The 71,153-nt window shown below is 42.7% G+C and overlaps 5 protein-coding genes across 8 annotated transcripts in view; 4 read left to right on the top strand and 1 right to left on the bottom strand.

Moving 5' to 3' along the window:
- psmb9a (proteasome 20S subunit beta 9a) overlaps positions 1–8,922 on the top strand; it is a 25,868-nt gene extending 16,946 nt beyond the window's left edge. The window contains exons 3-6 of the mRNA XM_060898927.1: positions 4,421–4,552; positions 7,857–7,986; positions 8,104–8,245; positions 8,352–8,922. Of these exons, the coding sequence (XP_060754910.1) occupies positions 4,421–4,552; positions 7,857–7,986; positions 8,104–8,245; positions 8,352–8,479 (532 nt within the window). The 3' untranslated portion in view covers positions 8,480–8,922. The remainder of the gene's footprint in view (positions 1–4,420; positions 4,553–7,856; positions 7,987–8,103; positions 8,246–8,351) is intronic.
- Positions 8,923–19,070: 10,148 nt separating this feature from the next.
- Positions 19,071–29,414, top strand: LOC132866242 (antigen peptide transporter 2-like). Its single transcript, XM_060898924.1, has 11 exons — positions 19,071–19,909; positions 20,322–20,436; positions 21,103–21,233; positions 21,767–21,972; positions 24,813–25,010; positions 25,154–25,282; positions 25,379–25,567; positions 25,972–26,145; positions 27,238–27,397; positions 27,534–27,670; positions 27,760–29,414. The coding sequence occupies exons 1-11, from the start codon at positions 19,399–19,401 to the stop codon at positions 27,979–27,981; spliced, it is 2,172 nt and encodes a 723-aa protein (XP_060754907.1). The 5' UTR covers positions 19,071–19,398; the 3' UTR covers positions 27,982–29,414.
- An 87-nt stretch (positions 29,415–29,501) lies between these two features.
- Positions 29,502–46,243, top strand: LOC132866244 (CCN family member 1-like). 2 transcript variants are annotated; one of them, XM_060898926.1, is made up of 5 exons: positions 29,502–30,135; positions 35,823–36,036; positions 39,062–39,424; positions 44,626–44,807; positions 44,963–46,243. In XM_060898926.1, the coding sequence occupies exons 2-5, from the start codon at positions 35,871–35,873 to the stop codon at positions 45,269–45,271; spliced, it is 1,020 nt and encodes a 339-aa protein (XP_060754909.1). In that variant the 5' UTR covers positions 29,502–30,135; positions 35,823–35,870; the 3' UTR covers positions 45,272–46,243. The 2 variants fall into 2 exon arrangements, with proteins under 2 accessions (XP_060754909.1, XP_060754908.1); XM_060898925.1 differs by lacking the exon at positions 29,502–30,135 and adding an exon at positions 34,927–35,264.
- Positions 46,244–48,364: 2,121 nt separating this feature from the next.
- ddx39aa (DEAD (Asp-Glu-Ala-Asp) box polypeptide 39Aa) lies at positions 48,365–66,133 on the bottom strand. Of its 2 annotated transcripts, none has more exons than XM_060898921.1 (10): positions 66,048–66,133; positions 61,135–61,355; positions 60,867–60,994; positions 58,728–59,004; positions 56,919–57,037; positions 56,414–56,545; positions 52,356–52,465; positions 52,086–52,230; positions 51,554–51,701; positions 48,365–48,644 (listed from the first exon to the last, which is right to left on the bottom strand). In XM_060898921.1, exons 2-10 carry the CDS (start codon positions 61,340–61,342, stop codon positions 48,628–48,630), a joined length of 1,284 nt encoding a protein of 427 aa, XP_060754904.1. In that variant the 5' UTR covers positions 61,343–61,355; positions 66,048–66,133; the 3' UTR covers positions 48,365–48,627. The 2 variants fall into 2 exon arrangements, with proteins under 2 accessions (XP_060754904.1, XP_060754905.1); XM_060898922.1 differs by having other exon boundaries at positions 61,135–61,351; positions 66,048–66,129.
- Positions 66,134–70,209: 4,076 nt separating this feature from the next.
- evi5l (ecotropic viral integration site 5 like) overlaps positions 70,210–71,153 on the top strand; it is a 111,202-nt gene continuing 110,258 nt past the window's right edge. For both annotated transcript variants that reach the window (XM_060898916.1, XM_060898915.1), the window contains exon 1: positions 70,210–70,422. The gene's annotated coding sequence lies outside the window, so the exon portion shown is untranslated. The remainder of the gene's footprint in view (positions 70,423–71,153) is intronic.

Raw genomic sequence — 71,153 nt, 5'->3', positions numbered from 1 at the left:
GCTGAAACGTAGCGGGCGCCCCAAACAGCCCAAACGGAAGTGTGACGAACTGGTGTAAGCCGAACGGTGTGGAAAAGGCCGTTTTCTCTCGGGATAATGGAGTCAAGGGGATCTGCCAATATCCCTTCGTCAAATCCAGTGTCGAGTAAAAGCGAGCCGTGCCTAGTCGATCGAGCAGCTCATCAATACGAGGCATTGGGTATGCGTCGAATTTAGACACCGCGTTGACTTTTCTATAGTCCACACAGAACCGGACCGACCCGTCGGCCTTGGGAACCAAGACCACTGGGCTGCTCCAGTCACTGTGGGACTCCTCGACGATGCCCATTTCGAGCATGGCCTGAAGTTCTTCCCGAACCACCTTTTTTTTGTGTTCGGGTAGTCTATAAGGGCGGCTACGCACTACCACCCCCGGGGGCGTCTCTATGTGGTGTTCTATGAGGTTCGTGCGACCGGGCAGGGGCGAGAACACATCCGAAAACTCGGCCTGCAACTGGGCGACCTCCGCAAGTTGGGTCGGGGAGAGGTGGTCTCCACAGGGGACCGGAGAGGTACGTGATGCCAATGACCCTTTGGGGACCTCCGGCCCCAGCTCCGCCTTCTCCGGAACTACCGACACCAACGCCACGGGGACCTCCTCATTCCAGAGTTTCAGCAGATTGAGGTGGTAGATCTGTAGCGCCCCCTCCCTGTCCGTTCGCCTAACCTCGTAGTCGACGTCCCCGACTCGCCGTGTGACCTCAAAGGGTCCTTGCCACTTGGCGATTAATTTGGAGCTCGATGTGGGCAACAGGACGAGTACCTTCTCTCCCGGAGTGAACTCTCTAAGGCGCGTGCCCTTGTTGTACAGGCGGACTTGCCGTTCCTGGGCCTGCCGCAAATTCTCCTGAGTTAGGTGGGTGAGCGTGTGGAGTTTTGCGCGCAGATCCATAACGTACTGAATTTCGTTTTTGCTCTGTGAAGGTCCCGCCTCCCAATTTTCCCGCAGTACATCTAAGATGCCGCGCGGCTTACGCCCGTATAATAATTCAAACGGGGAAAACCCCGTGGAGGCTTGGGGAACCTCTCGCACTGCAAACAACAAGGGTTCGAGCCACTTATCCCAGTTACGTGCGTCCTCACTTACGAATTTTTTAATAATATTCTTGAGGGTGCGATTGAACCGTTCAACTAAACCGTCCGTCTGTGGGTGATAAACGCTGGTGCGGATCGGCTTAATACCTAGTAGCCCATACAGTTCGCTCAGTGTTCGTGACATAAACGAGGTGCCTTGGTCAGTCAGAATCTCTTTCGGGATTCCAACCCGGGAGATGACGTGGAAGAGGGCCTCTGCAATACTGCGTGCTGAGATATTGCGAAGAGGCACCGCTTCCGGGTATCGCGTTGCATAGTCCACCAGGACTAATATAAAGCGGTACCCTCGTGTTGACCGATCTAATGGCCCAACGAGATCCATCCCAATTCTTTCGAACGGGGTCTCGATTAATGGTAGGGGGCGCAAGGGCGCTTTTGGAATGGCCGCTGGATTTACTAACTGGCATTCGCGGCACGCCGTACACCACTTACGGACGTCGCCGCGAATCCCCGGCCAATAGAATCGGGCCATTATCCGGGCGAGTGTCTTATCCTGCCCGAGGTGTCCAGCCATGGGATTAAAGTGGGCCGCCTGGAATACCAATTCCCGGCGGCTCTTTGGAATTAATAACTGGGTGACTCGCTCTTTCGTCTGAGTGTCCTGCGTCACTCGATATAATCTATCCTTCAAAATGGAAAAATAGGGGAAGGACGGGGTGGCGTTCGGCTGGAGCGTTTGACCATCGATTACTCTCACTTGGTCAAACGCGTGTCGCAGAGTCTCGTCTCGCGATTGTTCCAGTGGGAAATCCACGAGGGATTCCCCAATAGAAAGAGGAGGGGCCGGCGGCTCCTCCCCCTGTCGCGGAGGTGACGTAGACGGCTCTGCGACCGCCGCTCCAGCCAAAGCGACACCGGGACCCCCCCCCGTCAACCGGCAGGACCCACTCTTTACTAGGCGTGCCATTAAACCCCGAAATCCCGGCCAATCGGTCCCCAAGATCAAAGAGTGGGTAAGGCGAGGATTAACCGCCGCCTTCACTATAGATTTTTCCCCTCTAAAATATATGTGGACTGACACCAACGGGTAGCTGTGAATATCCCCGTGCACACACAACACCTTCACCCCTTGTGCTCCCCCCAATGCCTCGTCTTGCACCAGGCTTTGGCGGATTGAGGTCTGATTGCAGCCTGAATCCACCAACGCCTGATATGTAGCCCCTTGTACACTTACCGGTATGCGATACGCTCCGGCCCGATCGAGGGCAGCCTCTGGCGCGTCGGGGATCCGCACCACCGCCCCCACCTCCATCGCTGCACATTGTTGCTGCAGGTGGCCCGGTTCCCCGCAGCGCCAGCAAACCGGCCCGGGCCTCCCCTCTGCAACTGTGTTCTGGGGCTCACTCACCTGAGGGGGGGGAGAGACAGACACAGAAGGGAGAAACGGGAGGGCACCACGGGTGCGGCGGGCCGGCTGGGGTGGGGCCGGCCCCCGCCTCCGTGGTGGGGGAATGGGGCGAGGACGGGACACGGGAGGAGGGGGGGAAGACAGAGAGAGAGGGGGGGAAGACAGAGAGAGAGAAGAGGAGACAGAAGACGATGTCATCCGTTGTCCTGCCGCCGGTACAGCCGCCAGATGATCCTCCGCCAGTCCTACGGCCTGATCCAGCGACGCCGGGCGGTGGCACTGGACCCACTCCGCGGTTCCGGCTGGTAAGCGGGCAACGAACTGTTCCAGCGCCACCTGGTCGATGATTCCCTCGGCGTCGCGATCTTCGGCCCTCAGCCACCGCCAGCAGGCGTCCCGGAGCTGCTGGCCAAACGCGAACGGGCTGCCGGCTTCCTCCATCCGCAGCGCGCGGAAGCGCTGGCGCTGCTGCTCCGGCGTGCGCCCCACGCGCTGGAGGACGGCCCGGCGAAGGTCAGCGTAGGCCAGCCGGCGGTCGGCGGGGAGCTGTAATGCGGCCAGCTGCGCCTCTCCAGTCAGGAGGGGGAGGAGGCGCGCCACGCGCTGCTCCATCGGCCACCCCGAGGCTTCGGCGACCTGCTCGAACAAGGTGATGAAAGCCTCGGGGTCGTCCTGCGGGCCCATCTTGGTCACAGTGAGGGGAGACGGGCCCGCGGCCGGGGCGCTGGTGGATCCCGCCGACGCGAGGAGCCGCCGGAACGCCTCTCGATCTTCCTGTTGAGCCAGCACCAGGGCTTCGAAGCGGCGCTCCTGCTCCGTTCGGAGCGTGACGAGTGCCTGGTGCTGGCTCTGCTGAGCCGTGGCGAGGGCGTGGACCAAGTCCGCGAACGGGGAGGATTCCATGGAGCTGTAGCACTGGTGCTCCACCTTTTCCCGGGTTTCGGCACCACTGTGGCGCGGACAATGCGTGGGTGGAGCACAGAGGACGGCAGGACAACGTTTGGAGGGAGTAACAGCGTGTTTTATTCATAAACTTTTCAGTCTAAACGAACTCGCAGCACACAGACACACTCTCAGCCTCCACTCCCGGGTCGCGCTCCCTCTGCTCTCTCTCAGCCTCTTAAAATAGGGAGCGGTTTACTGGGAAAACACACACAAAACACAGGTTAATTACCGTCAGGTGTAGCGAATCTGCCACTCACCTTCCCCGGCTCCACCCTCCTGTCACAGACCGATGCTTGACCACGCCCCCGCTGCCACAATCACTTTAATCATAAAAATTACTATATTAGATTTATTGTTAGCGCTTAAAACTATTCCTGTGCCATTCTTGAGGTCTCAAGGCATTTATAAACGAAAGTGAGGCCATGGCTCTGCGTATATGCTTTAAACAAAAGCTAACACTTTCCTATTCATCAGTTTTGCCAACACAGGTTAATCCACACAAATGCTCAACATTGAAATAAGATATACAGTACTGTGCAAAAGTCTTAGGCACCCTTTTTGTTTTTTTTTAAATACAGACTTTGTTATCGGGGCGGCACGGTGGTGTAGTGGTTAGCACTGTCGCCTCACAGCAAGAAGGTTCTGGGTTCGAGCCCAGTGGCCGGCGAGGGCCTTTCTGTGTGGAGTTTGCATGTTGTCTGTGTGGGTTTCCTCCGGGTGCTCCGGTTTCCCCCACAGTCCAAAGACATGCAGGTTAGGTTAACTGGTGACTCTAAATTGACCGTAGGTGTGAATGTGAGTGTGAATGGTTGTCTGTGTCTATGTGTCAGCCCTGTGATGACCTGGTGACTTGTCCAGGGTGTACCCCGCCTTTCGCCCGTAGTCAGCTGGGATAGGCTCCAGCTTGCCTGCGACCCTGTAGAACAGGATAAAGCGGCTAGAGATAATGAGATGATGTTTTTCATATTATTTCCTTTTTTTTTTTTTTTGCAGGGAGTCAGTGGTGAATCGAGTGATGAACAAACTCTCTCAACTCCATGACAAGATTTACTGTGCTCTGTCCGGGTCAGCTGCTGATGCCCAGACCATTGCTGAGATAGTCAACTACCAACTGGATGTGCACAGGTACTGATCACTTTTACAATATTGTATCTAGTACATTCTTGCACCTGACACACAATATGGGATGTGGATGTAGTCAACAAGACAAAGACAGACAAAAAGCAAGATAAAAAAAATCCCTAAAAGCTGGTTTTCCTTAGGGATCATCCATAATTTTCATCATTATCACGAGCGTACAAACCGTACGCAGGGGGGAGGGGATTAATGACCAGGCGTACACTTTTTTTTAAAAATGATGATCCGTAAATGTGCGAATCGGTGCCCGCCATGTTAAAAATTTCACGCCACATCGGTGTTGCCAGCTAGCTCTACACGCTTTCTTTCTTCAATACAACAACAATGGCTGACCCAGATTTTGACCGCATTTACAAATTTGTGAATAGCAGAAATACCACTATTCACAAGACTCCTTCAAACAAGTACAAGCAGTTTTTAACCATTTATTGTTTCCTGCATTCATCTGAGAAGCGGCAGGAGGCAGTTAGGGCAGGACAGGCTGCTTGGAAAGAATAAAAAACGAACGTTTCAAAGCCAAAAGGCAACAGCTCCCCTTAAAAAGACAGTTCCTAATTTTCAATAATCAGACCCTCCAGGATTTCGCGATGTTGCGATTTGCAACTTCAACGCAAATTCAACCAATCCCCGCGAATTCAGGGCGGTGTTGCAATTATATCCAATCACTGCAACTTTCCCGCAAATTTGACCAATCGTTGGCGTCGTCTTGAGGTGACGTCGACAAACTACCTTCCACCTTACTTCCAGTGTTGCCAGATTGGGCGGTTTCCCGCCCAGTTGGGGGGTTTCAAGTGCATTTTGGCGGGTTTTGAACAAATTTTGGGCTGGAAAACGTCAGCAGCGTCTGGCAACACTGCTTACTTCCGTGTATACGTTCAAGAGAAGCAGCATGTACGAGTCAGTGTTTATATAGGCTTAAATTCTGTTACTGAAAGTGTGTTATGTTTACAGTGAAGGACTGTGTGCACTTTACATTATTTTTTTACTTAATACAAGAAATTAATGGATGCCAACATTTTTACCAAAATGGTATTTTATTTTCCATTGTTTAGGCAGCCTCAGCATCATACTGTGAGATTCTGTTCAAATTGGGTTTTTTCTTCTATGAAGCCTGAGCCATTTATTTTATTAGTTTATAATTATTGTTTAATTTAGTCTTCAGGAGAGACTGCCTGCACACAGTACTAGTATTAATAGTTTTTTTTCTTACATGAAAGCTGAGGCATTTATATTATATTTTAAGGTAACTTCATGTTGTGCTGTGAGGTTCTATGCACTTTAACTTTAGAACCAACAGGTGCATTTGGATAAGTAAAGCCTATTTTTCTGCATTTCTGTAGTCCTGGTAATCTTTTATATTGGTAAAGTTGTCTATAGGACCATTTCTCAGTGTCTTTGTTTTTTAATCAATAGTTTTTCAGTAATAACTTAATATTTAACATATCACTCAATTTTAATCACAAAAAGAGAAAATCGCAACAATTTCTCGCAACTTTCACTTCCTCCCGCAATGTAATCGCAACAAAAACCTAAAAAACACCGCAACTTTCATCGCAATTTTTTGGAAAAACTCCGCAACATCAGACATTTTAGCCCGCAACAATCACAAAAAAGGCCCGCGAAATCCTGGGGGGACTGAAAAATGAATCGCCTGCTTTCTATGAAAACTTCTGGACCCATCTTGTGTCTTCTTTTCTTCTCTTGTGAATCTTTGTATTGTCCTGTCATCCGATTTTAATAAAAAGTAATACAAGACATGGTTTTATTTTGAATTCCTATTCCACATAGATCCATCATTTTTTTTGTCCGCTAATGTACACTTTTTTTTGGGGGGGGAGGGGGTTGCTCAAAAGTCTACTCTTTGTAGACTCATGATAATGATGAAAATTATGGATGACCCCTTACATTACATCCCTTTAGCCAAAAGCATCTTTCAGGTATTGTTGGTGATGAATTAACAGGATATTACCAAGTTCACACCAAATTTATTACTTCTACCACATGCATGGTCTAATTAACTTCTGAATACAACAGTGCTATATACTCACAATTTGTTCTTCAATAAATACAGCTTAACCTGCATCTACCCTATTAGCGAACCCTTTTAGGAGGATACATGTTCGAGCTCCAGGTTTATATCGTGGAGATTCTGATATATGATGCTGCTGCGCATTTTTGTCTTGCCAGATGGCTGGTCATTTAATTGAATTGAGTTTAATTTAAATGGATACTTTCAGTAGTACATACAGTGTGTGTGTGTGTATATATATATATATATATATATATATATATATATATATATATATATATATATATATATAAAAACAGTTATTCAACGAAATTGAGTGGGATATGCGCTGATAGTCTAAGCCATATCTGACAAAATTGAGTGGAATAACTGTTTTATTCTATTCACTGGATTTTGAGAAAGGGAGCATTTTTAATTTTATCTTTTGCAAATTCAATAAATAAAAACTTCATACAAAACGTCCAACAAAATCACTTCTGCTTAGAATGTAAACAAACTGGCAAAATGACAGTAGCAATTTGTGAAAAATGTGATAATTCTCGAAAAATAAAAAGATACGTTCTTACCATCCAATACTTTTATTCCATATTTTGTTGCTTTTTGTTCTTGCATTTTATTAGATTTTGCTTTCAAGTAGAGTTTTTATTTCATCCTCGGTTGGTTTACTAACATGGTCCGCCATTGTCTTTTCTTCTTCTTTTTTTTTTTTGGCGGTTGGCAAACCCACTTAAAGTTGCATTACCGCCACAGACTGGGCTGGAGTGTGGAACAGGAGATATGGGGGGGGGAACATATTCTTTTATTTAGCTATTTCTGTTTCTTTTAAATACTTGATAACAAAGTGATATATCTGACTTGATGCGTGCTGCCATTTTGTTTTTCTCTAATAATAATTCTTGAAATTTTAAAAAAGATACATTCTTACCATCAAATACTTTTATTCCATATTTTGCTGCTTTTGGGGGGGGGTTCAATTTTTGGGGTTTTGTTTTCAAGTAGATTTTTTTTTTGTCCTCGGTTGGTTCAGCAACACGGTCTGCCATTTTGTTTTTCTCTACTCACGGTATATGAGCTGATAGCCTAGTAGTAGAGTAGCCAATCAGAGTGCACCATTGCTTTGTTTCTTATTTTACTTGGTGAAAGTTTAATAAAACAAAACAAAAAATAAAACAAAATACTATATGAATCGCAAAATACACATTGTTTTGTCTTGATAGACTTGTATTTAGTTTATTTGTGCATATATGTGTATTTGTGTGACAGTATTGAGTTGGAAGAAGACCCCCTGGTTCGCTCAGCTGCCACATTAGTGAAGAACATTTCCTACAAGTACAAAGAGGAACTATCTGCACATCTGATTGTTGCAGGTTGGGACAGGAGAGGTGGGGGACAGGTGAGAGACAAACTACTGATTTGAATGGTGCAGCTGTACTGAAAATGTAAAGTGTGACTCTATGTTTAAGATACACAGTAGGTCCTAAATTGCTGCTGTGTGTTTACGTGTTTGTAGGTGTATGTGACTTTGGATGGTCTACTGTCTCAGCAGCCATTTGCTATTGGCGGCTCTGGTAGTTCATACATCTATGGGTTCGTTGATGCAGAATACCGGAAAGGCATGACACGAAAAGAATGCCAGAAGTTTGTTGTAGAGGGTACCATTTTTTTTTAAACCTATGCATCATTACAGAACAAAAAAACAGCAATATGTCATCTAGATGATTTTCTTAATCACACATCATTTCTGTTCTCTCTTTCTAGCACTGACACTTGCTATGTGCAGAGATGGTTCTAGTGGAGGTGTGGCTTACCTTGTTACCATTGACGAAAACGGAGCAGAAGAGAAGTGCATTCTGGGAAATGAACTACCTACATTTTTTGATGAATAAAAATTGCAATAGTGTACAGGCAAAACAATGTTGCTGGGTTTGTTAAACACTGCATTTATCTGTTTATTAGGCACAGCTGTCATGTAAGTTAACCCAAGAACAATCTTCCCAGAGAAAATTCTGTAATCATCTTCCTTGAGCCCTTTACATTGTCACTTTTATGTCCAGAGGAGTGCTGTTAACTGGAAATTATTAACTGATAAACTGAACCCAGTAGTAAGTAAACTAGGTCCGCTTGTTTAAGCCCCACACACTACCATGTCAGTGTCACTGCTACGCTGAAATGTCTCCATCACTAAAATATCTGGTCAGTTAGTAGCTGTATGTCTACAAAATTCAGCTATATATTACTGTGACCTAAGACAGTGGCAGTGTTTTCATATTGACATTCAATTTAATTAGTTTTAACTTCAGTGTCACAAATAAATGCAGTTTCACAAACATCTCATGTATTGATTTTTTTTCTTTTTGGCCCTGACTCAGTTAATTGTCTTCCAGTTTAGATATGACAGAATAAAATCTGAGGCACAGAAGCTAACATTGCTGCCTTGAACCTCAAGGGCTCCTGGTTCTAACTTGAGCTTGAGTTACTGCCTTTCTGTGTGAAGTTTCATATTTTTGTCCTTGGGCTTCATCCAGGTTCTCTGGTTTTCTCTAAAAAACTTGCCAACAAGTGGATTTGGCTACGATAAATTGCTCCTAGACGTTAAGAAATGTGTGAACGGGTGTGCACAATGGACTGGTGAGGCAGTGGCGAACCGTTAGCGGCTGAGCTAGGACTTCAGCTCAGCCAAAATTTAGCCAGACACACCAAAAAAGCAACAGGGCAAAGGATTTTGCAAGGGATTAGCAGCAGGCTGCCAGGTCGCTCCGTTGCATGTACCGTAGTTGTCAATGTTGATTTTAAAAGTACCTAAGTAAATGACATAGGGAAATGCATACTTAAGTGTGAGTGAAAAATACTGTGGCGAGCGTGCGTGGAGGAAGAGTCTGGAGAAAGAAATCTTAGTTTCTCGATCGTTAGCCTGTACTACTTGCTCTCGATAGCACTGGCTTGACCGCTTTATTAGCATTTGCTAACACTACTGATGAACGCTACACTGGCTGGAAGGTGACTTCACTGCTGCGCTGACGGCACCGACTCGTGGTTAAAGGGGAACTGAAGTCATTTTTAAACTTGCTTTATTTCTTAATTAACGTGTTATTCAATTATGTTTTCCGTTTAAGTAACCTTAATCATGACTCGTATTGGCAACTAATTGCAATTAAATATTATACTTATTGGCCTATTCAGTTTTTAGCCACGTTGAATGTACCGGTAGTTCGTTTGGTCCACGGCAGGCGATCTTCACGAGACTTGTGCGAGACTTCGAAACGTGAAGTGTCAGCCAGGTGTCAGTGCCGCCATTTTGAAAACTGTTTTCCAAACAAAATATTGCACAAAAACGAGTTTAAATGACGATTACTGCTTACTTTTTTCAAACTTTCCTGATTGCTATCAAAACGAACAAAACTTCCGGCTTGATTACATCAGCATTCGAAAGAGGGCGCGCGCGTCTTTTGACAACCCGTGTCCAAAATCGCTCCCTACTCACTATATAGGGCACTATATAGTGAGGATGCCATTTTGTAGTGCTGTCGGAAATCTTAGTGAGGATTATTTACACCCTATATAGTGCACTCAAAGTATCCCACAATGCATCATGAAAAGTAGTGTACAACGCTGGTCACAAACCAAAGCAATTTATCCCATCATGCATTGCGGTTGCACTGAAAGAAATCAAATTAAGTCTCAAATTTGATTTAATAAAAGGCAGCGGCAAAGAAGAAAGTATTCAGCCTTGATTTAAAAAAAAAAACTGAAAGATGCAGGTACTTTGTATTGATTAATGTGGGAAATTATACGCTCAGTATAATATGTATTTATCACAAAAACACATGCATGTATTTATTATTTTGAAAACCCACCAGCCGACTGATCTGGCACGTTTTAATTGTGCGACAGTAATGACGTAAATAACAGCGTGACGGAGTAGTGTCCGGAAGTGTTTTTTCATTTTATCAGTGAGCTTACTATATAGTCATTCCTTATATAGGGAGTAGTGAACGAGTGAGCGATTTCGGACACAGGGAACGTTGGCAGATGTTGGTCAGTTTGATTTCCGCTGTACGTTTTACTTCCGTCCTACGATGTCTCGCACAGGTCTCAACGAATCTCGTTTACGGCCATTACTTTGACATATGGACTGATATATTACAGAGCATATTTCAAACACTCATAACTTGCTATAGCAGCGACAAAATAGCGATCAAAAATGCATTCCGATATTTAATAAAATGAGATAAATAGAATTTTGACAATGAAAAATTTGCCTTCAATTCCCCTTTAAGCTTGTGTTGGTCTTTGAGTAGGCCTAGGGTGATAAATTTTTGGTCCCCCCCACTACAAATCAAAATCTGATTGGTTAATTCATCTGTCACTTCCTGTATAAATATACACTGCCATGGCCTTCTGTCCTGGCAATGAAGTCCTAACCAATGAGTGAGCCAGCTCTAAACTCTTCTCTGCCTAGAGACAACAAACAAAACAATCTCACTGGATAACTCTATTTTAATGTTTTCAGGACAGTAACCCTTTCATTTCTGAAGCAAATTTGAGAGACAGTGAAGCCGAATTAGAAGAGAATAATTATCATGAAATTCTGAAAGAAATTAAATATAACATTTGAAATGCTGATATGTTTGGACCTTCTCTGAAGGCCCTGACAGTTCCCTTCTGCCTTCCGGGTTTGATCCTACCTCCCACCCACTGTTGAGTCTCCAGGAAGAGTGTAAGCAGGTAGGTAGTTAGACAGGCAGGTAGGCCATCCAATCACTTCATTTGGACTGAATGAACTGATTGGACGGGCTTTTCACAGCCCTGTGCCTGCCACAGATGGGGGATGGGGGTTCTTCTTCTTCTTCTTTTTTTTATTTTATTGTCCGAGCATTTGATTGATTTATTCATTGCTGTCAGAATGTAAAGAGAATTTCAAGAACTATGACAAAAAATATTTCTAAAATAAATGACACACCCTGCCTTTCAAACAATGTAAAATCAAAGTCTTTTATTTGTCATTTGCACAGTTGACACATAGAAAACTGCACATTGAAATTCTTCTGCTAGCTCCACTAACAAATACTGGACATACTGTATACAGTATTAACATAGGTCATCACATCTACTCAACAAAATGAACATGCAAAAACAAGTATACCTAGACCAAAAAAAAAAACCTTTTAGTGCACAAAAGTACACAAAATACACAGATATATGACTGGATGGGGGCAGCACGGTGGTGTAGTGGTTAGCACTCCCTGCAAAAAATGTCCCATAGAAGTTCTGTAGGAACTCCAGTGTTCTATAGGATTTCAGCATGGTTCTATAGGAGACTATGAATTGTGTCCCATAGAACAAGAAGTTTCTATAGGCTTTTCTCAGTATTCTATAGAACTTGCGAAGTGTGTTCTTTAGGATAGAAAATTTCAATTAAAACTCAAGTTCTACAGGAAATCTATATTTGAACATCATTTATTGGCTTGGTGTTTTTATGTCTACTCAAGGATATTTCCTTTATATGATGGTGGTGGCACCACTGTTGGGTAAACCATACTAAAGGAACTGGAGAGAGCCCAGAGGGCCCCAGACCATATACAGCTTGGTGGCATGCAATATAATTTGTCTTTTTGAATTTTAGGTCGTAAGTATGGCTAAAATGTCATGACCATGTCATGAAATTTCAGTGCCTCAGCCAACTGGTTTCAACTTAACTCACCTGATCACCAGAATTATTTGAATGAGGAAGGAGGAATTATTGTTAAATACAATATGGATTTATTAACAAGCAGGAGCTTACATGTAAGAGATGCACAAATCATGAAATTATATGTTATTAAATCAAAATAAACAAAACAACTAAAACACAACTAAAAATCAGTTACAGTTGTAGGTTTATTTTTCTTTGGGGAAATATGGTCGTTTATTAAATGTATACATTTCGTACTAGTTGAAACTTCACACCACCTGCAGTAACTGTATTTTAGTGGAAATAAACCACTGCATCTGTCTTGATGAGTATAAATCCATTAGCAGGATGCACAATGACCCATCTTAAAATACTGAATAATTTTCACTCCAAAATATACTGCAAGTATTTACTAGTATGTGTATATCGAGGTGACAAATTTTAGGGACTGATCAACAGTGCAGCTTGCATGGAAGAATGCCAAAAGGACCTGCAGCAATAGTAGCTGTGGAATTGCATATGGAACTGGTCTATAGAACTAGTCTAAAGGATCTGCTTTATAAGAATTTTTTCAATAGAATGTGCCTATAGAACTTGGATACTAAAGTTCTACAGAATTTCCATTAAGTTTTCTATAGGATTCTTTTAGAACTTGTTCTATAGGAATGCTATAGAAGATTTTTAGCAGGGCTGTCGCCTCACAGCAAGAAGGTCCTGGGTTCAAGCCCAGCGGCTAGCAAGGGCCTTTCTGTGTGGCGTTTGCATGTTCTCCCCGTGTCCGCGTGGGTTTCCTCCAGGTGCTCCAGTTTCCCCCACGGTCTGAATGTGAGTGTGAATGGTTGTGTGTCTCTGTGTCAGCCCTGTGATGACCTGGCGACTTGTCCAGGGTGTACCCCGCCTCTCGCCCGTAGTCAGCTGGGATAGGCTCCGGCTTGTCTGCGACCCTGTAGGACAGGATAAGCAGCTACAGATAATGGATGGATGGATGACTGGGTGGGGAGAAGCATGGTGGTGTAGTGGTTAGCACTGTTGCCTCACAGCAAGAAGGTCCTGGGTTTGAGCCCAGCAGCCAGCGACGGCCTTTCTGTGTGCGTGTTCTCCCTGTGTCTGTGTGGGTTTCCGCCACAGTCCAAAGACATGCAGGTTAAGTTAATTGGTGGCTCTAAATTGACCGTAGGTCTGAATGTGAGTGTCCTTGGTTGTGTGTCTATGTGTCAGTCCTGCGATAATCTGGCAACTTGTCCAGGGTGTACCCTGCCTCTCACCCATAGTCAGCTAGGATAGGCGCGGATGGATGGATGACTGGGTGGTGGAAAAAGTAGCATGCAAAAAACAACGGCGTCAATGGGGATGCCTCCGCCTGGTAGACTACACGCCTTATTAAGTTGTGACCTCAAAGTAACCTTGACCTTTGGCCTTCATGTTCTTATCATTTCATCTTTGTCCCCAGGTGCACAAATGCTGAAAGTGTGGTGAAATTCCTTTTATTAGCCTTTGAGATATTGTATTCACAAGGTTTTTGAACAGACATTTGACCTCAGAGTGACCTTGACCTTAGACCTTTTGATCTCAAAATCTAATCAGTTCATCTTTGTCTCCAAATGCACAAATGCTGAAAGTTTGGTGAAATTACTTGTATTAGCCTTGGAGATATTGTGTTCACAAGGTTTTCGGACAGACATTTGACCTCACAGTGACCTTGACATTAGACCTTTTGATCTCAAAATCTAATCAGTTCATGTTTGTCTCAAAGTGCACAAATGGTGAAAGTTTGGTGAAATTCCTTTCATTAGTCTTTGAGATATGGTGTTCACAAGGTTTGAGGATGGACATCTGACCTCACAGTAACCTTGACCTGTGACCTTTGAACCTCAAAATCTAATCAGTTCATCTTTGTCCCAAAGTGCACAAATGCTGAAAGTTTGGTGAAATTCCTTTCATTAGCCTTTGAGATATCATGTTCACAAGGTTTGGGGGTGGACATTTGACCTCACAGTAACCTTGACCTGTGACCTCATCTCATCTCATTATCTGTAGCCGCTTTATCCTGTTCTACAGGGTCGCAGGCAAGCTGGAGCCTATCCCAGCTGACTACGGGCGAAAGGCGGGGTACACCCTGGACAAGTCACCAGGTCATCACAGGGCTGACACATAGACACAGACAACCATTCACACTCACATTCACACCTACGCTCAATTTAGAGTCACCAGTTAACCTAACCTGCATGTCTTTGGACTGTGGGGGAAACCGGCGCACCCGGAGGAAACCCACGCGGACACGGCGAGAACATGCAAACTCCACACAGAAAGGCCCTCGCCGGCCACGGGGCTCGAACCCGGACCTTCTTGCTGTGAGGCGACAGCGCTAACCACTACACCACCGTGCCGCCCTGACCTGTGACCTTTGAACCTCAAAATCTAATCAAAATCTAATCATCTTTGTCCCAAAGTGCACAAATGCTGAAAGTTTAGTGAAATTCCTTTCATTAGTCTTTGAGATATCGTCTTCACAAGGTTTGGGGACAGACGCACGGACAGACGGACAACCCGAAAACATAATGCCTCCTGCACCTTATAGACTGGTACCAAAATCCAGAATTGTGACACCCAAAGGCATTTTTGAGACAAAGTCGGCAAACAGTCTTATTTTGTCAATTTGGGTGTGCCGAATTCAAATCTGCAATATGCCGAGCTCTATCTGACCTCTGTTGACCTCTAGAGGTCATTGAACTTTGGGCCTGTAAACGTCTCAGCTGAACCCAGTTTCTCAGCTTTCTAAGGAATGAAATGTACTAAAATGATTAATGAAGTTATCAAATGGCCTTGTTTGTTAACTGTTTGGGTGCTGAATTCATTTTTCATTTGTAAAACGACATATGGCCTCTGATAACCTCAAGGTCATTAAACTTGGCCTATAGGCCTATGCATTTAACAGCATTTTTCAACTGACTTTACTCCCCCAAAAAGAATATGAACAGACAAAAAACAAATAGAAAGGAACAAATACAACATTAAATGCCGGTCCATGTACATGTGACTTACTTTTCACAATGAGAATGCCTAGGCGATCACCTTACATAACATTGCATTACATTTAGTGGTTATTGTTTATACAAAGCTACTGAAAAAAGGACCGATTCAGCAGCATACAAAATGTGGGGGCATACAGGGTATACAGGTTAATCAGGGTTAGTATATATGAGAGGTTTTTTCTTTGTTGTTTGTTTTGTTTTAAACGGGGTAAAGCCTTTACAAAAAACAAACAACAAAGAAAAAACCTCTCATATATACTAACCCTGATTAACCTGTATACCCTGTATGCCCCCACATTTTGTATGCTGCTGAATCGGTCCTTTTTTCAGTAGCTTTGTATAAACAATAACCGCTAAATGTAATGCAATGTTATGTAAGGTGATCGCCTCGGCATTCTCATTGTGAAAAGTAAGTCACATGTACATGGACTGGCATTTAATGTTGTATTTGTTCCTTTCTATTTGTTTTTTGTCTGTTCATATTCTTTTTGGGGGAGTAAAGTCAGTTGAAAAATGCCGTTAAATGCATAGGCCTATAGGCCAAGTTTAATGACCTTGAGGTTATCAGCAGCGGTGTAGTGGAGATTTTTAAAGTGGGGGTACGCAATTCGTGACGTCATCGATTTGATATCATGTCAGAAGCGGTAGCCTTTGTTTGGTCACCTATGTTTGGTATGAATGATTTGTATAAATGTTACGTTCTTTTAACAACAAGAGGGCACAAGAAGACACTTTTTTCAGACATTTTTATGTGTGCAATTTTCATTCGTGTTTGTCAGTACAGCCCAACTGTTATGGCGAAAAGCCGCGGTTTATTTTGTCTCCAATAAATATGCCGAAATGGCTAAAGAGGAACAAATTCGCCTTCTCCTTCCGAATGCATCGTCGTAGACAGCACCACTCTGCTGCTGGAACTCAACATAAACCTTGCATAGGTTTAACATGGACTATCAGGCGTGAAGCCAAAATATGGGAAATTATGATACACAAACACCTTTGTTCATGTTCGATTCATGTTCATTTGAGCCGAGCTGCATTCGGAATTCGATATTTTTACTAGCCTACTTACTGCCGTGGCAACAGCTACAGCATGTGTCCAGAAGTTCAAAAAAAGTCACGTCACTCACTCACATCGCATACAAACCAGCAATGGGCTGAAATTTATTATAAAAGGCACCAATCGAATAAATCAAGCATTTAGTCTGGCGCGATTGAGGCACCTGCGTATACAAAATACATGACATGCAGCCATTGGGTTAAGCCCTACCATGCACTCCTTCTTAAAGACTTGAGTATTTCTTTAAATTTATTGTCATTTCACATTTTTGGATGTACAACAAAACACTAAACAGGAAGGCCACAAAGATTATGAATTTCAAATCATATATATAATACAGTATGTGGTGAAATTATCCGCGTAAGGATGACCAGGCAGGCGATTCTATCAGTTCTGTTGCCCTCTCGGTGCTGCTACCATGAACGCCCGGAAATCACACACATACACACACACACACACACAGAGACCCTACTGTTATTATTAGGCTATTCAAAATCATAGGCCTATACTGAGCAAAAATCGCATTAGAACTTCAAAGATCATGAAGCATTAAACCGACAGATGGCGGAGTCAACCATTTACATAATTCTAATATCTCGGCTGCGTTTAGAATGCATTCTACTTTGCGTCGCTACGTTTTACGTAACGTTCGATTGGGGGGGGGGGCATTGATGATGAGCACAAAGGCACGTGTATAGAGCGTATAAACTCAGGCCATTGAATGACTTTTTTTTTTTTTAATCTCACCTCGGGAGAAGTGGGTGGACGGCGTACCCCTGCGTACCACGCCCACTACACCCCTGGTTATCAGAGGTAGGGTTGCCACATCTGAGTTGTAAAAAACCGGGACACATCGGTCGGCGGCCGCGCCTGCGCGCACGTACGAGCGCGGGGGTTGAGGGCTGCGGACACGCACATCTACGATGCCTTATGTGAATGTTCACGTTTAAAAATAAAACAGTTCAACTGGTGCAGTTAGGCGTTTAGTTAAAATTCATTTTGTCTTCTTAACCCTTAAATGGGCACTACCACAAATATTATTACAAAAAATAATTTCATATAGGAATGATCTTATTTGGACGCCAATTTTTTTTTAACAAATATTTAATAGTAGGCTAACAGCCCCCTGAAGAGCATGCATCTTACTTTGAAGCTTTAGGCCAAGTTTTAATTACATACAAAAATAAAAGAAAATACATTTGACTCCATAAACAAGTTTTGACATTTGTCTCTTCATAACAATAGTAGGGGTTAACAGAGTAAACAGTTATTTTTATAGGGATAATCTTTTTTGCCCCCCTCCCTTCTTTATCAGTGCAGGTTTTGAACAATGTTTTTTTTTTTTGAACAATGATTTTTTTTAGGGCATTCGCTGAATGTGTCAAAATTTGCCCATCCCTCGTTGAATGTCACATGTCTTTTTTTCTTTTTGACAGGTACCGGATCTTCTACTTCATTCTGTCCGACTCCCTCATCGTCTGTCTCTCCTCCCATTCCGTTTCCAAATCAAAATAATACAAATATAATCAATATAATTTCTCTCAGTCTGCTTCGTTGTTGTTTTAGCCTTTTCTCTGGAGAACTGAACTTTAAAAGTTAGACTACCGTATCATACCAAATAGCCCCAATCCTTTGTTTTAATCACAAGAGAGAGGTGCTATGTTATTGGGACAACTGATTTATTCATTTCTCACGCCAGTGTTCAGGCATTCTTTTTTGATATATTTAATGATTCATTTATTGATGAAATTGGCCCAGGCTTTAGAACCAGCCTTTATCAGAATCAGAACATAGGAAGTAGACAGCCAGCCTACTCGCGCACCGACCAAGGGAACTCTCACCTATTGTTTGGTATTACGGTATTCCAGTAGCTTTGATTTCGCGCGGCTGCCGTTGTATTGACCACGATCACCTAGCAACGGCGACTGGCTGCGTGCGCAAACATTCGGTGAGGCCGCACAAGTAGCTGCCTACAATATGCCCGCTTACGTGAAAACTATTAATATGTTAAGTGGCTGCGAGAAACATTAATGATTTGTGTTTATTTCAATGGGGGATAATGTGAGGAAGTAAAAAACCGGGACAAAACGTGTCCCGGGAAGGTTATTCCATTTTCCTGGACATTTTCCATTTTCCACAAAAAAACCGGGACAATCCCGGAAAAACCTGGACGTGTGGCAACACTAAGAGGCCATATGTCGTTTTACAAATGAAAAATGAATTCAGCACCCAAACATTTAACAAACAAGGCCATTTGCTAACTTCATTAATCATTTTAGTACATTTCATTCCTTAGAAAGCTGAGAAACTGGGTTCAGCTGAGACGTTTACAGGCCCAAAGTTCAATGACCTCTAGAGGTCAACAGAGGTCAGATAGAGCTCGGCATATTGCAGATTTGAATTCGGCACACCCAAATTGACAAAATAAGACTGTTTGCCGACTTTGTCTCAAAAATGCCTTTAACTCCTTAAATAAGCACTTTTTTGAATTTTGGTACCAGTCTATTACGGTGGCGGAGGCATAAAAAAAAAAGGTTAGTGCGTTCTGCTGTCCTCTCACTGTTTAAGACCCTGGTGGTGGCGTGGGGAACTGCATGACATGTAAAACCTTTGTCGGCTCATCAGTTACTAGGCAGATCTGAAACGAACAGGTTTGGCCCAGTCGAAAGCCAAGGTTTGTCGCCTCCTTGTGGTGAAAATCTGAAATAAATTTATAACACCGGATACATTTTGACAACCGCATTACTGTATGTTGACGCTACTCTGTGGATAGAATATATAAGTAGATCTAATTATTAAAATAGTAGCACCCACGTGACCTAAGAGTGCACGTGACCTCGCTGAGCTTTGAACCGTGTAGCTACATTTTGTTATTTTGACTCAGCTGGAAAACCCCTGGAAAGAAAATGAAATCGAAAGTAAACCTGAAGTCAGACTTCAGTGCAGGGAAAGACCTTCCTTCAGACTGCTCTAGCTCCTGAAATACTGAGGTGCCTAAAAGCTACTGTTTACATCAGGGACGCTGTTCATAGCCAAGGCTACAACATGGCTAAGCTTTTGGTGGCTGCTCTTGCTCTATTCACGGATTTGGTGATGATCTACGTGCTGGACTTGGTGGGCAGCCAGCTGAGAGGTGAAGTGAGGAGTTTGGATGGTGGAGCTGACTTAGTGAGGCAGTGGACTGAGGCTGTGCTGAGATGCTCAGTGCTCTGTTCACTCTTCCACTGGAGTGAGAGTGATAATGGTGTGAGAGGGCCACTGATGAAGCGATGGGTTCTAGCCCACTGTTTTATCACTCCTGTGTATGAAACAGGTCGGTTGACTCTGTTTGGGAGCTGGCCTCTGGAGAAGTCTGCGATGTGGCTGCTGGGAAGCGTTGCTGCTGCTCTGGGATGCCTGTTTTGGGAGACGCTCTTACCAGAGTCTAATGGGGAAAGCAGCAGTAAAGAGAACAAGCAGAAAGCTCGAGTGCTCTTCATGAGAGTGATCCTCTTGTACAAACCTGACTACCTGTTTCTCATCGGGGCATCTGTCTTTCTCGCCTTTGCTGTCCTTTGTAAGTAATCAGTCAATCTTTTTTGGAATGATGTTTGAATGGGGTGGCACGGTGGTGTAGTGGTTAGCACTGTCACCTCACAGCAAGAAGGTCCTGGGTTCGAGCCCAGCACCCGGCGAGGGCCTTTCTGTGTGGAGTTTGCATGCTGTCTGCATGGGTTTCTTCCGGGTGCTCCGGTTTCGTCCAAAGGCATGCAGGTTAGGCTAATCGGTGGCTGTAAATTGACCATAAGTGTGAATGTCTGCGATGACCTGGCGACTTGTCCAGGGTGTATCCCACACTCTCGCCCATAGTCAGCTGGGATAGACTCCAGCTTGCCTGCAACCCTGTAGGACAGAATAAGCGGCTACAGATGATGGACGGATGTTTGAATGAAGCAGCATGCTCAGGTGAGATGTTCTTGTGTTTTCAGGTGAGATGTTTATTCCACTCTACACAGGAAAGTTGATCGACATCCTGCAGACTCAGTACAGCTGGGATGAATTTCTGTCCGCAATAATATTAATGACATTTTTCTCTTTCGGAAGGTCAGTAAGTGAAATGGCACGACATTTAATATACTTATGTGACCTGTTCCTTACACAGTATTCTGTAAAAACTTTTTAACTCTGAGTAATTGTTATTATCCTTTCCACATTCACTGGATATGAGCAATCGTGCACTCTGATTGGCTACTCTACTACTTGGATATCAGCTCGTATACTGTGAGTAGAGAAAAACAAAATGGCGGAACATGTTGCTGAACCAACCGAGGACGAAATAAAAACTCTACTCGAAAATAAAACCCTAAAAATACAAAAAAAATTTAAAAAGCAACAAAATATGGAATTTGATGGTAAGGATGTATGTTTTTTTTTTTAAAGAATTATTATTATAGCATTTTTCACAAATTGCTCCTGTCATTTCGCCGGTTTGTTTACATTCTAAGCGGAAATGATTTTGTTGGATGTTTTGTATAAAGTTTTTATTTATCCAATTTGCAAAAAATAAAAATACTCTGCTTCTCAAAATCCAGAGAATGTGGATAGAATAAAACAGTTATTCCACTCAATCTCATCGTACATGGCTTATAGCCAACTCGGTGCTACACGCCTCGTCGGCTATCAGCTCATGTATGACTCAATTTTGTGGAATAACTGTTAAATAAGATGAACATTAAGTTTATTAATATAATGTTTTCTATCCATCTTCAGTTCTTTCAGCGCAGGCTGCCGAGGAGGTCTGTTCATGTGTGCGATCGGCAGCTTTATTACTAGAGTAAAGCATCAACTCTTCAGCTGCTTGCTGAAGCAGGAAATTGGCTTCTATGAGACTACAAAGACAGGTAGATTTGTATGAATTTTCATCACCACCACTTTTTAATAAGTAATACCACGATCAGATTACACAAATGAAGCCTGACAAATTTCCAGCATCAGGCCCAAATATGAACGTCGGGAATGACAAACAGGCCTTGTCATATGACATCATCAAAGAACACCCCACTACACCCTGATGAAAGGTCTAGCATGTCAGAATTTTCTGTATTTTCTCATCTAGTTTGACAACTCCTACAACTTGTTCCTTGATAGCCATGATGGACAATTTCTTGACCCCAATGACACACAAGGACGTGAATGATGATTGGTCTGGGTCAAACTTGTAGCAAGGAATTATGGCACTCTGATTGCCTAATCTAATCTGACATGGTGGTCATTGTGAAAGACAAAAATATTGTGCGGTCTGATCCCAGCACCAAGGCTCCCTAAAGCTAATATACTGATAAATAAGCCTGCTCCTTAAATTGTGTGAATTCTTCTGCTTCTGCTAGTCTCTTGGAGTATCACACTCGGCTGACTTTGTGGTATCATTCACCAGGTGACATCACATCCAGACTGTCCACAGACACCATTCTCATGGCCCGAGCTGTAGCCCTAAATGTGAATGTCCTTCTGCGAACCCTGATTAAGACCCTGGGGATGCTGTACCTGATGTTTAGTCTCTCCTGGAAGCTCACTGTACTGATGCTGTTGGAGACACCTTTGAATGGACTGCTACAGAATATTTATGACACACACTATCAGGTACTAATGCAATAATTAAATATTATTCTATCCACATTCACTGGATATGAGCAATCACGCGCTCTGATTGGCTACTGTATTGCTAGGCTATCAGCTCATATACCATGAGTAGAGAAAAACGAAATGGTGGTGCGTGTTGCTGAACCAACCAAGGATGAAAGAAAAACTCTACTCAAAAACAAAAACCCTAAAAATAAAAAAGCAACAAAATAAGGAATAAAAGTATTTGATGGTAAGAACGTATCTTTTTAAAAATTTTCAAGAATTATTATTATTATTATTGCATTTTTCACAAATTGCCACTGTCGTTTCACCAGTTTGTTTACATTCTAAGTGGAAATTATTTTGTCAGATGTTTTGTATAAAGTTCTTATTTATCGAATTTGCAAAAAATAAAAACGGTCTGTGTAGTGCTAACCACTACACCACTGTGGGGCGGCACGGTTGTGTAAGTGGTTAGCATGGTCGCCTCACAGCAAGAAGGTTCTGGGTTCAAACCCAGCAGCCAGCAAGGGCCTTTCTGTGTGGACTTTGCATGTTCTCCCCGTGTCTGCGTGGGTTTCCTCTGGGTGCTCTGGTTTCCCCCACAGTTCAAAGACATGCGGTTAAGTTAATATGGGACGGCCTTGGGCGGAGGTGCCCTTGAGCGAGGCACCCGATTGCTCCCCGGAGCTGTTAGCATGGCTGCCCACTGCTCTGGGTATGTGTGTGCTCATTGCTTCGGATGGGTTAAATGCAGAGAGGAAATTTCACAAGTGTGTGATGAATAAAGTTGTGCTTTCTTTCTTTTTCTTAAAATCCAGTGAATTTGGATAGAATGAAACAACAATTACTCCACTCAATCTCCTCGTACATGGCTTATAGCTATACGCCTTGTCGGCTATCAGCTCATGTATGACTCAATTTCATGGAATAGCTGTTAAATATTGAGTGGTATATCAGATATATTCCATTCAGCTAGCATGATATTGAACGAGTCAAAGACGAGTAGCTGAATGGAATATATCTGATATACCATGAAACAAAGCCATTATTATTATGCATACACATTCGTTTCGGGTGTTCAGCGTGTCTTTCTCTTTCAAAATTCTCTCAAAATTTTCTGTATTTAACGAAGCAAACCTGGCTTCATTACAAATTGTCACAGTTGCTTGCTGGTGTGGAAGTTTTACGTCTCTGACGTGTGATGTCATGTCTTGACAACCATGCAATATCGTAAACCATATTCAACGCTCATTCTCCATTGGGTAGAGTGACTTAATACGCGTAGGATAAGCGATATGCTAACAATATTGCATGCTATTGAACCAAATGAATGAAACCTGCTAGAAGGGAATCGAATACATATATGTTATTTACCAGCTGGGAGGTCCGTATTGTGAAATACCGTGACCGAGGTCTTGAAAGTACTGAGTGAGGTCAGTATTCAAGGCCGAGGTCACGGTATTTCACCATACGGACCGACCTTAAGCTGGTAAATAATATATATTTTTTTTCTTTACCAAATTCTAACAGAAAACGAGAGCACCCGAAAGGGAAAACCGAGCCGAGACGCCATTTTGAATCCTCATTCACGGCTGTAAGGCAAATGGCTTCCTCCTCAGTATACAAGTGCACTTCCATGGCAGGAAAAAAACTACATTTTGCCGCCTATGTAGTCCCCTATTTATACAAAATTGAGTTATTCAGGATTCAGCCATGTTTTTGCTTGGCATTAGCAAGTTAGAGGTTTTTAGCTTTCTCCTGAAATGTTTTCTTTTATTTCTTCTTCCTCAGGGTAGTAAAACTCACTTTCGCTGTGAACACTGTCGTTATCGCTATCCATGCTGTAAAATTAATGCTATTATGCTGAGAAATGCTGGCAAAAATTTATAAGATTTTTGATAATCTTATAAATAAATATTATAAAAAAGAGATAAATGTTGACAAAAAATTCTACTAAGTTTGTTGTTGTTGTGAACGAGCGAGTCGCCAGAGGTCTGTAACTGGGGTCCGTATCGTAGGATACGGACCCGCTCGCCAGCCAATCAGAGCGCAGGATTTGATGGAAACCGCACCGCGAAAAAAAAAAATGTTTTTATTCCATCGAAAAAGTGTTCTATATGTATAATAATTTAAGATATCGTATAACCTTTCTCCATGTATGGGCCCATTTCCCGACAAGATTAATCTTTGTATTGGTCTGTTACATACTATGAATCATACTATTTCGAATATTCTTTGTCCTTTAATGGAGTAAGTATCTAATGTATGCCGATGTGACACATTTCGGTCTTTGAATGAATATCCACTAAATAAATATAGTTTAGAATCTAGACTCTATTTTATTTAAGAAACTGTTTTGGCCTGCCGTTGTGGCTTTGAAATCTAATGCCAGTGAAGCACTTATTCCTGAAAACATCCCATAACACTTGTATCTAGCATTTTAGAGGTCTAATGCAAGGAAAGATCCAAAGCAGAGGTGTTTCCATCTCACAGCTCCAGGGTCTGTGATTTGTTCCTGAGCTCAGGTTACTGTCTGTGTTGAGTTCTGTTTGTTTTCTGTGTTCTCTGGTACTCTGGTGTCTTCCCACTCACTAAAACATACAAGTAAGCCAGTTGGTGACTCTAAATTGCCCCTTGATGAGAATGTGTGTGTCCATGTTGCTCATGGATGGACTGGTATATTCTCACCTCACGTCCATTGTTCCCAGACTCTGCTCTGGATGCGCTGTAACCCTGACCAGGATAAAGCTTACTGAAGATGAATGAATAAAAACCTGTTCCACTGTTTTAGCCTGTAACAACTAAACAGTTTGTCGCAACTAATACGCTTACAATTTTTTTTGTCCCTTAAATAGAGACTCTCAAAGAAGGTGCAGGACTCCATAGCAAGAGCAAATGATGCTGCAGGTGAGGCTGTGTCAAGCATCAGGACAGTAAAGAGCTTCAACGCAAAGCAGAGTGAGAAGTGTCGCTATGATGAGCGGCTGATGGACACGCATAATATAAAGTCTCGACGGGACACAGTCAGAGCATTGTACCTCCTGGTGAGAAGGGTGAGTATGAAACGAGGTACAGCTTTTTTTTTTTTTGCTTCTTTTCTTCCTTTCTTCTTCAAAGATAAATTTCCAGAATTCAGAGAGAGTCTGTAAACTCCAACTTGTAATTCTTCATGTTTGCGGTTGTTTGCTGTTCGCAGCTCACAGAGTTGGGAGTGAAGGTGGCTATGTTATACTATGGCCGCCTGTTTGTGATGTATGGACAGATGACCACAGGAAATCTGGTCTCATTCATCCTCTACCAGTCAAATCTTGCGCAAAACATTAGGGTATGTCTACGTTTGAAACAGAAAGGTTCAAAAATACTGACCTACAACTTAATAGATAAACAGCTCTCCAAATGGAATCTGCTTTATCCCTTTCAGACTTTGATTTACATATTTGGAGACATGCTGAACTCTGTGGGTGCTGCTGGGAAGGTGTTCGAGTACCTGGACCGCAAGCCTGACGTGAGCACAGATGGGACCCTGGAGCCAGAGGAACTGAAGGGACACATCAGCTTCCAGAACATCACCTTCTCTTATCCAACACGTCCTGACCGCAATGTGTTGGAGGTGCGAATTACAACTTGACAGCTGTAATAAGTTCACAACACATAGAACAAATAAATGTGCATATTAGTCATATGGACAAACTCCAGATGAATGTTTTGTTCATTGTCAGACATGGTATTTAATAAATGTACTGGTATGTACGATGGGTGGAAACTAGTATGTCTCTAATTACACATAAAGGCACCTGCTTTCATGCTGCCACATGAATATGCTGCTTAAAGCTAGCTGTTGCTATTTTTATGAAGCAGAAGCCGATTTTCTGAATGTTTGTTTGCATAAATTTAACGTCCTGATGTAGTTGGAGCAGCACAGAAGTGGGCACGGCATTCAAAATCCTGTAATGAGTTGTAATTTCTGGGAAAATGTAGATTCAGTCCATTAACTTGTAAATGTGCTTGATTCAGGACTTCAGTTTGGAGCTGAATCCCGGTAAAATGACTGCCCTGGTGGGGATTTCCGGTGGTGGGAAAAGCACTCTTGTCAGTCTGCTGCAGAGGTTTTACCAGCCTCAGCATGGACAGATCCTACTGGATGGACAGCCTCTGCGCAACTACCAGCACAAATACCTGCACAGAAAGGTAATGGCAGACATTTATTCTTGACATTTTGTGTCAATATGGGTTGTGGAGTTTGACAAAATGTCTAGCAGCCCGTCATAAAATCTGTGCACTTCGTTTTGTTTTCAGTTGACCAGTGCGGCCATAATAGTACGATCTATACAGATAGTAGCGTTGTGCATAAATGTTAGTGATATTTCAACAGCCTAGCTTCTACAATGTAACTCCGAGTTATACAGTATAGACCCCTTCGCAGTAAACGTCATTCATACGTAAGAGGAAATTGCGCGCGCAGCCTGGACCAAAAAAAGACTCAGCAACGGTAGAGACGAGAAGAAATATTTGGAAGAAATGCCTAGTTGTTGTGTTGTCGGGTGTTGGAATCGTAGCAGTGATGGGGTTAAAATGTACAGAATTCCAGCAGGATCTCACCCATTCCAAAAAAATCGCCGACGTCTATGGCTACAAGCCATCAAACGTGTAGACTGGGATGAAAGCACTCTCAAAAATGCGCAGGTTTGCAGCGCCCACTTCATCACAGGTAAGATCAGGCTATTTATTAAATCTTTCTTTTTTATTCTTTCTAGTCTTCGTTTATTGATGTAGCAAAATACTTTGGTAACGTTTGTCTGATTAGCTGGGTCATAGTTACACAATGTAATGAATATTGTTAGCATCATCAATTTCAGTGTAAAACACGTTCTGTACGTGCCCGCACATAACATAATCATATGCGTCTAAAGACTTGTAGGCACGAAGTTTTTCGTGGGTGTACGGTGAAGTCTTGTCAATAAGGTACGAGTATATATCTGGCCATTGTATACCAGGGAACTTACTAACATCGTCCGTCCACTCTTTAATTAAATACGGATCCGGTAGGCGATGTCCACTTGTTAGAGTTAACTTATTTATGTAGCATTCTCGATCTTGTAACGACAATTGTTTTGCATAATCTGACAGCTCATAATGCCGGTCTATGGGCAGCGCCATTGTTTCTGAGTCCAGGCTGCGCGTGCATCCTGGCAACGGTCGGTTTGTTTACAAACATGCGAAGGGGTCTATAATATTTAAATAATATCTTACATTAATCACATTTCTGATTTTCTTCGGCAGCTTGTTGCAGTGGGCCAGGAGCCTGTTCTCTTCTGCGGTACCGTACGGGACAATATTGCTTACGGATTGCCAGACTGTTCGCTCGAGAGAATTCAGGAGGCAGCACGCAAAGCAAATGCACATGAATTCATCTGCCAGTTAGAGAAAGGTTATGACACAGGTAAGATACACTACAATGATGTTTAATTGTCGTCATGGGCACACAAGTTTAATTACGACTTACACATACAGTATGACAAAGTAAAAAAAAAAAGACCACTGAAAACTAAGATTCTTTATTTCACGTTGTTTCTCAGATGTAGGTGAGCGAGGAAGTCTTCTTGGTAGCAGTCAGAAGCAGCGCATTGCGATTGCCAGAGCTTTAATCAGACAGCCACAGGTTATATTACTGGATGAGATCACAAGCTTTCTGGATCCGAAGAGTGAACAAACGGTACACGTGCACACATACTGTATACTCACATAAATACAGACTGCATTCAGAAGAACTCTGTAACAACAAGCTTGAAAATGTTTACTCAGGTCCAACAAGCCCTGGCCAACTGCCCCAATCAGACCTTACTGGTGATCGCACACAAGCTGAAGACCATTGAGAAGGCAGACCAGATTATTGTGATTGACCAGGGGGTGATTGTGGAGCGAGGGAGTCACCAGGAACTTATGGAGAGGGAAGGGCATTACTACAAACTGAAAGAGAAACTCTTTACTGAAAATAACAGTAACAACAGCAACCATACCAGTTAGTAATGTGAAAGAAAAAGACCTGCAAGTCTATTGAACCCGAAAGATTTGACACCTGATGCCTCATCAGTCGAGAGTACAACTGTAACAATATATTACAATAGCTATGATTTGACAATCTGCATCTTTTCAAATGTTTTCGAAGTTAGACTAATGTTACTTGACCATTTGCAATGTTGTATTTCTGTATTATTGTGTTATAATTTAATTATTGGGCTGTGTGCCCCAACGATTGAGGCTCCGCGTTACTGATCAGAATATCAAGTGTTCAAGCCTCGGCGCTGCCACTTTCGGGCCCTTGAGCAAGGCCCTTAACTGTATCTGCGCCAGTTATGACGTATCATGGTTGACCCTGCTCTCTGACACCAAATTCCTAATAAGTTGAGCTATGCGAAGGAAAGAATTTCACTGTGGTGGTTAACACTGTTGCCTCACAGCAAGCTTCAAACCTCGCAGTCGACTGGGGTTTTTCTGTGTCAAGTTTGCATGTTCTCCTCGTACCTGAGTGGGTTTCCTCCCAAAGTCCAAAGATATGCAGATTACGTCACCTGGGTACTCTAAATTGTCAATAGACCACTTTCACTGACGTCACCCGAAACCAGAAGTAAACAGACCCTGCACCATTTTGGAAGACCAACAAACTCGTGATAAGGGGAAAATAACAGCAGCGGTATGTGAACCCACAGGAATAAAGTGGAGTGGCAAACGACTTAAACAAACAAATCTGAGCTGTTTTATTTATGATTTATTGGCCCAACAGTAGACTTGAAAGAAACCTGTGTGAGACTTGGCAAAAAACTGTGGATATAATGGATAAGTCTGTGCATGATCTGTGGACACTTTGAGGTAAGCAAACGCAAGAAATTCAGATTTAAAACATGCTAAATTGGCCCCGAGTTGATAACTGTATGAGGAGCAAGCCTCCCAGACTTCTACAATTTAATAATAATAATAATAATAATAATAATAATAATGGGCGGCACGGTGATGTAGTGGTTAGCGCTGTCGCCTCATAGCAAGAAGGTCCGGGTTTGAGTCCCGTGGCCGGCGAGGGCCTTTCTGTGCGGAGTTTGCATGTTCTCCCTGTGTCCGCGTGGGTTTCCTCCGGGTGCTCCGGTTTCCCCCACAGTCCAAAGACATGCAGGTTAGGTTAACTGGTGACTCTAAATTGACCGTAGGTGTGAGTGTGAATGTGGCTCTCTCTGTTAGCTCTGCAATAGATTGGCGACCTGGCCAGGGTGTACCCCGTCTCTCGGCCAAAGTCAGCTGGGATTGGCTCCAACTCACCCGTGACCCGCAATGGATAAGTGGTCTAAAAAATGACTGAATGAATTTAATTATTCTGCCAAACTTGCTTCTGTAAAAACAAAATCTGCTGTTATGTGTTAAAGGTTGTAAATAGTGGAGGAAAATGAAATATAGCTTTTTTGTTTGTTTGTTTGTTTGTTTGTTTGTTTGTTTGTTTTAAATAATTAATTATGACTGGACAGCATTGGATTAACGCCAAAAATATACCAAAAAAAAATAGATTTCACAATCTTCATGATTTGAGATCATTTGTACTTTATCACAATTATACAAAACAATAGTGATAGCCTATAGACAGGAATGAGCTGGGGGGGGGTATTTATTTACACTGTACACATATTGACTCCATAATTAATTATTACTAATGGCCGTATTAATATTTCTGCTGTCCTTCTAAAATCATATTATAGTCTTATGGATCTTTGTTTCCTGCTAGTTTGGGTCATCCATATGTCAGTTAATAAAATTGATTCTACAAATATGACATTTTCTGTCCTTGGAATAACACTGTGGTTGTGTCTGGTATTTCATGTTCATTTTTAGAAGCAGCAGATTAAATATAAAAATAGCAACAAGTTCAACTATTCTAAAGCAGCTTAATCAGCAAATGTTTACTACTATGACTTCTGTCTTGTGGTTGCGTAAGGACAGTAATAAAGAATCTTGGATATAAGCCAGTTCTGGTATATCACGTGACTTTTCAGAAACATACAGGTTGGCAAACCTGCTTGAAACAGCTTTTGGCTGTGTTGGTATCATGGTGGCCATTTTGTGAGACGACCAAATTGGCAGTGACAAAATGGTTGAGAATCACAACTGGAGTCGGTTGGTGTAGAAAAACAACATGAGGTAAAAAGAAAAAAATTCAAGTCCATACTTAGTATTTAAGTGCTGGGAGTATTAAAGTCTACCTTTTAATTTTATATAGTATAACTCAGTACAAACGTACTGGGCGATTATTATTCTTGCCAAGACTTGTCTTGGGGGAAAGTCCCTGCAGGTTTTCTTTCTGATGCTGTTCGGCTCACATCACTCCACCACGTGCTACTGAAAACTGGAGAGAGGGAGGGAAGAAAGAGCTGGCTATGAGTTGTGAAACCTGTCCTATTTCAAAAGGTCACACAAAAATGTTCATTTTAACGCACTATGTACTTGCTGTCTCCAAGTTATACTTTTTTTTTTAACTTTACTGTATGTTCATTTTCTTTATATCCATTAGCATCAGTCTGCTTGCTCACAAAAACCATCCATCTTACTATATTAGATATTAGTTGTACAATTAGTTTATTATTTTTGATTAATAATGGTATAATAGTAATCAATAAAGGGGAAGCCATGGCCTAATGGTTAGAGAAGCAGCTTTGGGACCAAAAGGTTGCTGGTTCAAGTCCCTGGACCAGCAGGAATGGCTGAAGTGCCCTTGAACAAGGCACCTAACCCCCAACTGCTCCCCAGGCTGCTCTAGGTATGTTGGAAGTTGGTCTGGATAGGAGTGCAATTACTAAATGCCTGTAATGTAATGTTTGTTGTTGGTTTCAGACCTAGATAGCAAGCCACTTTTCTTAAATAAAAAAAATTTAAAAGCTCAATTGTCTACCAATTCTGTGATTTGGCACCACCGTAAGAGCCATTTTGGGTACTCTGAAACTTTAGCCCTATTTCTACTGGACAAGTCAATGTGAGTTTTTCAAGCAAACTTCAAGCTCATTAACTCCTGCTCCAGGGTCCAGACCAGAAACCGTTGGGGTTGAGCTTTCCAGACTAAACCTTGCTGATTTTTCATACACAAGCTCTTCAAAGAAGCACAAATACATTTGTGATGAAACACAGAGAAAGGTGTAAATCACAGAAGCTTTCACACAAGCCAGCATGCACATATCCAAAATCCTAACAATATGTTGTTCAGATCTGGAAAATTACAACTGGTTAATTAAGGAACTGTATAGAGCAGTGTTCGTTTTGAGATGAGACTCCAACAACACTCAGCCCAAGCCAGAACTAGTACAAAAACAAGATGTTTTAATAATAAGTTTAAGGATCAGTTTTGGCTGAAGAGTTTTGGTGCTAGCCAGTGAATCTCTAGTCATATAGTTCTCTGCTGCCATCTTGTGGTCGATTCATTTTGTGCATATGAAAAGATATTTGATGGGAGTTTGGTGGCAGAGTCTTCAAATCTGAGAGGTGGGAGTCGTTGTTAATCATAAGTGATGGAAGGAAAGAGAAATGAAAGAGGAATTTACAAGTTATAGAATTATAGTGTGAAAATGAAAGGATGTAGAGTCATGTAGTAATGAAAAACAGGGGCAGCTATGGCCTGAAGGTTAGCAAAGCAGCCTTGGGCCCAAAGGGTCATCAGTTTGATTCCTGGGACCAGCAGGAAAAATGTGAGGGGAGATGAGTGAATAAGCAGCACTTTCCCCTCCCTCTGTATCATGGCTGAAGTGCCCTTGAGCAAGGCACCTAACCTCCAACTGCTCCCCAGATGCTGTAGCATAGCTGCCCACTGCTCTGGGTATGCATGTGTGCTCATTGCTCACTTGTGTGTGCATGCATGTGTTCACGGCATCTCGATGAGTTAAATACAGAGGAGGAATTTTGCTGTGCTTGAGTGTGCATGTGACCAAATAAAGGCTTCTTCTTCTTCTTAAAACAAGTAGGCCACTTATTTACTGTAAAGGAGACAAATGGAGCAGTAGTATAGTCTGTAGTTTTGTCCCAAATCTCCCATTTCGACTGGGTTGATATCTGGTGAATGGGAAGGCCATAGCATGTGATTTATGATTTATATCATTTTCATGTTCATCAACCATTCAGTGAGCCCTCATGTCATGTGAAGGATGAGGACATGATCATCCTGGAAAATACCGCAACTATGAAGATAGAAATGTTTTGTCATACGATAAAGCTGATCAGTCAGAACTTTGTATTGATCTGCACTGAGACCTGATACTTCCGTCTAAGGAGAACAACAATTAAGGGATTTTTTTTTTTGAAGAATGGTGCTGTATCCTTTAAGTACAGTTCGAGAGACTGAAATCAACAATGATTTTGTTCAATGATTCATTGTGTAGATAGATAGATAGATAGATAGATAGATAGATAGATAGATAGATAGATCAGGTGTACATGTATATATTATGTGGTCACACTTGACCATCACACCCATATGGTTTTCCCCCAAAACTGTTCCCACAATGTTGGAAGCACACAGTTGTTTAGGATGTCTTTGTACACTGTAGCATTACAATTTGTGATACAGTGGTGTGAAGAAAATCCCAAGAGTCAGTGACATCACAAACAACCTCCACAGGGCAGGGGTGAGGGTATCATAATCCAATGTTCAAAGAAGATTTTGAGAGCAGAAGTACAGAGGCCATACCACAAGTTGCAAACCACTCGTCATATAAAGAATCAGAAAGTCAGACTGCAATTCACAAAGAAATACAGAGATGAGCCACAAAAGTTCTATAACCAAGATTAACCTCTACCAACATGAGAGAAAGGCCAAAATGTGGAGAAAGAAAGGATCTGCTCATGATCCAAAACATACCACCTCATCAGTCAAGCATGGTGGAGGTCGTGCCATGACTTTAGCTTGCATGATTGCTTCTGGAACGGGCTCACTAATCTTTACTGATGATATACCTCATGATGGGAGCAGAAGAATGAATTCAGAGGCCTACAGAAACATTCTGTGTGTCAATTTACAGAGAAATGCATCCAATATAATTTGGAGGAACTTCATCATGCAGCAAGACAATGACCCAAAACATACTGCTAACACAACACAGGACTTTATCAAGGGGAAAAAATGGAAGGTTTTAGACTGGCCAAGTCAATCACCAGACCCTAACCCAAATGAGCAGTATTTCATGTCCTGAAGAGGAGACTGAAGGGAGAAACCCCCAAAGCAAACAACAACTGACAGAAGCTGGTGCAAGCCTGGAAAAGTATCAGAAAAGAAGAATGCAACAGTTTGGTGAAGTCAGTAGGTCACTGGATTGATGCAGTTATTGCAAGCAGTGGATATGCAATCAAATATTTAACAGTTATTCCAAGAAATCGAGTCGTACGTGAGCTGATAGCTAATGAGGCACATAGCACCGAGTTGGCTATAAGCCATGTACGACAAGATTGACTGAAATAATTATTTTATTCTATCCACATTCACTGGATTTTGAAAAATAGAGCATTTTTATTTTTTGCAAATTCGTTAAATAAAGACTTTATACAAAGCATCCGGCAAAATTATTTCTGCTTGGAATGTAAACAAACTGGCGAACAGGAGCAATTTGTGAAAAATGCTATAATAATAATTCTTGAAAAATAAAAAAAGATACGTTCTCACCATCAAATACTTTCATTCCATGTTTTGTTGCTTTTTTTGTATTTTTTTTTGGGGGGGGGTTGTTTTCAAGTAGAGTTTTTATTTCGTCCTCGGTTGGTTCAGTAACACACTCTGCTGTTTTGTTTTTCTCTATTCACAGTATATGAGCTGATAGCTGAGTAGTAGAGTAGCCAATCAGAGCACACAATTGCTCATAGCCAGTAAATGTAGATAGAACAATAAGTGTTATTTACGTTAACGGTGTCTGTTCCAATACTTTTGCTCAGCTTAAGAAATTGGGTGGTTTTCCTCCAAAGTCACAGGTTCCCAATCCTGATCCTAAAGTACCCTCAGTGCCCATTTTAGTGTTTTCCCTGCTCTAATACACCCACTTCAACTCAAAAGATTGTTAATTAATGTATCAGTTGAATCCGATGTGTTGGAAGCAGGGAACACATTAAAATTTGCAGGCCAAGGAGTATTCAAGGGTTGGGAATGTCTATTTGTTTAAATCATCTAGATGTAAAGATCAGGAGGTGAATGCTGAAATTCTGATCTATTGTCTCATGATCATCTTTTGATCTCAAACTCAAATGACTTCTGCGTATAACAAGAACAAAAGAATTGGCCATACTTTCAGACAGGACTGCATCAAAGGAAAAACGATGAACCATCACCATGATGACACTGGATGAATAGAAGGACGGTCTTTTTCTTTATAACTCCTCTATCTTCTTTCATATCCTTTCAGAAGTTTCATTTCCTCTCCTTTCAGTAACATTCACCATCCCTGAGCCACTTTTTGGCAAAACCCTTCAGGTCTTCAGCTATGTGCTTGGAATGTATTCTGTCTCACACATCCTGTGGTCCTCAGCTTTCTGTAGTGTGCCAGCAGTGCCAGGGTGGAGCTCACCCTCCCTTTAAAACAACAAGCAGAGCTCAGTCACGGAGCACCTGCTCTGAGCTCTCTCTCTCTCTCTGTTTCCAAAAGTCTCAGAAAGAATAATAATAATAATAATAATAATATTCCCCCCCTCCCCACACACACACACACACACACACAGGGGCAGCTGAGTATATTTATGTTGGGTGACTGCTGAGTAGGAATGCACCAGAAAAGGCACTTAAAAGCCGGGGTAATATTTTAATACAGTCCAGGAAAATAAACACTGCTCTGCGTGGTCTGCTCAAAGCGCAGACTAATTATGATTTTATGAATGACTGTATTCATGCCTGGCCACACCCCTTACCGCTTCACAGAGTCACACCCCACCCCTTCGGAATGCACTGGCCCGAAGCCCGAACATAATTGGCCGGGTATATGGAGATAGGCGGAGTTTGAGCAGGCCACGCGAGGTTGGCATAAATATAGTCTGAGCTATAACACACAGATGTTCTGAGAGTTATCCGGACAAATTCAAAGGAATACCAGGACACTTGGGGTTTATTTTGTTTTGATTACTTAATTTCTGGCGTTTTTCTTTTTGAAAGTGTTTGTCTTGAATTCTTTGGCTATTTATAGACTTAATAGACCCTCTTGGCGCAACGTTTCATATTTGGATGATTGCTGCTGTCATTGTGGGAACTTGAGTTTGCAATAATGAGGAAACTGACCTATGTGGCTCTTTTAACATTTGCATCAGCTTACATGGTAGGTTTTCCGTCCAATAATTTAAAGCATGCAAATAAAAACAAATAAAAGTTGTATGAATTACCAGAACTATAGCCGTTTTTAAATGCATTATCTTCTCACACCTTGTATTTATGTTTAACAGAAGTCACATATCTTGTCGAGTATTCACTTTGCATGTAGAAGGACAGAGGAATCCGAAGCCTGTCTTTTATCCAATGCAATCATGCACAACTAAAGTGCAAGTGATTATTATTGCTGTTCTTGGTTGACAATAGTTAAAAGTATCATCTAAAAGGGCTAGATGAAGTTTCCAGTCTAGTCATCTAGAAGGTTTTGCTAGACTATTTGGTCCCCTTCAAGTTTCCAGAACACCTCGACTCGTTGAAAGCTCTGCACTATTGAAGACGTGGACTTGGTGCTTGTGAGAGCTGCAGATTAAGTCACAGGAATCTAGATCTTTCTAAATGCTTTGATATTTAATCATATAATTAAGGTTTTCTTCTTCCGTTCTCAATTTTCACCTTATCACCAAGTTATCAATCCACAATTCATCGGTGATTTGATCCCAAATCCCAGGTTGATGCCAGCTGCCCAGCTGTGTGTGAATGCCCTGCCGTGCCCCCAATGTGCCGTGCTGGTGTGAGTCTGGTGTTTGATGGTTGTGGGTGCTGTAAAGTTTGTGCTGCCCAACTCAACCAGGACTGCAATACTCACAAGCCCTGTGACTACCATAAGGGTTTGGAATGTAACTACGGCAATGAAGTGTTGTTGGGAACGGGAATATGTCGAGGTGAGTAAAGTAAAAGTGTGAACATTTGTTTGTGTCTGTTGTAGTAACTGGGAAAGCATGATGCTCGGAAACTTTTTTTAGAGCTGGGATATTTTTATGTGCTTTGGTCAGGCATGTTTTGACCAGGTTACACTAGGACAAATTACAACTAGTATTATTTTTATCTGCGTACCCACGGCCCATCATAAATACACACACCAATGAAATTGCATATGTTTTATTCCTGTTATGGTAACCTTGTAGTCCTAATTTCCTGATAGTTGAAGAAACATTTGGAGAGCTTCCAAATGTAAAAGAAGCACAGCAACAGAGGCTAGATGTCCACGGAAGATATTTGGAAGCTGATGATGATCTTTTTTTATCGAGTCCCAACAGAGATGGACGGAAATGGAACTGCATTCTGGACAAGTTGGTGATGCCAGTCTACGCTATGAATAGGCATCTTTTGATCGCAGAGCAGATATTATATCTCTCTCTCTCTCCATCTCTTGTCACCTTTGCCTAGCTTTCCCATGACATTTGACCTTTTAGTAACCCCTGACCCCTGTTTTCGGCTTGTTTTTATCATTCCAGTTGTGATATAGTGCTTGTGACCATGTTTGCCTGATGTTGAGGGAAAGACGGAGCCAAATGTTGTCATCTGGACCTTGGGGGGAAAAAAATCATGAACATTTCAGAATATGGAATTGCTTGTTGTATAGAAGGTAGAAATAGCTATTTTCCAGCATCATCAGAAACACATGTGCATCTTTGTATGTGTGAGAAAAGTGAGCTTTTATAGTTGTACAAAACAAATGTTTATCATCATCAGACCATATTTCTTGTCCTTCAAGACCTTGCTTTGGTGGCTCGATGGTGTCAAGTCTTAAATAGCTTCTTATCCTCACAAGCTTGAAAGAGTTGGGCATCTGAAAGACATGTTGATATCTTAAGTGCAGTGTTGCCTTTGCATAAACAGAGGGAGTCTCTTAAATGTTTTCACTCCACAGTGCAAACAGAAAGTTGCCGGGTGATGCAAGCTAAGGGGAATACTTTTATAGAAAAATAATCAATGACAGGGTCGTGTGATGCAGCCTGACTTGAAGTCGTGTTACTATTACAACTCCAAAGTTGATTATTTTCCAATAACAGCCTGTCCTGAAGTGTTTTATTCCTCTTCGACCACAGCAATTTGCCAATTACTGTACTGCATTTTTATTGATTCAAGAACAACACGTGATACTTATTCATTAATTACGTTTAATGTTGTTTTATCCGCAAAATGTGTTGGTTCCTGTATTAACTTATATGATGGCTATAAACTGTTGCTCCTTCACCTGCCCTCCTTTCTCTCCTTTGAAGTTAATAGGACAAAAACTTACAGCTTGTCATTTTACCGAGAAACCACAAAGCCCTCCTGTCCCAAAATGCTAAATAGATGATTCCTCCAAAACAGTTCCACCATATCAATGATTATTATGTTCACATTCACTGGATATGAGCAATCGTACGCTTTGAATGGCTACTCTACTTGTAGGATATCAGCTCATATACCGTGAGTAGAGAAAACCAAAAATGGCAGTGCGTTGCTGAACCAACCGAAGTCGAAATAAAAACTCTACTCGAAAACAAAACCCCAAAATTGCTATCAAGTATTTAAAAGAAACAGAAATAGCTAAGGGGCGGCACGGTGGTGTAGTGGTTAGCGCTGTCGCCTCACAGCAAGAAGGTCCGGGTTCAAGCCCCGTGGCCGGCGACGGCCTTTCTGTGCGGAGTTTGCATGTTCTCCTCGTGTCCGCGTGGGTTTCCTCCGGGTGCTCCGGTTTCCCCCACAGTCCAAAGACATGCAGGTTAGGTTAACTGGTGACTCTAAATTGACCGTAGGTGTGAATGTGAGTGTGAATGGTTGTCTGTGTCTATGTGTCAGCCCTGTGATGACCTGGCGACTTGTCCAGGGTGTACCCCGCCTTTCGCCCGTAGTCAGCTGGGATAGGCTCCAGCTTGCCTGCGACCCTGTAGAACAGGATAAAGCGGCTAGAGATAATGAGATGAGAAATAGCTAAAAGAATATGGTCATAAATATATTATAGCATTTGTCACAAACTGCTCCTGTCATTTCACCGGTTTGTTTACATTCTAAGCGGAAATTATTTGGTCGGATATTTTGCATGAAGTTGTTCTCATCTCATCTCATCTCATCTCATCTCATTATCTCTAGCCGCTTTATCCTGTTCTACAGGGTCACAGGCAAGCTGGAGCCTATCCCAGCTGACTACGGGCGAAAGGCGGGGTACACCCTGGACAAGTCGCCAGGTCATCACAGGGCTGACACATAGACACAGACAACCATTCACACTCACATTCACACCTACGGTCAATTTAGAGTCACCAGTTAACCTAACCTGCATGTCTTTGGACTGTGGGGGAAACCGGAGCACCCGGAGGAAACCCACGCGGACACGGGGAGAACATGCAAACTCCACACAGAAAGGCCCTCACCGGCCACGGGGCTCGAACCCGGACCTTCTTGCTGTGAGGCGACAGCGCTAACCACTACACCACCGTGCCACTGCATGAAGTTTTTATTTATCGAATTTGCAAAAAATAAAAATGCTTCGTTTCTCAAAGTCCAGTGAATGTGGATAGAATAAAACAGTTATTCGACTCAATCTCGTCATACATGGCTTATAGCCAACTTGGTGCTGTGCACCTTGTCAGCATGTACGACTCGATTTTGTGGAATAACTTAATTATACACATTTAATCTGTGTATTCAGAGTGTCTGCCATATAAGTCCTTGTGTTTGAGATTACACTAGAAATTATAACTTATTAGAACAATTAATATAGTATAAATATTAATATAAAGCTTGCAGCTGGAAATACTGTCCAAGCTGTGATGTTACAGAACATTATTCAACACCTTCTGATCAAACAGAGTGGAACATTCAACAGTGCTGATAATGTCCAACAATAGTTGTGATTCCATGTTATTTTCTGCTTCCATCCATAACCAAGTCTTCATCCATCTTAATTTTTCTATTTAGCCAAACTGGAAGGCCGCAGCTGTGAGTACAATGGTCGAATGTACCAGAATGGCGAGAGTTTCCATGTGGGCTGTAAACACCAGTGTACCTGCATCGATGGAGCGGTGGGTTGTGGTCCTCTCTGTACCACGAGCATGCCCCTATCATCACCCTCCTGCCCTTACCCGCGGCTGGTGCGGGTGCCCGGCCAGTGCTGCTTTAGTGTGGACTGCCACAAAGGGGCAATAGCACCACTGATGCCCCCATGGAAAACAAACCAGCAGCCTAATGGTCCCCTACACAAGAACGAGAACATGCTGGGGAACGAGTTGTGGGAGAGGAGGAATGGATGGGAAGATGAACAGGGATATAAAGACTTACCAAGTAAGAGATTGATCTGATTGGTTTATCTCCTGCACACTGTATGTAGAATAGGGATGTATTCATGGTTTCATCTCATCTCATTATCTCTAGCCGCTTTATCCTGTTCTACAGGGTCACAGGCAAGCTGGAGCCTATCCCAGCTGACTACGGGCGAAAGGCGGGGTACACCCTGGACAAGTCGCCAGGTCATCACAGGGCTGACACATAGACACAGACAACCATTCACACTCACATTCACACCTACGGTCAATTTAGAGTCACCAGTTAACCTAACCTGCATGTCTTTGGACTGTGGGGGAAACCGGAGCATCTGGAGGAAACCCACGCGGACACGGGGAGAACATGCAAACTCCGCACAGAAAGGCCCTCGCCGGCCATGGGGCTCGAACCCGGACCTTCTTGCTGTGAGGCGACAGCGGTAATCACTACACCACCGTGCCGCCTGTATTCATGGTATTGGGTCAAAAGATAGCCGTATGCTAAAACAGAAATGAGGGTCTTTTTATACTTGGTCCAAATACTAGAGTCTCTACTCAGGATTGATTGTGGGTTGATTTAGGGGAGCGCATTAAACCATTTCAGGGATTTTTACACGTACAATTTCAAATCTGGACTGATTACATAATTCAATAGGTCACTTAAGAGGAAGCAGCGGGCAGCGACCCTGTCGTATGTCTATGGTCTCTGGTTCAATCCTGAATTCAGGTTACTGTCTGTGTGTTGAATTTTGCATGTTGTCCCCACATCTGTATGGGTTTCCTCTGGGTTTGCCAGTTTCCTCCCATCTCCCGTGCTGGTAAATGGATCGACTATGCTAAATTGCCCCTAGGTTTAATTGAGTGTGTGAATGTGTGTGTGCAAGGTGCCCTGCAATTCACTGGAGTCCCATCCAGGACGTATTCCTTCCTCATGTTCAGTGTTTCCAGGATAAGCTCCAGATTATCTGTGACCAGGATAAAAATGAACGAATGTATGCATGAATGAATATACCTCACTTCCTATAGATGACTTGCAACCACGTGATCAAAATGTGCTATGTCATGAGTGTCCGCCATGATGGTGGATATACAAAGCAACTAGGATGGCAGCCATGTCTGTAAACAGTGCTGAATTTTCTCAGTATTACCACGATTTGAACGGTCGAGCAAAGATTTGATACAAAGAAAAGATAGATATGTGTGGGTTTTGACCCATATTATTTTAAAAAGTCAGACTTTTCCGAAGATAAGACGCTTCTACCGACCATCGAGTACCCAGATATCGTGTTCTATCTGGTTTGGCTGCCAAAGAATCAAGTCCAACCTTGGACAAAACACAGCCCATTTTCTGAGTGGGTGCCCAGTCTGGACTGTTTCGTATGGACTCTATCGTATAATTTTGCTGGCGCTCCTAGAAGCAAAATGGTAATACGCATGTTAAAATTATAACAACGACTCAGTGAACCGGGCGGCATGGTGGTGTAGTGGTTAGCGCTGTCGCCTCACAGCAAGAAGGTCCTGGGTTCGAGCCCCGGGGCCGGCGAGGGCCTTTCTGTGTGGAGTTTGCATGTTCTCCCCGTGTCCGCGTGGGTTTCCTCTGGGTGCTCCGGTTTCCCCCACAGTCCAAAGACATGCAGGTTAGGTTAACTGGTGACTCTAAATTGACCGTAGGTGTGAATGTGAGTGTGAATGGTTGTCTGTGTCTATGTGTCAGCCCTGTGATGACCTGGCGACTTGTCCAGGGTGTACCCCGCCTTTCGCCCGTAGTCAGCTGGGATAGGCTCCAGCTTGCCTGCAGAACAGGATAAAGCGGCTTGAGATAATGAGATGAGATGAGACTCAGTGAACCACGACAAGAGAACGCTCATTTTATAGCAAAATTCTAGCAACACGAAAGAAAATTCTTCCATGATATTATCGAGAAAGCTTTTGAATCTCACCTGAGATAAAATGATCACTGCAAACACGAGCTGTTTTGGTTTTAGCCTCTGTTAGATCAGCCCTGACGATGTTGTTCAGCCATGCTCGTCTCCTCTCCGTACTCAGCCTCAGAGTTTCCTCGCCCTCTTTCCGAATCATGGACAGAATTCTAAAAAATCGGAACGTGCCACGGTCACGAGTACTGTTGTGACCACAAAGATATACAGTGCAAGGATATGGCATCGCTAAAAGAACGCTTAAAGCAGTGGAAAAACAAAGAGAGTTGGGCAGGCGTGACTGTTTGCTTTGTATGGACTGTCGTTTGACCCCGCATTTGTACCTCCACCAACATGGCTGACATCCGGGTTTCTATTTTGCTTTGACGTCACTCGCAAGTCAAGGATTGTCCTGCAGGACAAAATGATTTCAATTAATTAATATTTCTTTACTTTTGCTCAACACCGGTCAGAAGCTGTTCAGTCGAAGCTGCTAATATACAATACATCGTTCGGGTTTTTTTTATGGCTTGTATTCATTTAAATGCTTTCTTTGCTCTACATACTACTGAGAAGTTATTCCTTTTCCACAGCTAGACCGCAACATTCCTTTGCCTCTCATTATAAAACTTTATAAAACTTGAACCAGAAAGTAAAGTGACAGGGTGAAGCATTCATGTTATTTGACGCCCAGAGCTGGAATCAGATCACTTTCACACATGGGCCAGACCACCCCTGAATTCACTTGAAGCAAACCTCAGACCACTGTTTTCAGGTAGACCAGAGCACTGTTTTGTGGACCACACCCAAGCTAATAACTGCTTTCATGCTCAACCAAATGCTTTAAACTCTGTGAAAACACCATAGACTGCTTTTCCTTCTGTAATTGTACTGATGAATAGTATTATATTGTCAAGAAGGATGACCGAAACTGTCCAATTGTACCTTGTACTCTTACACCGATAATACTTTGCTTACAGAAGTAATAATGTTCTGTTCAGTTTGACAACTCGGAAGATTTTAGAAAGCTACGATCATCACGTTTCCAAAGAACAATTGAGGAAGGTTTGGTTTTTTTCTTTCTTTTGCCAACCCATTGAGCACCAACTGACCACAGCCATCCGTGAACATCCAATACTGGGCTAGTTCATCAAGCTTAAAGATATTGTTTTTTCTTCTTTTTCTGATCCAGGTCCATCTTTTTCAAAAAGATGAATTACAAACTTCAGGACTCTATCCAAAATCTAGATGGCTTATTAACACTAATAAATACATTTTTCGACACCATTTCAACATTACTATGATCACAGGGAATATTTTTATTATTATTATTTTTTTGAAGTTTAATGCTGGTGTGCAGTAGATATGTAGGCTGTTGCAAGCTTGTCTATCATCTACTGATGGCAGGTCTTATTAATGTCAAGGTCAATAATAGTCTCAAAGGCCTAAGAATGATCTTTTTTGAGTTAACGATTGAAGTGTTACTATTTCATCGATACAAGTCAAATGATAAAAGAGATTTGTTCACCTTTCTTGATATTGTACAATAGTAGGGTGGTCGGAAATGGGAACGGCAACAAGCGCGACAGGAATCACGCTGCTCCAGGTTCACTCCAGAGGATAGAGAGTCATGGATTGGATGCCAAATTGAACTAGCCATCCATCCATTATCTGTACCGCTTTTCCATCAGGGTCGCACGGGAAGCTAGAGCCAGTCTCGGCTGACTTCCGATGAGAAGCGGAGTACACACCCTGGACTGGTCCCCAGTCTATCGCAGAGATGAACAGCCATTCAATGTCACATTCACACCTATGGGTAATTTAGAGTAGCCTATTGACCTAATACACGTCTTTGAACTGTGAAATGAAACAGACTCAGGTACGAGGAGAATATGTAAGCTGTACAGAATCATATTTTAAATGGTTAAATAGGCAGTATGGTAGTTAGCACTGTTTCACAGCAAGCAGGTTCTGGTTTCGGACCTGCTGGTCAACTGGGGTCTTTCTGTGCGGAGTCTGCATGCTCTCCCCATGCCTGCGTGGGTTTCCTCCAGGTGTTCTGGTTTTCTCCCACAGTCCAAAGACCTGTGGATTAATTAACTGACTACTCTACATTGGCCATAGGTGTGAAATGTGAACATGAGCATAAGTGCGTTTTCTATACAAAGGCTAAGGCCCTGTCCACACGGCAACGGATTCAGGTGAATCCGATAAAATTTATCATCGTTTCGGCCTGGCGTCCACACGGCACCGGCGTTTTGGGTGCCCCAAAACGATATTTTTTGAGAATGGTTTCAAGAGTGGAAAAATCTGGCAACGGCGCCGTTGCGAAGTCGTCTGGATGAGTAGAACGGATTTGTTTACGATGACGTCACAACCACATGACTAGAACAAGCAGTACTCTCGCGCACACCATTCGTAACAACAACAGCAACAATGGCGGACCCCAGAGTAGTAGTAGTTTCAGTGCTGCAGTCGCTGCTAAGTTTTATAGTTCAGAGTCACTCGCAGGAGTAACTCCACCTCGTCATCGGTCCAGACAAGAGAGTCGTTTTTTCCTCGCGTAGTTGCAGCCATCTTCTTCTTGTTGTTGTGTGTTTGTTCCTGTGAGTGCTTCACGCCGGGTAGAAGAAGGGGTTTATGCGCATGTGTCCTACTTCTTCTATTGTTCTGGTGTCTCCGATGGGACCGTCTTACAGCGCACATAGAGGTGTGACATGTGTATTGCATCGTTTTCGGCAAGCGTTGCGTTGCCATATGTACCTGATATTTTACTGATCCGTTGCCCATGTGGACGCGATTTTTTTTTACCCGCTAAAAAAAAAAAATCTCGTTGCCGTTGTCATGTGGATGTAGCCTAAGAAAAAGAAGAAAATGTGTCTGACTTTCAATGGACAACTTTTTGGGCCAGTTTCAGTTTGGTTGTTTGTTTAAATATTTATTTGAGCTGGAAATTTTGCTGAAACCTGGCAACCCTGGTTATTGATATGATGCTCCTTGCATTCTGTCACGTTGAACAAAGGTACATCTAAAACCACTCCAAAACAAACTGCTGGATCACTGTATGTTGTCAGTTCTCGACTGCTGTAAAGTACAGGCTTATTCTAAAAATTCAATTGTGATAGCCTCTTGAGTGAGTTAATTTTGTTTTAATGTTATTACCGTATGCATTAATGTCATCCTGCCCCATCAAAATCTCTGGTCATGGGCAGCTGCCGTTTTGTTCTTCATCTTTTGAAACAGATCCTCGATGCTGCATATAATATTTAAACAATACTTTTTTTTCTTCACCCCTTCTCTGGCTCAGACCAATGGGCCATCGTTCAGACACGATGTGTGATCCAGACAACTGATTGGTCTCCATGTTCGAGCAGTTGTGGAATGGGCATATCCTCTCGAGTAACCAATGACAATGCTCAATGCAAGCTGGAGAGAGAGACCCGCCTGTGCAACATACGACCCTGCAGTCCACTGGCTGCTGTTCCCAAGGTATTTGTTATATCCTGACAGCCTTACAGAAAAAAAAAAAAAAAAAAATCACGTGTGAAAATTACACGCTTTTAGACACCACATTTTCCAGACGTAGAGAATCTTTCATGTACAGTGCCCTCAACAATTATTGTACTGTACCGTTTCCTCTACAGAAAGGAAAGAAGTGTACACGCATGCAAAAGTCACGAAAGCCTGTTCACCTGTCCTACGCAGGCTGCCAAAGCGTCCAAGCTTACCAGTCGAACTACTGTGGCACGTGCACTGATGGGCGGTGCTGCATGCCACGGCGCACTCGTACCGCCTCAGTCCCTTTTCAGTGCCCTGGAGGAGGGCGTTTCGACAAATCAGTCATGTTCATCCACTCCTGTAAGTGTGGACAAGACTGCGGGCATCTGAACAACGAAGCAGCCATGCCACCTCAGAAGTGGCTTTATGGAGACACACACAAGTTCAGTGACTAATTTTCTGTGTAGCTGTGAAGACTTTATATGGTATAATTTGACTGCATCATGACGACACGGCACAACACAGCTGTGCTGAAAAGAGAATATTTAAGCGTAGTTTATACCACATAGAACACAGCTGAGTCCAGTAAAGGCATATACACAGGTTATAGTCGCATTTTTTTTGCCTTGCAGGTTTGGTTGAGAGTTCTGCTGGTCAGCAAGTATGAATGGATGCATCGTTTTATTGCATATACATTTTCTAGTTATACAAATTATGTAAGTGTTCTGTAACACTCACTGCTTCATGTAAATCCTGATGACAAAAAAAAACCCCTGATCTTGCAAAAGATTTGCAAAATGATTAATGAGAATTAGAAAGTTAGTGTCTCAAGTCTATGTTTGAAAAGAAAAAGGTCGTTAATTAAGGAATAAAATGCATGCTGTTATGGGAAAATATTTAGTGACGGGGTAGTGTCATGCTGCCAGACACAATTACTGTTTCCCCAATGTTATTGCTTTAGTCTAGCAGCCTTTTTTTTCCTCCTTCTTTTGCAGAAAAAAACCCCTGCAACTTGTCATGTTACTAAGAATCAGAAAGCACAAATTACTTGGCCCTGAACAATGTCCTGTGGCCGAAACATTAGCAGCTGTTACAAACCACTGACACTGGAGACTCCTTCCATAAATGTCAAATAAATGTCTCCTTACATAAATCTTCACAATTTCAACAATTGTATGATATCTGCTATCCAAGTCCAGATACTAGAATGAGCACATTTAATATAATCACGACAGATGGAACTACTGTCGCGATAGGAAATTAATCATCTGTTGACAATACAATATACGATGGCTGAGCTAATCCACAAATTGCTTTCATCCATCTACAATAAACAAAATAAGGAGAAATTAGTTTTTGCTGGGGTAAAAAAAAAAAAAATCAGGGGTGTTTACAGTGGTGCTTGAAAGTTTGTGAACCCTTTAGAATTTTCTATATTTCTGCATAACTATGATCTAAAACATCAGATTTTCACACAAGTCCTAAAAGTAGATAAAGAGAACCCAGTTAAACAAATGAGACAAAAATAATATACTTGGTCATTTATTTACTGAGGAAAATGACCCAATATTACATATCTGTGAGTGGCAAAAGTATGTGAACCTCTAGGATTAGCAGTTAATTTGAAGGTGAAATTAGAGTCGGGTGTTTTCAATCAATGGGATGACAATCAGGTGTGAGTGGGCACCCTGTTTTATTTAAAGAACAGGGATCTGTCAATCAAAGTCTGAGCTTCACAACACACGTTTGTGGAAGTGTATCATGGCATGAACAAAGGAGATTTCTGAGGACCTCAGAAAAAGCGTTGTTGATGCTCATCAGGCTGGAAAAGGTTACAAAACCATCTCTAAAGAGTTTGGACTCCACCAAGCCACAGTCAGACAGATTGTGTACAAATGAAGGAAATTCAAGACCATTGTCACCCTCCCCAGGAGAGGTTGACCAACAAAGATCACTCCAAGAGCAAGGCGTGTAATAGTCAGTGAGATCACAAAAGGACCCCAGGGTAACTTCTAAGCAACTGAAGGCCTCTCTCACATTGGCTAATGTTCATGAGTCCACCATCAGGAGAACACTGAACAACAATGGTGTGCATGGCAGGGTTGCAAGGAGAAAGCCACTGCTCTCCAAAAAGAACATTGCTGCTCATCTGCAGTTTGCTAAAGATCACGTGGACAAGCCAGAAGGCTATTGGAAAAATGTTTTGTGGATGGATGAGACCAAAATAGAACTTTTTGGTTTAAATGAGAAGTGTTATGTTTGGAGAAAGGAAAACACTGCATTCCAGCATAAGAACCTTATCCCATCTGTGAAACAGGGTGGTGGTAGTATCATGGCTTGGGCCTGTTTTGCTGCATCTGGGCCAGGACGGCTTGCCATCATTGATGGAACAATGAATTCTGAATTATACCCGCAAATTCTAAAGGAAAATGTCAGGACATCTGTCCATGAACTGAATCTCAAGAGAAGGTGGGTCATGCAGCAAGACAACGACCCTAAGCACACAAGTCGTTCTACCAAAGAATGGTTAAAGAAGAATAAAGTTAATGTTTTGGAATGGCCAAGTCAAAGTCCTGACCTTAATCCAATCGAAATGTTGTGGAAGGACCTGAAGCGAGCAGTTCATGTGAAGAAACCCACCAACATCCCAGAGTTGAAGCTGTTCTGTACGGAGGAATGGGCTAAAATTCCTCCAAGCCGGTGTGCAGGACTGATCAACAGTTACCGGAAACGTTGAGTTGCAGTTATTGCTGCACAAGGGGGTCACACCAGATACTGAAAGCAAAGGTTCACATACTTTTGTCACTCACAGATATGTAATATTGGATCATTTTCCTCAATAAATAAATGACCAAGTATAATATTTTGGTCTCATTTGTTTAACTGGGTTCTCTTTATCTACTTTTAGGACTTGTGTGAAAATCTGATGTTGTTTTAGGTCATATTTATGCAGAAATACAGAAAATTCTAAACGGTTCACAAACTTTCAAGCACCACTGTATATGCCCCTATATGTCACAACACAGAGGCAAAGTGAATGAACTACCAGGAATACTTGAAACACAGGAGCACTCATTGCTACTAGCATGTGTCAGAAATATATTTTTGGTTTTAAGATGTCAATTTGATATTGGCAGGACTGACGAGTCCTATAATTAGGTGTATTCATTTACTCTTAATGACTTATTAGGTATTTCTCATGCCAACAGTTTTCAATCTTAGGCAGCTAATGTTTTTAACGTTTGTTTTATTGCACTATTTACTCATGAACTCTGATTGTAACTGCAGTGAATAAGCCAGTAGCAGAAGTGGATCGAAGGTTCCAGCACAAGAGAATAATAAAGAGTAATTATTGCCTCTCATGAAAGTCTGTTTCCCTTGTTGCTGACTTGAGGACCATAAGTCCATACGCACTGCTACGGTCTTATAATTCAGACATCTACGGCTCCCTCTGCTGGTCCATCTCTGCTAGGAACTGCATTTGTAAAACGTAACTTGCACTCAAGGTGCAGCATGAACAAAACAGAGAAGAAAAAAATGCCACTGTATATATTAAAAAAAAAAAAAGTTTTAATTCTCAAACAAATGGGGATCAACAGTTAAGTGAAATTATAAAAGTAACCCCCCTGAAGACTGCAATAAAATAAACATAATAAGATACACATAACAGACGTTATGGGAAAGTGTCTGACTAACGTTTGACAGCGGAGGGTCTGTCAACAGATATCAAAATAAAATACACAGCCATCTTCTCTTCCATCATCCAAAGATGTCAAATGCACCACAATCGTTACTGGATTACAGGAACAATTCATCTGGACTGCTCAACTGTAAAAGACGTACAGAAAGGAAGCAGAAATCAAGTTATATATCACAAAGCAAATGGCATACTCATCCTAACACTCATTTCCAGTTAATGGTATACTGCATGGACTAGAAGCATGTCCAAAGCACTCCTTAAAGTGCATATTCTGGACCAATTTCGTGTTGTTTTATATGAAAGTATGTCCCTTTACACACTCATCCAGAAGGGTAATTTTGCACAAGGCCATCAGTCTACAGCAGAAAAAACTAAAATAACAAAACGCGTCTGGAAAAATCCCAAGGGAGTCTGGAGCCAGATTCGTGACGTTATCCGCGGAAGCGCCAGCAGGCTGCGAGAGCTTTGCACGGTTTCAGTGCACAGCCTGTGTAGACCAAGCGCTCCCATTTCTCTCTCATTGTCCGGTCTTTTGGAAAACGATGAGTACTAATCCCATCAAGATTGGTGTTGCTACACCCTCCTACGATACATCTGTTAACCATTTTAATCATTACGCGATAACGTTGAAGAAATTTGCAGAAAACCACCAGGTCGTTTTCTCATAAACAAACCAGCGCTGACGTAGGATTCAGAGGGAGGCGTCCCGCATGCGACGTCACGAAAATCAATCAATGTTTGCCGGGAAATCCAAATGCCAAGTTTCTTCAGAGGCGGACCAATTCGCCTCAACTGGCTTGATTTCAACTGAATTTTTCTGGTATTGTGCAAGGTAAAAAAAATTGCACAAAATGCAAAATGTGACAGATATTTGACCAAAGTTTAATATAAAATAGGAGAATTACATTGATCTTGCTCCTGAATTTACCCGTGATATGCACCAAGTATGAGGGTACTTTAAAAAAAAAAAAATCTCAGCCTCACCCAGAAAACGTCACAGGAGAAAGATTGTTCTTGCATTATGTTTCAACATAGTCTCCTTTAACTTCAATGCACTTGGTCCACTGATGTTCAAGCTTTTCTTCATGGAAGGTGGTCACATCTTGAGCCTCCAGATCCTCCTCAACAGCATGGATGACCACCATCACTCTGAAAATGGCGACCATGCGAGTGGGATTTTAGTTTAGGAAAAACAGAAGTCAGACGGTGCCAGGTCGGGTGAGTAAGGTGCATGGGGCAACAGTTCAAAGCCACATTTGACTGCTTCTGCCCCGACACCTGTGCTGTGGGGATAAGCGAATTGTCCTGGAGCAACAGCACGCAAGCTTGAAGCTTTCCTCTCCTTTTTTTCTTCGATCGTTTCTTTCATTTGAGTTTTTGTGGACAGTGATATAAGGATTTATAGTATATAGTTCTACCCCAAAATGGGACTTGCACCCCTTGTTTCCGGGTGAGGCCGAGAACTTTTTGAAGTACCCTTGTATTTTTCACCACTTGTGTAAAAACAAAGTCATGGAAGCATTTAAATATATAATATAAATGATACATAACTAATATCATTTAAAAAAAAAAAAAATCTATGCCAAAGGGGTTGAAAATCAATTGGGGCTTTGCCCTGTATTCTTCCCATCACAAACTAGGTGATGTGACAAACAAATTAAATTAAAAATTTGTTTTGTGAATCATGCCAAGGTGGCCTCACTAAAAGCTGATTTTAAACAAGAGTGCTCTGAGAGCACAATATCCCCCGCTGTCAACTGTGCCATAACTCTGGTAAAATGTGACTGAATTGAACGAAATTACAATATGCACAATTACCGACATATAACAGAGAATCCTGACAAGTTTCATGAAATTCCTCCAAAAATTGAGAGAGGAGTTGATTTCAGAAGGTGAGTACCCTTCCCGGGACGGACATAATCCCCCTTCGGGCCTTTCGGTCAGCAGGGGATAAAAATTGTGAGGGAAGTTGATTTCAGAAAGCAAGCACACCTTGATGAAATTGCCAAAGTACAAGTTTGTTAATAATCAAGGGCATAACTCTGGGAAAATTTGCCCAAATTAAATGAAATTCCAATATGCGTATAACTGTCATATAACAAAGGCTTTTGCCAAGTTTGGTGAAATTCCTCCACAAATTGAGAGAGGAGTTGATTTCAGAAGAACGTACACCCTCATGAAATTGTCAAAGTACAAGTTATTTAATCAAGGGTCAAAACTCTGGGAAAATTTTCACAAACTAAATTAAATCGCAATATGCGTATTACCATCATATAACGAGGCCTTTTGCCGAGCTTCGAGAAATTCGTCCAAAAATTGTAAGAGGAGTTGATGTCAGAAGGCGAGCACACCTTCATGAAATTGTCAAAGTACAAGGTTGTTAATCAAGGGCTGTAACTCTGGTAAAATGCGACCGAATTGAACAAAATAATATGCGTACTAATGACATATAACAATGCCTTTTGTCAAGTTTCGTGAAATGCCTCCAAAAATTGAGAGGAGTTGATTTCAGAAGGGAAACACACGGTCATGGAATTATCAAAGTATAATTTTGTTAATCATGAGCTGTAACTCTGGTAAAAATGTGACCCAACTGAACGAAATTACAATATGCGTATTACCGACATATAACAAAGAATCCTGCCAAGTTTTGTGAAATTCCTCCAAAAATTGTGAGAGGAGTTGATTTCAGAAGGTGAGCACCCTTCCTGGGACGGATGGACATCGCCACGACATAATTCCTCTTCGGGCTGATCGGCCAGCAAGGGATAAAAAACAAACCACCAAGCACCAGGCAAGTGGCTGCATCGTTCCAAGAAGCTTACATTTGATAGCATAATTCAATGCAGTTCAGAGTAAGCTCCACCCCAAAAGTTCATGGCCTGCAGTCAACTAAAACCAGCCCAGGGAGAATGATGCACCCACAGAATGATCAAATCATGCTAATTAGCCATTAACTCCCAGCATTTTCTGTTGAAACATTCCTAAAGCTTTATACGCATTTGTCGAAGAGAAGAGGACATTATTGGGTTCTTACTGTACGAAGAGATGTCAATTTCCTCTGGTAGTTCAGCCACATTCACTTCAAAGCGGTCCTGGACGTCATTGAGGATCTTGGCGTCCGTCTCGTCAGACACAAAGGTGATGGCCAAACCTTTGGTCCCAAATCGACCGGCACGGGCCACCTGGAGGAAGAGAAGGAGCAAACTTAGTACATAATGTATTACATCTACTGGAACAGACTTACCTGGGGCTTACCTTATGGGACCTCGAGTCCGTTAATTCGCCCCTCATCTACGCGCATATTTAAGTTTTGTTAGTTATTTATTGTATGTCTCTGTCTCTTGATTTTATTATTGTATTGTGTAAAGTGAGTAGATGAAATCCAATTACAAAAAAAGACAACGATTTTTCCAGGGTTCTCCAGAAGGATTGATCAGAATCCGGAAAACCAGGATGTAACGATTCACGCAGACGCTTGCATAGTGTCCAGGGGGAAAGTTCCCAGCAATTTGAAACCCCTTGGAGAAATTCTACCACCATATTCATAAAGCTTTGCAAATATTCACCCTGTGTAAATAAGTGTCTGAGTCTTCAGGCATGTCGTAGTTGAAGACGATGTTGACGCGCTCAATATCCATTCCCCTGCCGAACAGGTTAGTCGCCACCAGGATCCTCCTCTGGAAATCCTTGAATTGCTGATATCGTGACAATCTGTGGTAAAAGCAGCAATTACTTGTTCAACTTTAAAACAAACCAAAACATACTGGATGCAGCGTAAACAGAAAGAAAACCCATACAGCCACAATTCCCTAAAGGCTAACAACAACAAGTCTCACCTCTCTTCCTGAACCATGCCTCTGTGAATGGCGATAGCAGGGAAGTTCTGCTCCACCAGCAGCTGAGAGAGAGCGACGCAGCGTGCTACTGACTTTACAAAGATCACCACCTGCGCACACAAACACTCAGCATTTCAATCGGGCCTTATCAGACGGATCCTCGGTACTTTTTGCTGCTTTCGGGTTTGGATTTGACAAAAACCAAGTGCCTGTTAACATATAAAACATCAAGCTTATCTGGCTGACATATGCACATGCAAAAGAGAAACATTTCATTTCAGGAAAGTTCTGCAGTGTTCAGAACTATAGTTCTACCGTTATTCATTTTCTGACTTTCACTATAGAGAATACAAATGGCTTTTGATGTGATTATTATTATTTTTTTAATTAACATTTATTCCACGAAATTGAGTCGTACACGAAGCTGACTGCCGATGAGACGCGTAGTGCCGAGTTAGCTATAAGCCACGTACGACGAGATTGAGTGGAATAACTGTTTTATTCTATCCACATTCTCTGGATTTTGAGAAACAGAGCATTTTTATTTTTAGCAAATTCGATAAATAAAAACTTTATACAAAACGTTCGACAAAATCGTTTCCGCTTAGAATATAAACAAACCAGCAAAATGGCAGTAGCGATTTGTGAAAAATGCTTTAATAATAATTCTTGAAAAAAAAAAAAGGATACGCTCTTACCATCAGATACTATTATTCCATATTGGTTACTTTTTTAGTTTTGGGGGTTTTGCTTTTGAGTAGGGCTGAACAATATATCGTTATCGTATCTATATCTAGATATGAACATTCAAGATATTAATATCGAAAAAGCAACGATATAGATTTCCTCTCCCCGCGCTCGCCCTGCATGTACAGCTCTGGCAATCACAACAAACATCATTTTTACGATTGCCCTTGAATGCACCGCTAAGGCCAGCCAACCACAAACCTTATTTCATGCTTGCTGTGGATCGACAGCTGAAGCCAACCAATGACAAACATATGAGGGCAGGAGTGAGGGAGACGGAGAGCGACACGCGCGCACACACTACAGACACAGTGGGAAAATTAAAAAGAAAGAAAGAAAATGAGTGCGGAAGATAATGCAGCTGGTGGCGGTGCAGAATCTAACTTGGTGCCAAAACACAAATCATCCTCCATTATTTGGAGGTATTTTGGATTCAAAAAGGACGATGTTAAAGGTGGGGTATGAGATTTTGGAATAACGGTTCCTGCAAGCCATATTTTGAAAAGAAACACACCCGCCCTCACCATGCTCCCACCCCCCGCGTCTCCACCCCTCCTCCCCTTAGAGCAGAGTGTAGAGAGCTTGGAAAAATAGCTCAAACTTTCTCATTTAAACTGTGTTTTCAGCCCCAATTTTCACTCCACACACATAATTTTCTCAAAAGTAGTAGCCACACTTGTCCTGATTCACACGTGTCTACCTACACGACAGGACTTGCAGTTTTTGAATGAGAAGCCTGAAAGTGAGGAGAGCACAGCCGCCCAGCCCCATAGACTTCCATTATAAAACTTGCTCTTTTTAACTTGCTCTAGTGACCTCATTTTTTTAGACTACAGACAAAAAAAATTACATCAGTTTGTTCAGGAGAGCCTTGTGGCGCTCACTGTGAAAGAATTTTGTGAATATCTCCTTCCGTTTTCGTGTAAATCCCCGTTGTTTGGAGGAAGCGCACTGAGAGAATCCTGCGCTCTGTGTGACACTGCTCGCTCTCTCACACACACAGAAGGGCCGGGCTGCTCGGGCTTCAGTCTGATTGACGTGTCAGTATCCAATCATTTTGAGGTGGGACCTCGATATGATTGGATGGCGTTTTTCCTTTATTTTACACTGTCGACTGGATTAAAATATTTCGTTTTTGGGTCAAACCTTCTATTGTACTGCTTGCAACATGGGTGTGAGGAGCTTTTCAAGCAATATGGTAAAAATACTCCTGAAAAAAATCTCATACTCCACCTTTAACCAGAGTGAGGTGTTGTGCAGGTCGTGCTCAGCAAAAATCGCGATGAAGCAAGGTAGCACAACAAACATGTTTCACCACCTGAAACAACACCATCGCGTGCTGCACGAAGAGTGTATGGCAATGAGAGAAACACCGGGGACTTCTCAGTCATCCCAAAATAAGCCAAAAGTTTGCATTGCTGATGCGTTCAGTAGCGTTACACCCTACGAGTCGACGTCCACCAGACATAAAGAAATTACAGACGCTATAACATACCACATTGCAAAAGACATGGTACCTGTGTACACAGTCTCGAAAGAGGGCTTTAAAAAATGGTTCGGACGCTGGACAAGCGTTATAAAATACCATCCCGAACACATTTTAATCAAGTGGCCATTCCGAAACTCTATAATGAGTGTAAAATGAATGCTGAATCCGAGCTCCGTGAAATCGATCATTTCGCCACAACCACAGGCCTGCGGTCGAGCCGGACAACTGAACCTCACATCAGTTTAACGGTCCATTTTATTACAACAAACTTCAAACTCAAGACCCGCTGTCTGCAGACGTCCTTCTTCCCCGGGGAGCATACAATAAATAACAAATACGGATGCATTTGTTATTTATTGTTAAAGCAGAGCTGAAGTAAAATGTTTGATTTGTAATTTATTTATTCGTAATTTATGTTAATGTTGATGACTGGCAGTGAGGTCTTAAAAATAAAACTGCACTTTCCACATTTTTTTGTATTATGATGTTTTTATTTTTCTGAAAAATGCTTGGTTTTCACCAAACCCGTAGTCATATCGTATCATATCGATATCGAGGTATCTGGCATGAATATCGAGATATGAAATTTTGTCCATATCGTTCAGCCCTGCTTTCAAGTGGAGTTTTTATTTCGTCCTCGGTTGGTTCAGCAACATGCTCCACCATTTTGTTTTTCTCTACTCACACTGTACATGAGCTGATTGGCTAGCCTGCTACTAGTCTATCAGAGTGCGTGATTGCTCATATCCAGTGAATGTGGATAGAACAAAAATTAAACAATGTGTTATTTACCAGCTGGGAGGTCCGTATCGTGAAATACCGTGACCGAGGTCTTGAAAGTACTGAGCGAGGCCCTCTGGGCCGAGGTCAGTATTCAAGGCCGAGGTGACGGTATTTCACCATACGGACCGACCTTAAGCTGGTAAATAATATATTTATTTTTTTCTTTACCAAATTCTAACAGAAAACGAGAGCACCCGAAAGGGAAAACCAAGGCGAGCCGCCATTTTGAATCCTCATTCACGGCTGTAATGCAAATGGCTTCCTCCTCGGTATACAAATGCACTTCCATGGCAGGAAACAAAACTACATTTTGCCGCCTATGTAGTCCCCCATTTATACAAAATTGAGTTATTCAGGATTCAGCCATGTTTTTGCTCAGCGTTAGCAAGTTAGAGGTTTTTAGCTTTCTCCTGAAATGTTTTCTTTTATTTCTTCTTCCTCAGGGTAGTAAAACTCGCTTTCGCTGTGAACACTGTCGTTATCGCTATCCATGCTGTAAAATTAATGCTATTTTGAATCCTCATTCACGGCTGTAATGCAAATGGCTTCCTCCTCGGTATACAAGTGCACTTCCATGGCAGGAAAAAAAACCTACATTTTGCCGCCTATGTAGTCCCATTTATACAAATAGGAGTCATTCAGACATGTTCTTGCTTGGCGTTAGCAAGTTAGAGGTTTTTAGCTTTCTCCTGAAATTTTTTTTTATGTCTTCTTCCTCAGGGTAGTAAAACTCGCTTTCGCTGTGAAGACTGTCGTTATCACTATCCATGCTGTAAAATTAATGCTATTCTCCTGAGAAATGCTGGCAAAAATTGAAGATTTTTGATAATCTTATAAATAAATCTTATTTAAAAAAATTGACAAAAAATTCTACTACGTTTGTTGTTGTTAACGAGTGAGTCGCCAGAGGTCCGTAACCGGGGTCCGTACCGTAGAACACGGACCCGCTTGCCAATCAGAGCGCAGGATTTGATGGAAACCGCACCGTGAAAAAAAAAAATATAATTATCACCATAACCAAAACCAAAGGAACACACACCTGGTTGAACTCAAGTACATCGAGCAGGTCAAAGAGCTTGCGATTCTTTTCACTGTCCTTCAACTTGCAGTAATACTGTTGCAGGCCGTGCAAAGTCAGCTTCGTCTCGTCATCCACAAACACCTCCATAGGCTACAAACACACACAGGCCTTTAAACAAAAAGGATTCAAATAGGTGTATACAGGCACAGACACATCACTCCTCAATACTGACAATGCATTGCAGGCTACAGAAAAGAAAATATTACTTTAGCAACACTACAACCAAAACCATCCACCTTTATAAGAAATACCTGCCAGTCCTTGTATTTAACATGTGAAATCCTACCACACAGTTGGTTATTCTGAATAATCCAGCCTAATCTGTCTTATAACAGTACAGTAATAAATCACAATACTAAATTCTAAACGATAAGACGAATCTAACTCATAATTCACACAGGAGCCATAACTTCTACCAAAAATTCTCAAAAACACGAAAACTTAGCAGTGTCTGGTGACTCACATCTTGCATGAACTTGCGACAGACAGGTCGGATCTCTTTACTGAGCGTAGCACTGAACATCATGCACTGTTTCTCATGGGGGGTCATCCTGAAGATATCCTGCACGTCCCGTCGCATATCTGAGACAGACACAGCTGGAATTTAGCAATCAGTGGCTCTGAAGAACGTATACAGTGGGGCAAAAAAGTATTTAGTCAGCCACCAATTGTGCAAGTTCTCCCACTTAAAAAGATGAGAGAGGCCTGTAATTTTCATCATAGGTACACTTCAACTATGAGAGACAGAATGGGGGGAAAGAATCCAGGAAATCACATTGTAGGATTTTTAATGAATTAATTGGTAAATTCCTCGGTAAAATAAGTATTTGGTCACCTACAAACAAGCAAGATTTCTGGCTCTCACAGACCTGTAACAACTTCTTTAAGAGGCTCCTCTGTCCTCCACTCGTTACCTGTATTAATGGCACCTGTTTGAACTCGTTATCAGTATAAAAGACACCTGTCCACAACCTCAAACAGTCACACTCCAAACTCCACTATGGCCAAGACCAAAGAGCTGTCAAAGGACACCAGAAACAAAACTGTAGACCTGCACCAGGCTGGGAAGACTGAATCTGCAATAGGTAAGCAGCTTGGTGTGAAGAAATCAACTGTGGGAGCAATTATTAGAAAATGGAAGACATACAAGACCACTGATAATCTCCCTCAGTCTGGGGCTCCATGCAAGATCTCACCCCGTGGGGTCAAAATGATCACAACAACGGTGAGCAAAATCCCAGAACCACACGGGGGGACCTAACGAATGACCTGCAGAGAGCTGGGACCAAAGTAACAAAGGCTACCATCAGTAACACACTACGCCGCCAGGGACTCAAATCCTGCAGTGCCAGACGTGTCCCCCTGCTTAAGCCAGTACATGTCCAGGCCCGTCTGAAGCTTGCTAGAGAGCATTTGGATGATCCAGAAGAGGATTGGGAGAATGTCATATGGTCAGATGAAACCAAAATCGAACTTTTTGGTAAAAACTCAACTTGTCGTGTTTGGAGGAGAAAGAATCCTGAGTTGCATCCAAAGAACACCATACCTACTGTGAAGCATGGGGGTGGAAACATCATGCTTTGGGGCTGTTTTTCTGCAAAGGGACCAGGACGACTGATCCGTGTAAAGGAAAGAATGAATGGGGCCATGTATCGTGAGATTTTGAGTGAAAACCTCCTTCCATCAGCAAGGGCATTGAAGATGAAACGTGGCTGGGTCTTTCAGCATGACAATGATCCCAAACACACCGCCCAGGCAACGAAGGAGTGGCTTCGTAAGAAGCATTTCAAGGTCCTGGAGTGGCCTAGCCAGTCTCCAGATCTCAACCCCATAGAAAATCTTTGGAGGGAGTTGAAAGTCCGTGTTGCCCAGCGACAGCCCCAAAACATCACTGCTCTAGAGGAGATCTGCATGGAGGAATGGGCCAAAATACCAGCAACAGTGTGTGAAAACCTTGTGAAGACTTACAGAAAACGTTTGACCTCTGTCATTGCCAACAAAGGGTATATAACAAAGTATTGAGATGAACTTTTGTTATTGACCAAATACTTATTTTCCGCCATAATTTGCAAATAAATTCTTTAAAAATCAGACAGTTATTTTCTGGATTTTTTTTTCTCATTTTGTCTCTCATAGTTGAAGTGTACCTATGATGAAAATTACAGGCCTCTCTCATCTTTTTAAGTGGGAGAACTTGCACAATTGGTGACTGACTAAATACTTTTTTGCCCCACTGTACCACCACAATCAAAACATCCTTCTCTCAACGCACCGAGCTGCTCGAGCATCTTGTCACATTCATCCAGCACGAAGTGCTTGACGTTTTTGAGGTTGAGGCTCTTGCCGCGGATGAGGGCGAGGATTCGACCTGGTGTGCCCACCACGATGTGAGGGCAGCTCTTCCTCAGCACTTCTTCGTCCTTCTTGATTGGCAGGCCTCCAAAGAACACCGAGCACTTCACGTTGGACATGTACTTGGAGAAGCGCTCGTACTCTTTGCTGATCTGGAAGGCCAGCTCACGAGTGTGGCACATGACCAGCACGGACACCTGACAGCAAAGAGAGGATGGATGGAGTGAAAGAACTGAGGCATTTGTAGAGACTTACTGAATCAAGGTTAGGCAATTAAGCAAAACAGCAGCAAGGAAATTCTTCCACAGAAACCTTGTCATAATTATTGGGCTTTTTCAAGCAACATACAAAAAGATTTCCCCCAAATTCAGAAAAAAGAGCTATCTGATAAATAGCTGAATGCTAAGAGAGACTGAAGATGCTCATTGTGTCCTTGCTGTGGATGCAGGATTTAGTATACATTCTGGACTTCATAAAACTGACCTCAGAAGTCTACAAAATGCATAGAAGACTATTTTAATGTACTGTGTGAATATTTAGACAATAACTGATCTATAGAGATGAAAGTGGAGCAAAGAAAAAAAATCCTGAACTTTTGAAAGTCAAACTGGGGGGGGGGGGGCTACATCCCCCGAAAAAATTTTAATAACATAACACGCAAAACTCTGCATTTTAGTACTTATTTTCACTAAAACAAGTTATAACTTTTAAGCCTTTTTCTTTCATGTACATTAATGATTAACATGTCAAAAATATCAAATTTAATTCCCCTAGTTAATGAGTAATTTTCAGGAGTGCATTTAGAAAACGCGGCGATTTTCCTGCTACACAGTTCATTACTTTGAAAAAAAAATCAGACAGTTGAAGGTAAACTCAGCAAAATCCCAAAACAGTCCTGTTAAAAAGTAAAGGCCTGTTAGAGTTTCTAAAGCTTTCAGGTTTCAGTGTTGGGGACATTGAGCCTCGTTTATCAATCTTTTAGTAGAGTTGTGCGTTTGTAGAAGCTAAAGTGAACTAAACATTTCCAATTCAGATTTATGCGAGTTGAAGCCAATTGTTTACATTTAGTTCGTATTGTCTGTAAATTTAAACACCAATGAATACCAAATTTCTCATGTAAATCAGGGGTGTAGCTAGGATTTTTTGGGGTGTGTGTGTGTGTGTCACACACTGACTAGCAGCCTGAGTGCATTATGTAGCAAAAAATACATTACCACTGCTAGTTTTAGGCAGCTTAGAAACCGGCTCTTCCATTATTGCTGTTTCTTCCACGTTTTCTTGATGTTGTGTTCTAGAAACGGCACTAAAACTTAGCTTCGAAACCACAAAATGCAACTTTGATGGAAAAAAAAATATAATAAAATTGCTTAACTCTCTTCACGTCGAAAGAAGGAGGAAAGTTTCACTTGTTTTGACATGAATTATTAACACAAGAGGAAATACTTGTAATTCGCAACTAAAAAGACTGCAGCTCCACTGGCAGCTTGAACATGCTTTCTAGTGCGATCGTGTTGCGCTTGTGCAGAACGGTGTCAGTCCTGCGCGCCTTAGCTCGTGCACCTGAAGGCGCGCACTCCTAACGAGCTCCGGCACGCACGCCGTTAACAAAGAACACCTGTCTTTAATCAGTGAACTATGTTTGGGCTATTTAAGGACTGCGCTCATGCAAGGACGATGCAAAGTATTACGCCATGTCCAGGAACGCGAAAAATAAATTTCCCCATTCGGGAAACCGGAGATTTTCAAGAGTTGTTTCAAATATCCGGATTTTTGGGTAAATCCGGAAGACTTTCATCTATAGATCTAGAGCAGTTCCTGTTTGTATCTGCATGGCACATTTCTTGACATAGTTGATTTCAACGTATTGTGATTTTGTCTGAGGACTTTTAAGAAACTGAAACCAAATACGTGTACGCACTATTGGCTGCGTGTAAATTACCACTGCATTTAGGTTTTGTATGTGCAGCTAATCTCTCACAATCTACCCATTCTCCAAGTTCACGTTATGCATGCAAACATATAGGACCAAGCCAACACAACTTTAGAACACTACACTCACCTGTCCATCCACAGGCTCAATCTGCTGTAGTGTAGCGAGCACAAACACCGCCGTCTTCCCCATACCGGACTTGGCCTGGCAGAGAATGTCCATGCTCAGAATAGCTTGTGGAATGCATTCGTGTTGAACTGCAGAAAGCATAAAATGTATTTAAAATCCGAGCCTCATCTATCTTCCATGCTATACAGCAGTCAAATGTCGATCAAACTCAAGGATGTCTGGATGAAAACAGGGAAAAAAAAACAAACAAAAAAACGCATCTCCTGACCTTCAGACGGATGCTCAAAACCGCAGTCGACGATAGCACGGAGCAATTCGGGTTTGAGCAAGAAGTCTCGGAAACCAGAGCTGTGGATGGAGACGTAGGAACCCTTCACCTCCTTCTTGCATGGAGTGACTGCACTCTCAGGGACTCCCTGTGGCTCCTCATCCTCCTCGTAATCCAGCAGCTCGTTCTCAACATCGTTCTCAGCCATGGCTTTGATCTGTCTGTAGTAAAGGAGGTTGAATTGACAAAGTACGATCTAGGAATGTAGAGCTCTGCCGCACGGATCGATCCGGGAGCAAATGGTCACTGAGACAGACAGCTGCTCAAAGAGGTTTTTCAGTTTATTGTAAGACAAACATGAGCATCATATACAGTATATTTCATATTCAAGAGTGTGTTATAGTTATGTGATTGAATGATGATGATTTAATTGACCACAAGTATAATGTAAATGGGTAATGAAGCATTACATCACTGGTTTAGAGACTACACTACTGGATGAAAGAAGAGACACATTATGTACCATTATATCACCCGTCAGGATCATATTCTTAAGAAAAGACGACACATTGCTGGTCAGTATAACCATTAAACAGAACGTACAGTACAAGCTAGGGTTGGGCGGTATTACGGTAAGAAGGTATCCCGAGGTATCCAAAAGTACCAACGGTATCGGTCTCATTACCGTCATTTTAAAAAAATATATAATATCTAAATAAATATGGAGTACATGAGGTCATAATATAAAATAATAAATTGAAGATCATCCCGAATAACTGTGTGATCGTATTTTCACTAATTCTATCAATTTCCTAAAGAAGTTTTCATCGCGTGCAGGGTTGTTTATGTCGTTACCATGGCAACCCTGCGTGACATTTTGGAGTCTGACAGAAAGCTTCGCAAGAGACTGAGACCGGGGGTGTCATGGCTCAGATGGCTAAGGCACCGTACCATAAATCCGGGGACCCGGGTTCGATTCCGACCCGAGGTTATTTCCCCATCCCGTCTCTCTCTCCCCCGCTCATTTCCTGTCTCTCTATACTGTCCTATCTAAAAAAAAAAAAAAAAAAAGAGAGAGACTGAGACCGCGGTTGAAAGATGGCAAGTCAAGATAACGAGTTAGTGGCAAAAAAAAATACAACATCGGCAGTGTGGCAGTATTTTGGTTTCAAACCAAACGAAAAATCTAATATGTCCCCTAAGGCACACCATAGCCTGGGGTACTCCACTTCCACGAGATCTCTCCAATGAGTTGTGTTTTGAGTAGGTTACATGAGTAACAACAAGGTAAAATAATATAACGTATGACATTTGGGATGTGGGTAATAAACGTTTGAAATGTCCTCTACTGAAGAAACGGAAGAAAACATCGTAGCGTAAACTGTTAGGTTTCTGGTGGGAATTAGCAATGCGCTTGCTATCTTTGTTGGGTGTGTTAAACCGTATGGATTTAAGTGGAATAATTGTAAGGAGTTATGTGATCAAGACAACGTTTTAAGCAAGGTAAGGCCATTTGATTATTAATTTCCCCGCCATGGCATGACGTGGGCCCATATGATTTTGCCTTGTGCAGCTATCACGCATTTGAATTAGGTTCGCCTCATTTGCGCTGAAGAATATGGTTTATCGCGCAGTCTAAACGGACTTGGGTGTTGGTTGATTCTTTTTCTTTTTTTTATTTCCCATGCTTGAAAGGGTATGATCCTGCTCATCGTGTACTTTTTTTTGATGGAGTAGGTGAAATAGTGCTGCAAATGGCGTTTCAACGCAGACATGTGTAAACGACAGTTGAATGCTATTTTCAAGATGAAGGAAGAGTTGCATGATGCTTTGAAATATCTCTTAATCCATTCATCAATGCACAAAATTCGCTTTGCTGCTTAATCCATACCACAATGCACACAATTCGCTATGCTGCTTTTAAATAGTACATTTGAGGCATAGGCGCACGTTACACAGTAGGCCGAAACAAAATATTTTTTTCTCGGTAATACCGTATACCCCGGGAAAACACAGAGACGGTTTAAAGGTATCAAAATTTGGATACCGCCCAACCCTAGTACAAGCAAAGATAAATCTCAAGGATTTAACTAACCAAAACAAGTAGCAGTCACAACAGCCTGTAGCAGTTTCAAACATGCCAAACATACTAGTGCATCTCAAAAGATTAGAATACCATGAAAAAGTTCCTTTTTTTCATAATTTAATTCAAAAAGGTAAACTTTCATATATTCTATATTCATTACATGTAAAGTGAAATATTTAAAGCCTTTTTTGTTTTAATTTTGATGATTATGGCTTATAGCTCATGAAAATCAGAAATCCAGTATCTCAAATTATTAGAATATTCCCCAAGATCAATCAAAAAAAGGATTTACAATACAGAAATGTCCAACTTCTGAAAAGTATGTTCATTTATACACTCAATACTTGGTTGGGGCTCCTTTACCATGAATTACTGTATCAATGCGGTGTGGCATGGAGGTGATCAGTCTGTGGCACTGCTGAGGTGTTATTGAAGCCCAGGTTGCTTTGATAGTGGCCTTCAGCGTATCTGTATTTTTGGGTCGGGTGTTTCTCATCTCCCTCTTGACAATACCCCATAGATTCTCTATGGTGTTCAGGTCAGGCAAGTTGGCTGGCCAATCAAACACAGTAATATCATGGTCAGCAAACCATTTGGTAGTAGTTTTGGCACTGTGGGTAGGTGCTAAGTCCTGCTGGAAAAGGAAATCAGCATCTCCAAAAAGCTCGTCAGCAGACGGAAACATGAAGTGCTCTAAAATCTCCTGGCAGATGGCTGTGTTGACTTTGGACTTGATAAAATACAGTGGACCAACACCAGCAGATGACATGGCACCCCAAATCATCACAGACTGGAAACTTCACACTGGGCTTCAAACACCTTGGATTCTGTGCCTCTCCACTCTTCCTCCAGACTCTAGAACCGTGATTTCAAAATTAAATGCAAAATGTACTTTCATCTGAAAAGAGGACTTTGGACCACTGAGCAACAGTCGATTTCTTTCTCTCCTTAGCCCAGATAAGACACTTCTGATATTGTCTCTGGCTCAGGAGTAGCTTGATATTAGGAATGCGGAAGATGTATCCTCTTTCTTGAAGATGTCTGTTCGTGATGGGTCTTGATACACTGACACCAGCCTCAGGTGGCGTTTACATTAGACCGTATCCGTATCGTTTTCGTCATGGATGCACTGTCCGTGCACATTAAAACGCCAGGAAACGACTCCACAGGCAGAACAGTTTGAATCCGCCAGGGCCCACGTATTCAACCCAGTACGTATCTGATCCGGTGCTGTGTAAACATTGAGGAACGAGGAAACGCAGTGCTGAGCTCTAGCTGACGTCGTCATTGGACAACGTCACTGTGACATCCACCTTCCTGATTCGCTGGCGTTGGTCATGCCACGTTGGTCATGTGACGCGACTGCTGAAAAACGGCGCGGACGGCTCAGTCCCGAATCACTGCTCGTGCGCTTCACTCGCGCGCTCTGTGAGCTGCGCAGGGCCAGAGTGCGCACCCTCCAGAGGGCACTCGCTGTTCAGGGCGGAGTAATTTGGAGCGCAGGATGCCTGAGTGCGGAGGAGGAAGCGCTGAGCTGCACTGAGGTTTATTTACACATTTCAACTTACGTGCTAGCGTATCCGTGTATTGGCGTTGCTGTGTGCATGCGAATCGTTTTAAAAACGTTAATCTGATGATCCGCTGATACGGTCTAATGTAAACACCACCTCAGTCCACTCCTTGTGAAGCTCTCCCAAGTTCTTGAATCAACTTTTCTTGACAATCCTCTCAAGACTGCGGCCATCCCTGTTGCTTGTGCACCTTTTCCAGCCACCCTTTTCAGCAATGACCTTTTGTGGCTTACCCTCCTTGTGTAGGGCATCAGTGATCATCTTCTGGACAACAGTCAAGTCAGCAGTTTCCCCATGATTGTGGTTGTGTGTACTGAACTAGACCGAGAGATACACCATGTTCATACTGTTTTACTCAAACTCGAAATGAAATATTCTAATATTTTGAGATGGTTTTTTTTTATGTTTTTGTACTGTATGCCATACTGATTAAAATTAAAATAGAAAAATGCTTGAAACATTTTAGTTTGTGTAATGAATCTCTAACATAACTTTCATTTTCTTAAATAACTGACGGAAAAATATTGAACTTTTTCACAATATTCTAATTTTTTGAGATGCACTAGTATATTATATTTTTATCAGACACACAGACAAATAATATAGTCAGTGGCTTTTAGCTCAATACACAACATAAGACAGGAAAAACACATCTAAGGGAGAAAAAATCAAATCTGTCCATGTATTTATTATTTCCTATATCAAATGAAGAAACAATTTGGGTTAGAAAAAGTCATTCCCAAACAAAGCGTGGCGGGTTAAACAGCTCTGCTGGGCAATGCTCAAATCCCAAATGACTACCTACTCCCTATACACTACATAGGGGATGAAATAATGGTTTCTACACCCTATGTAGTGCACCATATGTTCAACATGTAGCCGTTTGGGATTCAGTAATGAATGGAGACCGGACTCGCCATTCAAAATTTATTGGGTTAGTTCAGATTAAACTTTTTTTTTCACCTACAAAAAAGCTCGTAAACAATTCCGGTGTGAAGAAACACCACCATTAGGTCTTGTTTAATCAAATTTACTCAAAAAGTATTAATAAAAGCCGATAAAACAGCCAGCCACACTGCTGCTAACCACAATGCTAACAAGCTAACTACAAAAATGTGTGGGTTTGTTCCAGTCCTGTGTTAATCACTAAGCAAACTGTACACACCATGGAACATATATAATAAACATTCACGAGTCGGCATAATTCCGGATAACTCGCTCATTATTGACAAACAAAGATTGAAAGACGAATTTACCGTGAGCTACTTTTCAAAAAACGAAAGCCGCTTTCTCTCCAACAACACTCGTAAATAGGCCTTAAACCTTATTCCATTTCCCGGACGTTCAAGGCAACAATGTCCTCTAATTCTATTGGCCAGTATGAAAGTCAATCATCGCGACAAAGAAAAGTCTGGCTATGATTGGTCGAGTCAAATGGCAATCCTGAATAGGGCGGTACATAGCGGGACACTGCAAATTTCTGTCCACACGAGGTCGCTAGAGATCTCATCTCATTATCTCAAGCCGCTTTATCCTGGACAAGTCGCCAGGTCATCACAGGGCTGACACATAGACACAGACAACCATTCACACTCACATTCACACCTACGGTCAATTTAGAGTCACCAGTTAACCTGACCTGCATGTCTTTGGACTGTGGGGGAAACCGGAGCACCCGGAGGAAACCCACGCGGACACGGGGAGAACATGCAAACTCTGCACAGAAAGGCCCTCGCCGGCCACGGGGCTCGAACCCAGGACCTTCTTGCTGTGAGGCGACAGGGCTAACCACTACACCACTGTGCCGCCCATATCTGTAGCCGCTTATCCTGTCCTACAGGGTCGCAGGCAAGCTGGAGCCTATCCCAGCTGACTACGGGTGAAAGGCGGGGTACACCCTGGACAAGTCGCCAGGTCATCACAGGGCTGACACATAGAGACAAACAACCATTCACACTCACATTCACACCTACGGTCAATTTAGAGTCACCAGTTAACCTAACCTGCATGTCTTTGGACTGTGGGGGAAACCGGAGCACCCGGAGGAAACCCACGCGGACACGGGGAGAACATGCAAACTCCGCACAGAAAGGCCCTTGTTGGCCACAGGGCTCGAACCCGGACCTTCTTGCTGTGAGGCAACAGTGCTAACCACTACACCACCGTACCGCCCACCTCTGTTATTATTATTATTAGACTTACACTTAGACAACCTTTATTGTCATTCAGTATGCAACAAGTGTACACCGAACGAAATTTCGTTGCAATCAGGCTCAGCACAGAAATAAATATGAATTGTATTAAATTAAATTATGCAGCAGCAAAAGTAATAATGCATAATTTAATTTAATACAATTCATATTTATTTCTGTGCTGAGCCTAATTGCAACGAAAGTGCAATAGTATAAAGTGACCTGTGGAATTAGGAATGTTCAAGTTATAAATAGAAGTTTAGAGTTTGGGTTTAGAGTTCAGCAGTCTGGTGACCTGGGGGAAAAAGCTGTTACAGAACCTGGTGGTCCTGCACCAAATGCTGCGGAACCTCTTTCCAGAGGCCAGAGGTGAGAACAGTCCATAGTGAGGGTGTGAGGGGTCACTGATGATGTTTCTGGCTCAAGATATGCAGCGTCTTGGTGCAATGTCCTGAATGGAGGGAAGAGGAGTCCCAATGATTTTCTCTGCTGTCCTCACCACTCTCCTCACATTCTTCCAGTCAGAGGCACTGCAGCCTCCACACCACACAGAGATGCAGCTGGTTAGAATGCTCTCGATGGTGCTTCTGTTGTTTTTTTAATTATTATTATTATTATTATTGTGCGGCACGGTGGTGTAGTGGTTAGCACTGTCGCCTCACAGCAATAAGGTCCTGGGTCCAAGCCCAGTGGGTTCAAGCCCAGGGTCTTTCTGTGTGGAGTTTGCATGTTCTCCCCGTGTCTGCGTGGGTTTCCTCCGGGTGCTCCGGTTTCCCCCACAGTCCAAAGACATGCAGGTTAGGTTAACTGGTGACTCTAAATTGACCGTAGGTGTGAATGTGAGTGTGAATGGTTGTCTGTGTCTATGTGTCAGCCCTGCGATGACCTGGCGACTTGTCCAGGATGTACCCCGCTTTTCGCCCGTAGTCAGCTGGGATAGGCTCCAGCTTGCCTGCGACCCTGCACAGGATAAGCGGCTACAGATAATGGATTCATCTCATCTCATTATCTCTAGCCGCTTTATCCTTCTACAGGGTCGCAGGCAAGCTGGACCCTATCCCAGCTGACTACGGGCGAAAGGCAGGGTACACCCTGGACAAGTCGCCAGGTCATCGCAGGGCTGACACATAGACACAGACAACCATTCACACTCACATTCACACCTACGGTCAATTTAGAGTCACCAGTTAACCTAACCTGCATGTCTTTGGACTGTGGGGGAAACCGGAGCACCCGGAGGAAATCCACGGGGAGAACATGCAAACTCTCCACAGAAAGGCCCTCGCCGGCCACGGGGCTCGAACCCAGACATTCTTGCTGTGAGGCAACAGCACTAACCCCTACACCACCGTGCCGCCCCAGCTATAGAGTGTTAAAAAAAATTCTTCTTCTTTTGGCTGCTCCCGATTAGGGGTCGCCACAGCGGATCTTTCGTCTCCATTGCTCCCTGTCTTCCGCATCCTTCGCTGCCACACCTGCCACTTTCATGTCCTCTCTCACCACATCCATGTGTCTCCTCTTTGGACTTCCTCATTTTCGTGTGCCTGGCAGCTCCATCCTCAACATTCACCTTCCGACATGCTCTCAGGATGTGCCCATGCCATCTCAGTCTCATTTCATGTCAGTTACAGACAAACAGTGTTAAAAAAAAAAGTGTTACACTCATATCACCCACACACACACACACTGTCAGTGTCACTGCGTTGTTTCATCATCCAAATATCTTGTCAGTAGTAGCGCCATGGGGCGGCACGGTGGTGTAGTGGTTAGCACTGTTGCCGACGAGGGCCTTTCTGTGTGGAGTTTGCATGTTCTCTCCGTGTCCGCGTGGGTTTCCCCCACAGTCCAATGACATACAGGTTAGGTTAACTGGTGACTCTAAATTGACCGTAGGTGTGAATGTGAGTGTGAATGGTTGTCTGTGTCTATGTGTCAGTCCTGCGATGACCTGGTGACTTGTCCAGGGTGTACCCCGGCTTTTGCCCGTAGTCAGCTGAGATAGGCTCCAGCTTGCCTGCGACCCTGTAGGACAGGACTACGGGCTGGATGGATGGTGGTGCCATGGGGCGGGACGGTGGTGTAGTGGTTAGCACTGTCGCCTCACAGCAAGAAGGTCCTGGGTTCGAACCCAGCGGCCGACGAGGGCCTTTCTGTGTGGAGTTTGCATGTTCTCTCCGTGTCCGCGTGGGTTTCCTCTGGGTGCTCCGGTTTCCCCCACAAAGACATGCAGGTGGCTCTAAATTGACCGTAAGTGTGAATGGTTGTCAGTTGTCTATGTGTCAGTCCTGTGATGACCTGGCGACTTGTCCAGGGTGTACCCCGCGTCTTGCCCATAGTCAGCTGGGATAGGCTCCAGCTTGCCTGCGGCCCTGTAGAACAGGATAAGCGGCTACAGCTAATGGATGGATGGATGGATAGATAATGGTGCCACGGGACGGTGGTGTAGTGGTTAGTGCTGTCGCCTCACAGCAAGAAGGTCCTGGGTTCGAGCCCAGCGGCTGACGAGGGCCTTTCTGTGTGGAGTTTGCATGCTCTCCCCTTGTCTGCGTGGGTTTCCTCCGGGTGCTCCGGTTTCCCCCAGAAAGACATGCAGGTGGCTCTAAATTGACCGTAGGTGTGAATGTGAGTCTATGTGTCAGCCTTGCGATGACCTCGCCTCTTGCCCATAGGTGCCTGCGACCCTGTACGTGCCATGGTCGTGAAGAAGAAATATTGGTGTACCTAATAAAGTGACCACTCAGTGTACATTCATATACTTGCCCCCCCCCCCCCCAAAAAAACCCCACCCCTAAACTGAACCGCCACTATTCTGCATCCACATCTACCCTCTTCAAACTACTACTTAAAACACTGGGGGGGAAGAAGAAGAAGAAGAAAAAAAAAGCAAATGGAGGATGAACCATCAATTTGTGGTAACGTCTCATTTGCGCTCTCCGATTGGTTTAGAGAAATGTCAATCATATTGAGTTTTATTTACGTCGTGAGGCGCGTGCATGTTGATTTATCTAAGTTTCTCCGACCAAACAAGGAACGTAAATGTCTGAAAAATAAAACCTGTACAAAAACAGAGTATGATGTGAAAATATGGTTAGTTTAGGAGTTTTGAAGTCGAATTGTTGTCTAGTGAAGGGGTAGTTGAAAGGGGCGGGACGTAGGCGGGGTAGTTGAAAGGGGCGGGATGTTGGGCGGGGCCGTTCTCCCGTAGGCGTCTCCCTGTTCTGGAGGAAGGCTTTGCTCCTTGACAGTTCGCGTTGTCCTCGATTTAACCGTAAAACCAAGAACATGGATGTTACACGCCGTTTCCTGCCTTAAAACCCTCCTGTTTCACGCCACAGAGGTTTTGGTTTTTCTGTTGCCGTGGGTTTTGTAGTCCGTCGTCATCGCAATGGCACGCGCTCGGCTGAGGAGCCGCTCCAATAATGATGGCACTTGAATTCAGGTGGGTATCATCACTCACTCATTTCTCATGCTATAGTCACGTGTTGATCACTGTTTTGTACCTAAATGCTTAATAAAATAGTCCATTTGTAGTGATGCACAGAGAGGTGTAGTTAGCGAGAGATGTGGCCTTGGACAAAGCCAGATTCCTGCGCATCATCTTGGTGTGAGAAGGTCCGTCTGCTTCATCTCCATCTCCAGCATCTCATGATCCGTCTGATTAACGAAGGAAAATGATAATCAGCACCATACATCACTGTTTAATCACAAATTTCTGTTGACTAGTTCCTGGTAGTGATGCTTTTTATATTAAAATCCCTTGCAACCGACCGGCCTTAATTTCTTTTACATTATACCAACCATAACAAACAATGCTCGATGAAATTACATTTTGCCTACAAGCATATAAATATGACTTGGACATGCAGTGCTGAGTGAGAATCACCCTGCCTGTTGGTTCTTGGGTAAATCAGCGCTTTAACTGGCACAGTACCGAGTCATCAGCATTACGATTCGCTTTGCTGAATCGATTCATCCGACACTCTGTGTACGTATAGCTTTCAAAATTATCATCTCAGGCATGACACAACACAATAAATCACGCAGTTTGTCTCGTATTCAGTGTTTCTTACTAATATATTGTCAGCAACATGGTAGAGTTCAGCATTACGACTCATCTGATACCTGAATCGATTCACGTCCCCTTTGATTCATTCGAGACACTGTGTACGT

This window comes from Neoarius graeffei, chromosome 18 (assembly GCF_027579695.1).
Source record: "Neoarius graeffei isolate fNeoGra1 chromosome 18, fNeoGra1.pri, whole genome shotgun sequence".
Classification (NCBI taxonomy): Eukaryota; Metazoa; Chordata; class Actinopteri; order Siluriformes; family Ariidae; genus Neoarius; species Neoarius graeffei.
Note: the sequence above shows the minus strand (reverse complement) of the source record. Positions and strands in the feature narration are given on the sequence as shown.

Excerpts from the sequence above, each read along its gene's own strand:
- LOC132866242 (XM_060898924.1), top strand. The coding sequence starts at position 19,399 with ATGGCTAAGCTTTTGGTGGCTGCTCTTGCTCTATTCACGGATTTGGTG. Across the intron at positions 20,437-21,102 it reads ACATTTTTCTCTTTCGGAAG|TTCTTTCAGCGCAGGCTGCC; the intron begins GTCAGTAAGTGA and ends ATCCATCTTCAG. Across the intron at positions 25,011-25,153 it reads TGTACCTCCTGGTGAGAAGG|CTCACAGAGTTGGGAGTGAA; the intron begins GTGAGTATGAAA and ends TGCTGTTCGCAG.
- LOC132866244 (XM_060898925.1), top strand. The coding sequence starts at position 35,214 with ATGAGGAAACTGACCTATGTGGCTCTTTTAACATTTGCATCAGCTTAC. Across the intron at positions 35,265-35,822 it reads CATTTGCATCAGCTTACATG|GTTGATGCCAGCTGCCCAGC; the intron begins GTAGGTTTTCCG and ends CCCAAATCCCAG. Across the intron at positions 44,808-44,962 it reads CACTGGCTGCTGTTCCCAAG|AAAGGAAAGAAGTGTACACG; the intron begins GTATTTGTTATA and ends TTTCCTCTACAG.
- ddx39aa (XM_060898921.1), bottom strand. The coding sequence starts at position 61,342 with ATGGCTGAGAACGATGTTGAGAACGAGCTGCTGGATTACGAGGAGGAT. Across the intron at positions 52,466-56,413 it reads ATGTACTTGAGTTCAACCAG|GTGGTGATCTTTGTAAAGTC; the intron begins GTGTGTGTTCCT and ends TTGTGTGCGCAG. Across the intron at positions 51,702-52,085 it reads CAGACACTTATTTACACAGG|GTGGCCCGTGCCGGTCGATT; the intron begins GTGAATATTTGC and ends CTCTTCCTCCAG.